Source organism: Poromitra crassiceps (genome assembly GCF_964638095.1).
Source record: "Poromitra crassiceps genome assembly, chromosome: 19".
NCBI lineage: Eukaryota > Metazoa > Chordata > Actinopteri > Beryciformes > Melamphaidae > Poromitra > Poromitra crassiceps.
The window spans coordinates 24,274,702-24,346,790 of NC_139646.1; the positions used below are offsets into that span (position 1 = coordinate 24,274,702).

At 45.7% G+C, this 72,089-nt stretch overlaps 2 protein-coding genes across 2 annotated transcripts; one reads left to right on the top strand and one right to left on the bottom strand.

The window, feature by feature from the left end:
• Positions 1-9,217: 9,217 nt before the first annotated feature.
• Positions 9,218-55,156, bottom strand: ube2o (ubiquitin-conjugating enzyme E2O). Its single transcript, XM_083655323.1, has 22 exons — positions 54,719-55,156; positions 39,031-39,090; positions 38,465-38,575; positions 36,760-36,857; positions 36,207-36,270; positions 33,067-33,210; positions 32,284-32,393; positions 31,473-31,623; positions 29,839-29,935; positions 28,688-28,853; positions 23,833-23,982; positions 23,095-23,249; positions 22,325-22,461; positions 21,212-21,352; positions 20,506-20,595; positions 19,521-19,854; positions 18,530-18,909; positions 17,571-17,745; positions 16,852-16,988; positions 14,765-14,968; positions 13,791-13,848; positions 9,218-12,481 (listed from the first exon to the last, which is right to left on the bottom strand). Exons 1-22 carry the CDS (start codon positions 55,139-55,141, stop codon positions 11,667-11,669), a joined length of 4,200 nt encoding a protein of 1,399 aa, XP_083511449.1. The 5' UTR covers positions 55,142-55,156; the 3' UTR covers positions 9,218-11,666.
• A 12,909-nt stretch (positions 55,157-68,065) lies between these two features.
• On the top strand, positions 68,066-70,974 carry aanat1 (arylalkylamine N-acetyltransferase 1; the record flags this gene model as incomplete). Its single annotated transcript, XM_083656308.1, has 3 exons — positions 68,066-68,213; positions 68,846-69,000; positions 70,669-70,974. 3 exons carry the CDS (start codon positions 68,066-68,068, stop codon positions 70,972-70,974), a joined length of 609 nt encoding a protein of 202 aa, XP_083512434.1.
• Positions 70,975-72,089: the final 1,115 nt, after the last annotated feature.

The window sequence follows — 72,089 nt, forward strand, 5'->3', positions numbered from 1 at the left end:
GCATTTGAAGCCAGGTTTAGAGCAATAACTCATTTTAAATTAACAGTTGTGATGTCATTATTCAGTCTTAACCACCAATATTTGATCCTTTTCTCACTCACTCCTATGTCACCACCTGCTCTCCCTGCAGGGCTTGAAATTAACTTTTTTCACCACCTGCCAATATGGCTGCTAGATTTTAAAGTTACCAGCCAATTAGAATTTCCACTAGCCGAAATGTTTTTCTTGAAATAAACCAGAATATGAGTGGGTTAATTTAAGCATAAGTATCAGTAAGTGGCCGGGATTCTCAAAGCCTGTGTTGAGGGTCACACGAACATGCACTCTTGAAGCTAAATAAATCCAAAACCAACAAGTTAATTATTTAAATTTCTACCTCAATGTAGAACAGCCATTTCTTACACATGAGATTACTTTTGGCCTTTTAGTCATAAAGATTATTGAAAGATATTCCATATTCCAGACTGAAATGCTATAACAGAAGAATATTGGCCAGAATGACATGAACATTTGGACACTTATTCAGTGGGTATCTTGCATGTTGCGTTCAGGTGCACTGTAAAAAAAAAAAAAAAAAAAAACTTTTTTTGCAATTCCATCGTGGGCCACACAGGGGGCCGTATGTTGCCCATGTGTGCTTTATAGTAACGTTCAGTCATAACTGATTTATAATTAAGCCCATAGTTAATGAACTAATCATGTACAAAACACACACACAGTCACATATTTTATATACTGTATATGTTGTAAGCCTAATTGTTGCCATCACAGCTGCTTTTTACATGTATGGGATAATACAGGCTAATATACAAGGTGTCCCAAGCTCTGAGTCATTATAAACTCAATTAGCTACAGAAGCTAATGTTCACATTCAGTCCTTGTATATTTCTCTCATGTGTTCATCATTCCTTTCCTCCTCTGTGTGTGTGTGATTGAGAAATGAGATGCAGGTGGTGTTCATCCTAATTGGCCTGGTCAGGTGTCAGATTGCTGCTGGCTGATTGGCTGGTGGAGAGCATTTAAGCCAGCTGATGCCATCCTGTCGCCCCTTGCTCTCCTCATTCCCAACGATGATGGCTGCTGTGCTGACTGCTGTGTTCTGTCAGGTAGGAACTGTGTGTAGACCTACTTTAGTAGTTCTGCAGAACTTTATTAAGATGTGTCTTTAACTTGGTAGACCTGTGCAGTCTAAACTGTAAATAGTTACCTTCCAGATCTACACTTTTGTACACTGTAAATAACACTTACCCAAGTAGCAGAAAGTAGGGGGAGAAGCCCTTTAGTTTTTTGTAACATTTTCTCATGTTTATTTTGTAGGAGCTTATAGGTAAGAGCTGTGTCTCTTATTTAATCCATCATTTTCTTTTCTTAGGTAAATTTAAGGTTGGGGATTAGTTTGATTGGTTAGTTGTGTTGGGGCCATGCTGTGCTCTGAAACTAAACCTGCTACTTGTGAACTTTTGATGGTGATTTGGCTGATCATCCTTGGGAGTGGGAAGAGTGGGGGCACTATTGTGTTGCGGTCCGGTTCCCCGAGGCCGGTTCCTAACATAATTGGGTGCTCGTCTGCTTTTCTCATTCGTCAGCACGTCGTCTGTGTGTGTGTGTGTATATATATATTTTATGTTTGTCTGGTGGGCAGTCTTTGTGCAGGTGGTAAATGGTGTTAGTCAAGGTGCCTTTGCATGGAGCTGAGGAAGCTCATGGTGGTAAAGCTGGTGGAGATGTTTGTTGGAGGAGCCGGTCAGAGGGGACCAGTAAGACTGAGGAGGGGCGTGACAAGGCAGGGCCGTCAGTAGCACCGTTTCTCCTCTTTCTGTGTAGACTATGCTACCCTACAAGAGTCCCGTCTCCGTACATAGACTTGCCTGTGACTCTGACTCCCAAGCCGTCTAAATCAGTGATACACACGTATTTACAAGTGTCACAGAAACATTTCAAAGCCACATATTGAGAAGGGTTCATAGCTTCTCGACATCGGGGTTAGAAAGCTCGTCGCTGCTCATAAATGCCTCTTCATCTGAAGTCTGTGCTGGTGATATTTTTTACCGAGCTTTCGGCCAGAGTGGCGCTGTTGAGCGCTCTGACGGCTGGGAGCTCTAACCTGGAAAAAATATCACCAGCACAGACTTCAGATGAAGAGGCATTTATGAGCAGCGTCGAGCTTTCTAACCCCGACGTCGAGAAGTGATGAACCCTTCTTCTCAATATGTGGCTTTGAAATGTTTCTGTGACACTTGTAAATACGTGTGTATCACTGATTTAGACGGCTTGGGAGTCAGAGTGACAGGCAAGTCTATGTACGGAGACGGGACTCTTGTAGGGTAGCATAGTCTACACAGAAAGAGGAGAAAGGGTGCTACTGATGGCCCTGCCTTGTCACGCCCCTCCTCAGTCTTACTGGTCCCCTCTGACCGGCTCCTCCTCCAACAAACATCTCCGCCAGATTTACCACCATGAGCTTCCTCAGCTCCATGCAAAGGCACCTTGACTAACACCATTTACCACCTGCACAAAGACTGCCCACCAGACAAACATATAAAATATATATATACTCAGAAGACGTGCTGACTAACGAGAAAAGCGGGCGACTCCCTAATTATGTTAGGAACCGGCCTCGGGGAACGGGACCGCAACACAAAAGTGCCTCCACTTTCCCACTCCCAAAGATGATCAGCCAAACCACCATCACAAGTTAACAAGTAGCAGGTTTAGTTTCAGAGCATAGCATGGCCCCAACACAACTAACCAATCAAACTAACCCCCAACCTTAAATTTACCTAAGAAAATGATGGATTAAATAAGAGACACAGCTCTTACCTATAAGCTCCTACAAAATAAACATGAGAAAATGTTACAAAAAACTAAAGGGCTTCTCCCTCCTACTTGGGTAAGAGTTATTTAGTGTAAAAAAGTATAGATCTGGAAGGTAGCTATTTACAGTTTAGACTGCACAAGTCTACCTAGACAAGGACAGATCTTAAAGTTCTAAAGAACTCCCAAAGTAGGCCTACACACAGTTCCTTCCTACCTATCCCCAAACCATTCAACAGTGCACAAACAGGAAGTTGGTGAAATAAAATGTTTGGGGCTATCATTCAAAACTCAATTAGCTACTGAATTAAACTGTTTGAGTCTTTGTCATGTGTTGACATCATTCCTTTCATCAGTGTGTGATTGAACTATGAGTCCACTCATTGTACTCCTAATTCCCAACTATGTTGACTCTTTGCTGTGTTCTGTCAGGTAGGAACTGTGTAGGCCTACTTGGTTCTTCAGAACTTGAAGATGTGTTATCTTGGTGGACCTGTGCAGTTTAAACTGTAAATAGCTACTTCCAGCTCTACACTTTTGTACACCAACATCTTACCAAGCAAAGTAGGAGGGAGAAGCCATTTAGTTTTTTGTAACATTTTCTCATGTTTATTTTGTAGGAGCTTATAGAGAGCTGTCTGTTATTTAATCCATCCTTTTCTTATGTAAGTTTAAGGTTGGGGATTAGTTTGTTGTTGGGGCCATGCTGTGCGCTGAAACTAAACCTGCGACTTGTGAACTTGTGATGGTGGTTTGGCTGATCATCCTTGGGAGTGGGAAGAGTGGGGGCACTTTTGTGTTGCGGTCCCCTTCCCCGAGGCCGGTTCCTAACATAATTGGGGGCTCGTCCGCTTTTCTCGTTCGTCAGCACGTCGTCTGAGTATATATATATATTTTATATGTTTGTCTGGTGGGCAGTCTTTGTGCAGGTGGTAAATGGTGTGCATGGAGCTGAGGAAGCTCATGGTGGTAAAGCTGGTGGAGATGTTTGTTGGAGGAGGAGCCGGTCAGAGGGGACCAGTAAGACTGAGGAGGGGCGTGACAAGGCAGGGCCATCAGTAGCACCGTTTCTCCTCTTTCTGTAGACTATGCTACCCTACAAGAGTCCCGTCTCCGTACATAGACTTGCCTGTCACTCTGACTCCCAAGCCGTCTAAATCAGCGATACAGACGTATTTACAAGTGTCACAGAAACATTTCAAAGCCACATATTGAGAAGAAGGGTTCATCGCTTCTCGACGTCGGGGTTAGAAAGCTCGACGCTGCTCATAAATGCCTCTTTTCATCTGAAGTCTGTGCTGGTGATATTTTTTCCAGGTTAGAGCTCCCAGCCGTCAGAGCGCTCAACAGCGCCACTCTGGCCGAAAGCTCGGTAAAAAATATCACCAGCACAGACTTCAGATGAAAAGAGGCATTTATGAGCAGCGACGAGCTTTCTAACCCCGATGTCGAGAAGCTATGAACCCTTCTTCTCAATATGTGGCTTTGAAATGTTTCTGTGACACTTGTAAATACGTCTGTATCACTGATTTAGACGGCTTGGGAGTCAGAGTGACAGGCAAGTCTATGTACGGAGACTCTTGTAGGGTAGCATAGTCTACACAGAAAGAGGAGAAACGGTGCTACTGACGGCCCTGCCTTGTCACGCCCCTCCTCAGTCTTACTGGTCCCCTCTGACCGGCTCCTCCAACAAACATCTCCACCAGCTTTACCACCATGAGCTTCCTCAGCTCCATGCAAAGGCACCTTGACTAACACCATTTACCACCTGCACAAAGACTGCCCACCAGACAAACATAAAATATATATATACACACACACAGACGACATGCTGACGAATGAGAAAAGCAGACGAGCACCCAATTATGTTAGGAACCGGCCTCGGGGAACCGGACCGCAACACAAAAGTGCCCCCACTCTTCCCACTCCCAAGGATGATCAGCCAAACCACCATCACAAGTTCACAAGTAGCAGGTTTAGTTTCAGAGCACAGCATGGCCCCAACACAACTAACCAATCAAACTAATCCCCAACCTTAAATTTACCTAAGAAAAGAAAATGATGGATTAAATAAGAGACACAGCTCTTCCCTATAAGCTCCTACAAAATAAACATGAGAAAATGTTACAAAAAACTAAAGGGCTTCACCCCCTACTTTCTGCTACTTGGGTAAGTGTTATTTACAGTGTACAAAAGTGTAGATCTGGAAGGTAACTATTTACAGTTTAGACTGCACAGGTCTACCAAGATAAAGACACATCTTAATAAAGTTCTGCAGAACTACTGAAGTAGGTCTACACACAGTTCCTACCTGACAGAACACAGCAGTCAGCACAGCAGCCATCATCGTTGGGAATGAGGAGAGCAAGGGGCGACAGGATGGCATCAGCTGGCTTAAATGCTCTCCACCAGCCAATCAGCCAGCAGCAATCTGACACCTGACCAGGCCAATTAGGATGAACACCACCTGCATCTCATTTCTCAATCACACACACACAGAGGAAAGGAATGATGAACACATGAGAGAAATATACAAGGACTGAATGTGAACATTAGCTTCTGTAGCTAATTGAGTTTATAATGACTCAGAGCTTGGGACACCTTGTATATTAAGCCTGTATTATCCCATACATGTAAAAAGCAGCTGTGATGGCAAAAATTAGGCTTACAACATATACAGTATATAAAATATGTGACTGTGTGTGTGTTTTGTACATGATTAGTTCATTAACTATGGGCTTAATTATAAATGAGTTAGGACTGAACGTTACTATAAAGCACACATGGGCAACATACGGCCCCCTGTGTGGCCCGCGATGGAATTGCATTTTTTTTTTTTTTTTTTTACAGTGCACCTGAACGCAACATGCAAGATACCCGCTGAATAAGTGTCCAAATGTTCATGTCATTCTGGCCAATATTCTTCTGTTATAGCATTTCAGTCTGGAATATGGAATATCTTTCAATAATCTTTATGACTAAAAAGCCAAAAGTAATCTCATGTGTAAGAAATGGCTGTTCTACATTGAGGTAGAAATTTAAATAATTAACTTGTTGGTTTTGGATTTATTTAGCTTCAAGAGTGCATGTTCGTGTGACCCTCAACACAGGCTTTGAGAATCCCGGCCACTTACTGATACTTATGCTTAAATTAACCCACTCATATTCTGGTTTATTTCAAGAAAAACATTTTGGCTAGTGGAAATTCTAATTGGCTGGTAACTTTAAAATCTAGCAGCCATATTGGCAGGTGGTGAAAAAAGTTAATTTCAAGCCCTGCAGGGAGAGTGTGGTGACATAGGAGTGAGTGAGAAAAGGATCAAATATTGGTGGTTAAGACTGAATAATGACATCACAACTGTTAATTTAAAATGAGTTATTCCTCTAAACCTGGCTTCAAATGCCCCAATTTTTTCGCGCTGGCGCCGTTCAGCCCTCAGCAAAATCTGGTAGCGAGGACTTTTTTTGTGGCCCTCTCTATCATCAAAGTTGCCCATCCCTGGGTTACGGCATGACAATATTTGTTCGGCCCCCGGCAACAATCTGGATTTCTCATGTGGCCCCCCATGAAAAATAGTTGCCCACCCCTGTGTTAGAGGGTACACACAGGAGAATACTGTCACAGAGGACTAAGAGATGATTTACCATCTAAGGTAAATGGATGGGCAACTTTGATGATAGAGAGGGCCACAAAAAAATGTCCTTGCTACCAGATTTTGCTGAGGGCTGAACGGCGCCAGCACAAAAAAATTGGGGCATTTGAAGCCAGGTTTAGAGGAATAACTCATTTTAAATTAACAATTGTGATGTCATTATTCAGTCTTAACCACCAATATTTGATCCTTTTCCTCACTCACTCCTATGTCACCACCTGCTCTCCCTGCAGGGCTTGAAATTAACTTTTTTCACCACCTGCCAATATGGCTGCTAGATTTTAAAGTTACCAGCCAATTAGAATTTCCACTAGCCGAAATGTTTTTCTTGAAATAAACCAGAATATGAGTGGGTTAATTTAAGCATAAGTATCAGTAAGTGGCCCGGGATTCTCAAAGCCTGTGTTGAGGGTCACACAAGAACAAAAATGCACTCTTGAAGCTAAATAAATCCAAAACCAACAAGTTAATTATTTAAATTTCTACTTCAATGTAGAACAGTCATTTCTTACACATGAGATTACTTTTAGCCTTTTAGTCATAAATATTATTGAAAGATATTCCATATTTCAGACTGAAATGCTCTAACAGAAGAGTATTGCCCAGAATGACATGAACATTTGGACACTTATTCAGCGGGTATATTGCATTTTCAAGTGCACTGTAAAAAAAAAAAAAAATGCAATTCCATCGCGGGCCACACAGGGGGCGCCCGCGGGCCGTATGCCGTATGTTGCCCATGTATGATGTAACAGGTTTCCTCAAGTCAGGGAGTGGCTCATTGGTGTGTGTGGTGAACAACAGGTCATTCTTCAGAGGGCATAACGAGAAAAGCGCTGTTCCATCTGTGAGCTTCTGTCAGCTGTTTTGAGTCTGATCGTTTTGGCTCCAGTTTGGATAGTCAAAAAATGAACACCTACTACTGGAAAAATATTTCTTAAATAAATTGTGTTTTGACTTCACATTATATCAAAATGCTAACTGCACACCAGTCAAATGTTAAGCAAAACGTTTTCTCCTGCTCCCTGCGTTGTCACACACGTCTGTGCAGTAGGCTAAGTAGGCCTAAATAACTCAGATATAGCGTCTGCAATTGTAACGTTCCATATAATGAAGTATCTCATGGTTGTTGATTTAATGATTGTTTTGCACCTGCTGCTCACGTTTGAGATACTTCTGGCTCGCCTGGAAAGAAGGTGGGAGCAGCCGAGTACAGTCAGCCAATCAGAGGCAGAGAGGGGCGGGTCATGCCTTCGCCTAGCCTTCGCCATCATGGGGAAAAAAATATCGCGAACGACACGGCTGTAGAGCAGAATGGCTCTGCTGTAAAATCCTCAGACGTTTTTTTTTGTCAAGTTAAAACCATAGACTGTAAAACAGTCTATTACACCGGAAGTGGAAGAAGCACCTCATCAGGCATCATGGCAGCTAGAAATAACCTACATAAGTGTAAAGAATCATATTTGCTGGTCTGGAGTGGCTTTCTATCAGTATGCAAACTTACGTCATCTGTATCACATATGCATTTGATAGCAGCTATTGGGACACGTTAAAGTCAGTAAATAAATGCCACAATATGTTACTATGGTACTGCTTGCAAAGTTTAATGCATCACTTTATACAGCTGTCTTAACGCAACAAAAGTTAACTGTAAAAAAAGAAATCAAAAAGGGGGAAAATAATAACACAATACACACTCAGCATTTTGTACATACTGTATATGACCCAAGCATCCACATGACTACTTCGAAATCAAGTTTGTGTTAAATATATATATTTATATATAGTCATGACTTCTGTACAGAGGGAATCAGGCTACAAATCATAACTTTATTAGTTCTTTGTTTATATATCAGTAACAGGCCACTGTGGAAATGTAGACATCATACAGTCAAGTCTTGTGTGTAGCCCATTCAAAAGGCTTAAAGCAACATATTACATGCTTTGGCTGTAAAAGAAACATCTCGCAATAATAATAATAATAATCATGGTTAAATCTGAACAATATACACAGAAAATTGTACATAGGATCGTTTGCTCGATATCTTGCTGGATTTTGCTCAGAGATCTCGCAAGACAGCTTCACATTTTTCTGTTGTTGACAAATAGGAGAAAGAGCGTGAAAGATCTGGGTCTGTAAACATAGCAAGTGTGTCAGCGCTCAATTCTGGGTGGGGCTGTGTGTGTGTGTGTGTTTCCCCATTCCAACAGCCCACCTGTAACTAATTGCCCCTAGTGGGATTAATAAAGTTGTTTGAATTTGAACTTTGAACTTGAACTACGTCCAATTTGAACTTTGAACTACGTCCAATGTCTTAAAACAGAGACTGTGAACATTTCAGGAATGAGGAAAAGAAAAGAAAAGACAGTTCCTCCAGGAATTGAGCGATGGACATGTACGGTACTAAGTATAAGTGGGGAAAGAGGAGGAAGAGGAAAGAGGAGGAAGAGGAGAGGAAGTAAAAAATAAAATAAAGGGCAAGAGGACAGAAGGTAATGGATGCCTGATTGCCACGTCTGGTACGGAGATGCCAGTTTAAAAGAAGAGAGCTAGTCGGGGGGAAAACAGTGAAAAAGGCAAAGCAAAACAAAATACTCTCATTCTGCTTTTTTTTGTTCATTTTTTTTTTTTTTTTTAACATCGCAACATTTGGCTCGTGCGCTCCCCCCGCCCCCCCCCTCCCCCTCCCCCTCCCATCACTCGCAATATACAATGGCAGCCTGCGCTCTCTCATTCAGAAACACTCGTTAAGCATCAACGCTCTTTTGTTCAAGTAGAAATCACCAGACAGCCAACTTGTTTGTTTCACAGATAACGGAGCACAAGGGGGTTTGGACTGACCTGTATAGCAATAATTAGAATCATAATAATATCTGGCAAAAAAAAACATGACGTCAGAGCTTGGATGCGGTTATTTATAAAGATGTAAACAAAGACTGATCTCCCCAGGAAGCACTGTCGGACCCAGGAGGAAGTTTTTCGATTAGGGTTTTCGGCACTTTTCTTTCACAGTTCGTATTACGGCACGTTTTTTCTGGAATTGGAACAATCTGTGGCCAAGCGGGGAGAACAGATTTGGTACAAATAACTGGTTTGCATTTTAACAAACTAATTCTGAAAGGATGGAGGAAAAGAAGAAAAAGGGATAATGACTCAAACAATCGCTATACCAGGGTTTTTCTGTCGTAGGTGCCGGAATTCACGCAATTTTCCTGAATGATGGGGTGAGCAGACGGTCGTAACCCAGTTGTGCTTCAGTTGTTAAACGTGAACTAACGAAATATCGTAAAAAAAAGTCAAGCATGACAACCATAATAACTAGAATATCAACAAACCTGCAAAGCGTGTATCATGGTATCGGTAAACTCCAACTGCGCGTGCAAGAACATTTTCGCACTCGATAACTGGGAAAGGGGGGGAAACCGATCGGAGATCCACGTCCGCTCAGGGTGAATAAACACTGGAATGGGTTTTTAGTGGTTTTAGTGTGCGCGGGTCTGGCTAGGTTCATGTCTAAAGCGGTGGTGCAAGCAGCTCTGTACACGATGGTCTGAGATCATCAAGAAGAACGATTCAAGTAAGGCAACATGTTGAGATGAGCTGACGGAATGGATGCTGTAGTTTTTTTTTTCCTCGTTTTGAAATCGTGTCGTTTGCAGTGATGTGGGTTCCCCTCCGTCGCCCAGTGGGTGAAATCTGGAGGGAGGAGTGGGGGTGTGGGAAAACTCTGGAGGACCCGTTCTGGATTCGGCCTAAAACCCTACCCGTCCGATCGACTCGACGGCATCGAAAAATGGCAATGTGATTTGGGTCCTTTCTGGCGATTCTGACTCTCCATGGAAAGAGGACAGAAACTTTCGACCTGAAGCGACCTGCTAGCTAATCTGAAGCAGAGCGGAACAGAAGGTCCTTCAACTTGGCCTAACCTGTCCTCCGGTACCTGGCAAGTCTCTACAGATACCAAAAGAGCCGCAGCGGTCGCTCCTCCAGAGGCGATTGGCGTGTAAACTTTGTCACTCGATGTTCGCTGCGTGGTTTGGTGCGAGCGTTTGGCGGAGGGGACGAAACCGGCGAATACAGTCGACGCGAAGAGGTGGTGAAGCCGTTGTGGTGGTGGGCAGTTTTAAAACATTCGGATACTCAGGTGTGTGAAGAAGAGAGAGAGAGAGAGAAAAAAGAGAGATTTTGGCAGAAAGCGTACAACCAGTCATTTCTATTGAAAAAGAATCGTCCTGGTTGGCGTATCTGTGAGACGCGACCTCTACCGGGCCGGATTGTCCATTGGTTGGTTGTAGTGCAGGGTGGTACGGCGGTCATATCAGTAGTGCTACAGACACCCGTGGGTGCCCCGACAGCCAGGAAAAGCTGGGCATTGCAGTCCCACCACCCACCCAATGACAGCCAGCTTTACTGGAGCCCGTTTCCAAGATGTGACCATTAGAGAGTCTACATTACAGGCTGATTGACGCAGCAGAGAAAGAGATGCGGCGCAACTCCGATCTATGTTGCTACGTTACAACCAAGTGTGTGTGCATATGTGTGTGTGTGTGTGTGTGTGTGTGTGTGTGTGCGTGCGTGTGTGTGTGTGTGTGTGGGGGGGGGGGGGGGGGGGCATGGCACTGTTTTTGTTTCATCTAATTTAGTCCATTTTGGAGCTTTTTCCCTCCTCCCCTCCCTCCACACCAAAGTCAAAGACCCGGCCTCCAGGACAGAGCTCAGTGCTTGGGAGGGACCAGGGTTCATATGTGACGGGGGGTCGTTTGCTGTCAGTTTTCGGGGCGTGTGCGTGCGTGTGTGCGTAACCTTGAGAGTCCACCCCTCTCCATCCTCTCTAGCATGTGAGCACACGCGCCCTCTGCAGGAGAACAGACACATTATCGGGTCACGTCCTCCTGCAGAGGGGCTTTGAATAAGGGGGAGATATGGGGGAAAGGCAGAATGCAGCGGCGTCAGGGGCAGCAGGGAACCATGGTAGGTAGAACCATGGAGAAATGGTCCAAATGGATTTGGGGCAAAAACTACAGACAGTGCTGGGGGGGCACAGTGCAGCTCTGGTTGCAGATGATTGGAATTTGTAGCCCCCCCCCCCCCACCCCTTATAGGCCAAAGTGATGACCCCTCCCTCCATGGATTGAGGTGGATGACAAGGTAGACAAGGAAGAGGAAAGCCAGGAGGGGGCAGTGCGGAGGGGAGGCACTTAGTTGTCCTCGGTGTGCTCGTGGAGGCCGGCAGCGGCCAGCGCGGCACGGTACTGCAGCATCACACCTCGGACGCTCTTCACAAAACCCTTGGAGAGCGGGAAGAGCGGGAAGCCAATGTCCGGGTAGCCGCTGCGCTCCGGGAGGAAACTCCGGTAGCTCTTTCTCCGTTTCTTTGGTCGCACCACGGGCTGGCTCCCCGTCGTCCCCGCCGCTCCCGCGGAGCCCGATTCCGAAGCCCCGCCGCAGACTATGGAGCCGGCGGTTTCGGCCCCCGAGGAGGTGTTGGCCTGGCGCCCGTCACAGTCAGAGTTCTGGCTCAGCTCCTGCTGGGAGGCCGCCGTGGTGGACGGGCTCAGCCCCGAGTCCTCCAGCTCCTCCTCTGCAATACTGGTAGTGCATGCTGCTGTGGGCCTCTCCTCCCCGGGCTTACTGGGGCTGCTGTGGGCCACCGCCACCGGCCCCGAGCCCAGGGGCAGCTGCTCATCCAGGGGCTCCACAGACGGAGGAGGCCTCTCCTTGGAGGGCTGAGCCCTGGACGAGCTGTGTGCTGCTTGGGCCTTCTCTGCAGCCTCGTGGAGCTCCAGCCAGACCTCCAGACGGTGGATGAGCCGCCAGCCGCTGGAGACAAAGTGCTCCTGGATTTCCTGGCTGAAGACCTCGATGGGGCTCTGCAGGAGCTGGGTCATGGACTGGACCATCTTGATCAGGGCCATCTCGTTGTAGCAGCGGCTGTTCTCATAGCCTTCCTGCAAGCCTCGGTCACTGTCAAAGCCAGCCTCATTATAGTAGGGCTCATTGACCAGGATCAGGCCTGTAGGAAAGAGACAAATATAATTTAGATGCAAAAGACATTTCTGAGGAGCTTTACTCTTTTCCCGAAGGGGCCGATACCCTAGTACAGGGGTGGTCAAACTTTTTGGGTTGTGGGCCGCAAACAGAAAAATAGGTCGCGGGCCAAACAATATGAAGCGCGGCAGTTTTCGCGGAAAGAAAATTTGACCAGAAAACCCTTGTGCCATCAAAAATTTAATTTCTACCTAAATAAATATATGACACAGTTTATTGATGTGCTCACCTATTACAATGGGTATTTCTGTATGTTTTCAAATTTTATTTTCCTGTGCCAACAGGTTAAGGCAGAGATAATTTAACATAACATTAGTATTAAACATTAATTCAGTATTAAAAATGTTTAAAAATAAATAGACCAGGTCAGGGTACTCAAGTATAACCCATTTTCAATGGTTTTAAATTGAAAAAACGAAATGGAGGGAATCCGTTTTTTTGTTTTTGTTTTCCCGTTTCTTTCTTCTTTTTGTTTTTCAGTTTTTTTCCCGTTTTCGTTTTCGTTTTAAACTTTAAAACAGAAAAACGTTTTTAGCAAAAAAGAAAAGAAAAAAAAATCATGGCGGGCCACTTAAAAACAGGCAGCGGGCTGCAGTTGGCCCGCGGGCCGTAGTTTGGCCACACCTGCATTATATATATATATATATATTGTATATTATTATAGACAGAAAGCTGTATATAGAACGCTATAGGATGTGATGATTAAAGTAGATGCATTACAATCTCTAGGTTGCCCAGGAGAAAGCACAGAAACAGAAAGCACAGACACAGAGCTCTCCTGTCCTTTTTTTCTCTTTACCTTGGTTCAAAGTTCACATAAATGTCTCTCTGTGAGACAGATCTATTTAGAGGGACTGTGTGGAAGCAGTGTAACATCTCTCTGTGAGACAGATCTATTTAGAGGGACTGTGTGGAAGCAGTGTAACATCTCTCTGGGAGACAGATCTATTTAGAGGGACTGTGTGGAAGCAGTGTAACATCTCTCTGGGAGACAGATCTATTTAGAGGGACTGTGTGGAAGCAGTGTAACATCTCTCTTGGAGACAGATCTATTTAGAGGGACTGTGTGGAAGCAGTGTAACATCTCTCTGGGAGACAGATCTATTTAGAGGGACTGTGCCACCCTGCAGTCCTGAACACATCTGAGCAAATGAGCGCATGAATAAAACATACTCATGCTGCAGAGAAGACAAGGGCAAAGAGAGAGAGCGTGTGTGTGTGTGTGTGTGTGTGTGTGTGTGTGTGTGTGTGTGTGTGTGTGTGTGTTCACCCACCTTGTATGGAGATGAGGACCTGCAGCAGACTGGACTTGCTGGTCCATCTCTCGGTACCCTGTGGATCACATCGCCGAAAAACACATCAACACAGAGAAATGCATAACAGCACTGACATAATATACTGTACTAGCTATTTTCTCTGACCAGCAGATGGTGCTGTGGATAAGAAAACATTTCAAAGGGCAGAAGTGTTGGACAATCGCACTAGAATTCAAAAGCTGTACTTCCACTATTTAGGTGTAATGAAGTCTGAAACAAAAGGGGGCAAACAGGATTGAAACCCCACCATGACACATTTCTACACTTTGGCTCATGGACCTACTGGTGGGTCCCCTAATAACATGGACCTACTGGTGGGTCCCCTAATAACATGGACCTACTGGTGGGTCCCCTCATAACACGGACCTACTTGTGGGTCCCCTCATAACACGGACCTACTGGTGGGTCCCCTCATAACACGGACCTACTGGTTGGTCCCCTCATAACAACATTGAAGGGTTGAACTCTGTGCCAGGCACACTGTAAAGTTTGCATTTTAAAAGCAATGGAAAAAGAAGAAGAAAAAAGTAAATGTTTGGGAGGGAGGAGATCTAATTGCATACAGAATGTATTGCAAATGCTAATCTTTCACCCAGGGACCCACGGTGGGAGATTACATGTTGACAATTTGGTTCCTGGAGTGGCTTGATTGAAGAACCCCTGTAATGTCATTCTAAATATTCAAAGAAAGTCAAAAAATAATCCCTCAAGAACTATACACAACTACAAAAAATGGTTTCTATGTATTCTATCCATTTTGCACTGTCATTCTCTACTATGTGTGTTAGTATGTACTGTGATACAAGTATCCAGAAGTACACATACAAGTACAGAAACAAGCAAGTTACCGACGTGTCTCTGCATTAAGTCAATAAGACAAATATTAACAGGAGCGATGGTGCCAATCCCAAATCCACTCCATAGACACTCACCTTGCCGATCCAGGTGCCCAGCAGGCTGACGCAGACCTTGCCGTTGTCGTAGAGGTTGGGGTTGAGGCGGCCGCTGCATTGCGACAGGTAGCGGAACAGCGGGGGCACGGCCGGGTAGATGTTGGGCAGCTGGATGTCGAACAGGAACAGGCCGTCCTCGTAGGGCGTGCGGGTCGGCCCTTTGATCAGAGCCGAGAACAGGTCCTGTGTTTTCGAGGAACGCGGTGTTATTTCATCTCTGAGACCGTTTGATGTCCAAGACTAAGATGAATTCATGTGTAAGGCTGGCTTTACACAGTGAAACTTCCACACATCTAGTTGCAGGTTGCAAATTGCATGAAATATACTTTCCATGCAACTTGACTGTTACATGAGGCAATTCACAAATAATCAAGTCTCACGCAACACGATTTACAGTAATAGTTCATTTGCGTAAAAGTAGCTACTGTAGCTAGATTGGTAATTCTTCATCCATCATATTGATTTTTTACTAGATTATATCAAGTGGGAAGTGTCATTGCAACTACATTTGCATCTTTGTATCTTATTTCGTATCGTTTTCTCGCTGGATAATATCAACTCAGACATGTTGTATAGTTTTTGATTGGCTTTGATTGGCTGTTGAAACTACTGTAGTTTCACAAAGTTGGGAGTCTTGCGACTGTTGCCGTCGACTTTCAGACAAATTTCAAGGGCGTTGCAGAGGGCTTTACACCATGCAACTCAATTGCAACTTAGTTTCAAGTTTCAACCAACTAAAGTAGCGTGAACGTTTCACCGTGTGACGCCATCCTAAAGGTCCTTGCACACAGAGTCCGAATTGTTCGCTGCGTTTTTTTTTATCCGTCATCCGGGAAAAAAACGTCACGCACAGATACCTTGCCCACTGAGTCCGATGCGTTAATTATCCAATATTCGTTGCGAAGATTCGTAACGAAAAGAAAACTACCGCGATCCTATTGATCCACAACTGGCAGTGTGTCTGTGTGGCTCTCTGTCTCTCTCCCCCCCCCCTTCCCCATACACACACACACACACACACACACACACACACACACACACACACACACACACACACACACACACACACACACACACACACACACACACACACACACACACACACACACACACACACACACACACACACACACACACACACACACACACACACACACACACACACACCGCGTCCCGCATTCCAAGCTGGTCTGCAATCACCCGGCACATTCTGTCTTTTAATTCCGAATCTCTGTATTCCTGCTTTGCCATAAAATGCTTTGTGCTGCAGGGAGACAAACTGAATTAACTTCTCAGATGCCATTTTTCATTGTGAATAGCAACACTACGGCAGCTCTGGGTGGTCAAACACCTGTCAAAACGATTTCATGGATGCGGAAAAACGCAGAAAATCGAACCTCGTCCGAAAACTTAAATGACGGACGTAATTGTCGGACTCGATGTGTCAATGATGATTGACACAAATGAGGTCGTATTTTTTTTTTTTTCGTGCGTCAATTTCGGACGAAAAAACGGACTCTATGTGCAAGGACCTTAAGTGTGTTGTGTTGGATCAGCAGTCACAACAAAGCTGTGATCAGAGTTGAGTCCAGGTCAGGCGAGTAAGGAGGCCCTTCCGTCATGGTGACATTTATTTGGTTTTAATGTAGCCTCTTTAAATATTGATACATCAGTGTCAAACTAATTGTGATACGATGGTGGTATAATGAGCATAAACAAATGTGAGCACGGTAAAGCCTTTATCTCACGCTGGTGCTTTTGTTAGTGCTAGTGTTTCTCAACATTAGGACCACATTTCATATAAAAACATTGTTTCTTGTGGCAAAGAGGACGCTACTACTAGCTCCTCCCCCTCCCTGCCTCACTCTGTGTTTATTCCTGTTTACAACATGGCGGATGATTTATTTATGTTCAAATGTTACAAGAAGCACCAGAAAATCTGAAGGCACAAGTCTAGTCATCTTTTTTCTTTATATATTTTTTTGTTGCTTTTGGCAAATCCAAATTCATCAAATGAAAGACGTGCGTGCAACTTTTGGACTTCACGTTCATGACGGGGAACGTACCATGCGGTCTTCAAAGGTCTTGACCATGATGCCGTCAGGCAGTGAGGTTGCCAGCAGAGCCATCTCTTTCCTCACTGTGCTGAAGAACTTCTTCGCCTCGGCTGGCTGGAACTCCATCTTCTTGAACGTGTGTGTGTCTGGGACAGAGCCAGAAGACAGATTATGCTCGTTGAATAGCAATAATTCATCTGCAGCACTTACGGGTGTGCGTCTGGGACAGACTCAGGCAGACAGGTGTGATTACAGAATAGCAGTAGGAGGTAGAGATAGTCATTCATACTAATGATAAAACTTGGACTTGGACTTTTTATTCTCTTGGCTGTGTGGGCGCTATCAGAAACGTTCTCCACAGATGCAGCAAAACGCCACAACCACAAAGAGTTGAACATAAACGACGCCGATGACATTTCAAGCAACAAAGACAGATGGATGTCTATACTGTAGTATCTATATCCATTACTGCAGCTACCGTAGCAGCACCATTAGTTCATTTGAACACTTTCAAAAGGACTTTGCTCAAACTCAAATTCAAGACTTTCTGTCTTGTGCTGATATGGATCAGACAGCTTGGGTTTTGACTGGAGAGCTGGTTGTCAATTTTTACTTTACTAATTTTATAGCAGAGATTAACGAAGACTTTCTGGATGGAAGAGATGATGGGAAAAAGGGGGGGGGGGGGGGGTTATAAGGAGAGAAGGAAAAAAGGCCTCCTCTCTCACCAGGTGCCCACTCCAGCACGGAGAACACCTCTCCCTTGGCGCTGGTGAAGGTGACGCCGGGCTTGCCCCCGCTCTGCTGGCACAACACTGGCGTGTCACTGGGCCATTCTGCTCCGCCCAGCGGTGTCTGGGGCTCCTGCTGCGGCCGCTCCTCCCCGGGCCTCTCCCTCTCCGTCTGAAAGGCAACACACCATGAGGTAAGACCATGAAGGCAACACACCACGAGGTGAGACCATGAAGATGTTGCATTGACACACCACGAAGTAAGACCATGAAGGCAACACACCACGAGGTGAGACCATGAAGGCAACACACCACGAGGTGAGACCATGAAGGCAACACACCACGAGGTGAGACCATGAAGGCAACACACCACGAGGTGAGACCATGAAGGCAACACACCACGAGGTGAGACCATGAAGGCAACACACCATGAGGTAAGACCATGAAGGCAACACACCACGAGGTGAGACCATGAAGGCAACACACCACGAGGTAAGACCATGAAGGTGTTGCCTTGACTGACTTGTGGATCTGCCAGCGTTGCAATAAAGCACATAATCTTGTATCGCTGCTGGAAACATAATGCCTGTTTAAAAATTCATACTAGTGAAACAGAATATTACACATTGCACATTAACATACTCCCATACAATGCAAGGTGCTATGTTTCAGTATATAAAATGCAGTGCGATCACTTCTTTCCAGAGGTGGAAAATACTAAAGGAAAAGTGGGTGTGTAAAATTGAATGATTAGGATAAAGAAAATATAAAACATTTCTAAAGTAACGCAAACGTACTTTACTTGAGTACTTTTAAATAGGCTACTTTTTTTTAATTCTTACTTGAGTAATTTCCTGGACTAGTCATTTTACTTGTACTCAATTTTCATTAAGCAACAATACTTGTACTCGAGTACTCTTTCCACCTCTGCTTCTTTCAATAGTATAAATGGTCACCTCTGGCGTTGCTCCTGCGCTGCCTCCTGCCTCCACCACAGCTTCCATCTTCTCCTCCTCCACGATGGCCACGTTGTCCAGCGTCTTCCTCAGGTTCTGCTGGAGCTTCTTGATGTCGTCCAGGAAGCGCTTCTCCTTGGTGGGCTTGTCAGGGGGCTGTGCGGGACCGGGCGGTGCGGCCTGGCTGGCCGCGCTGGCGGCCGACGCGGGCTCAGCGGAGGTCGGGGAGGTGGGCGAGCCCCCCGTCCACAGCTGCTCCACCGTCATGTTCTTCAGGCTCTCCAGGATCTTCAGGGCCTCTTTCAGCTCCCTGAAGCCCCGCGGGGCGCCCTCCTTGCTGGGCTTGTCCGCCCCGTCGGGGGCCCCTCTTGGAGTGGTTCCTGGACGAGCAGAGTTTATGTTTATGAGTGTAAGCCGACTGATAAACCCGCAGAATTAGAACCATGACAACGGTTGACCAAAGGGCTTCTGTATTATGACAGGGAAAACACTGAACAGGTGTAACTCTTTCTCTCAGTAAAAACAAGTTTGACCTTTTTTTAAGTCATCGTTAAAAAGGTTATTTCTACTGAGTTTTCTAGTTTTTGTATTTTTTCCCTGTTGCAAATTCAACATCTGCAGCCTATTGCACCAGCCCAATGTAAGTTCTCTCTTAAGTTGGGGTGTAAAGTAAGTTTACACCACAGGGTCTACACCACAGAGTCTACACCACAGTCTACACACCACAGGGCTCACCACTAACTTTTCTACTGGTAGCACTGGTGCTACCACATTTTTCTGTTGGTCGCACAGCACATGATTTGGTCGCACCGTTTTCATAGGACTTTACACCAGCTAAGGGCTAGGTGTAAGATGTTAAGTTGTAGCATATCCCTACATTGGAACTTTTTCAGTTTGTGCAACCCAGAGTGCCAGTGTCCTTTATCTGTGTAGCTGTTGCATCTTTATTAGATAATAAAACAAACAAACAAAGCAAAATAGTCTCCCCCACCTCCTCCAGAGGCGGGACTAGCCACCGCCATGGCCCCCTCTCCGTCCTCTCCTGGGACGGCCTTGGTGGGGCTGGTGAGCGCAGGGAAGAAGCCCTCCTCCGGGGGGATGATGTAGGGCGTGGAGGCGGTGGGCGTGGGGGCCGGGGTGGGCGTGGCGGTGACGTCGGCGTGGTTGTTGTTGTTACCGTGGGCGTCCTCCTCGGTGGTGAGGCCGTTGTCCGTCTCCCAGCTGTCGCTCTCGTCCTCCCACTCCTCGGTGGACAGGCCACTGCTGCTCTCCTCCACAGAGTCGTAGTCGGTCTCCTCGATCTCAGACTCCACATTGTATAGGTGCTGCGTAGGGGTGGGGCCAAATGTCCATATATCGTCAGACTTCCCCCCTTGCGATACATTATCGATACACTGGTGCGATATCGTGATACGCTATCGTGACGTTTATCCTGAAATGTGTATATTTTGCATTCGTTGACGTTTTGTTTTTGTTTTCTGTAACAAATAAACGATATACATCTAAAAGATTTGAGGTGTGTCCTTCCTTTAAGCAGTTGAACATCACTCGTGGAGTCATGGACAAGGTGCAGTCAGTGTGTGTTAAAGAGGCATCGTTCAGTCAGTGTGTGTTAAAGAGGCATCATTCAGTCTGCACTTTGTTCTACATAGTTTCATGTCAATTTTGTGAATAAATACATAATTCCTGCTTTTTTTACAGGTGCTTTTTCCTATTCAGTTACACAGATATCATAATGTACCGTAGATGACATTTCTTACAATGTGTCGATTATATCAGAATCGCTGTATTGTGATGCCATCTTTATCGAGGGCCATGTATGGTGATAGTATTGTATGGTGAGTTACTCTGAGTCCCACGCCTAGTGAAGAACACCCTCTTGTGTCTGATGGTCGTGTTGGTTCAGCAGGTGACACAGCTGAACCAGCTCAGCACTGACTGAAGTGGCGTTCAGTGCGAAAAGAGCTAATCATCACCTGTGGTAGGACGATGGTCATGGAGTTGTCAGCCCACACCACCTCCACCTTGCTGCTCACATCCACCCTGGACACCTGGCCTACAGACGTCTGTGGGGGAAGTAGATCAATCAATCAATCAATCAATCAATCAAACAATTTTCATTTAAAGTGCAAAATCACCATGAAGCATGGTCCCAATACACTTTACAATTAAAAGAAAGCATAGGACAAAGTATAACAAATAATGCTCTAAAAATTAATGTTAAAAGGATGTTTACAAACAAAACAAACACAATTGAGAGCCACATTAAAAATATCAAGTTAAAAGGGGTGTTCGAATACAAATAATAATTAAAAAAAAACTAATAAAACAGCCACATTAAAAAACATCCAAAATAAAAGGATGTTTTAAAATGTGACAAACCCAACCGTAGTTCTAGGGAAGGCCGTAGAGCAGAGAAAAAAGGTGTGTTTTCAGTCTTCATTTAAAAATTTCAACTGATCTCGATGTTGATCTAGATGTTGTGACAATCATCATCAATACATTCCTCAACTTTTCTCACTTTCATGGCTCCCAGTTTCAGGTGTGTGGTGTGGCAGAGTCATCCTCGTCCTAAATATCCTCCTCTGATGACTGGACACCAACTACTACTGCTGCTTGAGTCATCGTACTCACATTTCAAATGGAAAATCATTGAGTGAAAGTGATTTGTAGTATTCTCACCTCGTTTTCGCAGTCGTTGGTCGGACTTATTTTGACGTCGTTGGTCTGACTGATTCTGATGACGATGTCGGTGGTGCGGAAGTGGAAATCTGGGTGATCCGCAATGTCGTACACGCTGACGTCCTCCTCCTCACCGATCACCTGGATTTAAAACGCACGCGCGCACACACACACACACACACACGCACACACACACACGCACACACGCACACGCACACGCACACGCACACACACGCACACACAAACAATGATCTCCAGGCTCATCCCATTTCCTCTCCGACCTTGAGTGACAATATAAAACAGCTGCATACTGTATCACAACATCATCTCTCCTAATAGCGTACGAGGGATTGTAGCCAAGTTGTCATGGTAACGACATAGTGCATAGCTTACTTCAATACGCCGCGCACTAGCATCGAGCTACGGTAGCTAATCAAGTTGACATCGTAAGTTGATGGACATAATAAGCTTAACGACCGGTCACAGAGACCTCCCCTATCCAACACGTCTGCAGCACTTTGCACCAGTGCATTGTTTTTGTGTTTAAATTGATCAAACCCTCTGTGACGAGTCGTGAGCTACAGGAGGATGTCTCTCACTAAAAGTGCTTTCTCACTGGTGCCCAGGTAGCGTTCCCGAGCACACTCGTCCCCAAATTGACCCCAGTTTCGGAAACATTTGACGAGTGTGAACGTTCCGTTCCGTACAGGGAACGGTGACAGGATCCACTTGAAAAGGTGGTCTGGGGAGCGTGGCCTTGGCTTTGGCGTGCCCGGGCACGAGTGTGAAAGCCAACCGTTCCGAACCACACAGACTACAAACGGGCGAGGATAAACTCCAGGCATAGTTGATCATGACACAAGTGCACTCTGTTCCGTTTCCGAGCGCGGAAGAAATGTTGTAATGTGAGAGCTGTTGAGCGAGAGGGAGAGGGGAGGGGGGCAATCCAACGGAACGGAACGAATGCAATCATTCCCAGTGAGAAAGCAGCCTTACACTCTCTCTCTCACACACACACACAGAAGCTAAATCCCTCTGTGATACGAGTCGTGGGCTACAGGAGGATGTTCATGTCTTAGCCTCTCTCTCTCACACACACACACACACACACACAGAAGTGGTGTCCTCCTGACTGACCTCCACGTCGTCATTGCAGGTGTTGAGCTTGATCCACTTGACGGCACACGTTCTGCCCCTATGATCTCCAGACTGGATCACCCCATACACTCCTGGGTCCTGGAGGGCTTGGGCTGAGGCAGCCATGAACATGCACACACGCACACGCACGCACGCGCACACACACACACACACACACACACACGCACACACACACACACACACACACAGAGTGTTATAGGTGGATACACTGACGAGTACAGTATGTGCAAGCTGAAACTGGAACAGGACAAACTCAAGAGCCTCCCTACGCCTCATCATGCTCACAAATCCACCAGGGAGAAAGAGACATAGAGAGTCAGTGGAGAGAACGAGCCAGAGTTGAGCGCCACAAAGTACAGACGCAAAGAAAAGCTCTAAAGCCTCAAAACACACAGACGCATCGGGAACAGATCAAACCTTATTTATTTGGCTTAAACAGGCCATTACAGCCTGAAAGTGAATCCCAATCATTTCTGTCCATTTCCCCACACACACACACACACACACACACACACACACACACACACACGGCATACTTTCCACAAATGGCCTAGATACTGTAGGTAGTGGGTTGGTGAGTGGCCCATATAAGACATCTCATCCCAGTCCCCGGGGACGTGATCCCTGCCACATCTTCCAGTATCCCCAAAATGAAACGGACCAAAAAAACAACAAGACCCGGCGAAAGGAACGGTGCCGGACGGTACTAAATGTGCTTGGCTCACGTCGTTTGTCCACCACAAAGTCCCCGGGACAGAACTCGTGACTGTCCAGGTGCTGGATGGGGATCAGGTCGTTGGAGCGGATGCCCTTCTCCACCCGCCCGTCCTTCCACATCACGTCGGCCGAGGTCTTGGTGGACACCACCTCCACTGCCACCCTGCAACGCACACACGCAACACACACACACGCAACACACACGCACACACACACACGCAACACACATGCACACACACGGTTTTGGAATCTTAAAGCCATTTTTGTTGTCTTTTATTTCTATATTCTGTCCATATACTTTGTATTTTGTCCCCTGAAAGCAATTTGCCACCCCAGTTTTGAAAGGTGCTATATAAATATACATGTACTTGTGTGTGTGTGTGTGTGTGTGTGTGTGTGTGTGTGTGTGTGTGTGTGTGTGTGTATGTGTATGTGTGTGTGTGTGTGTGTGTGTACGCGCACGCATGCGTGTGTGTGTGTGTACGCGCGTGACTGTGTGTGCCATCGAGCTGCAGCGTGGCTGGCAGACATACGATGAGGAAGCAAACTAGTGGCTGCTCAGAAGTGGCTAAAAGATGAAATATGACATCATGATGCTAATTTGAGGGTTGAAATAAGTTAGTGATATTTGTCGTTTCTATTCGAGAAATAAAAGGTTGTCTGAAAAATGAACTCGCAGACCAAAAACAAATGGCGAGGGGTGAGAAAAGACAGAGGGGACAGAAAGACAGAGTCGGCTGCCTCACCGGTCTCCGGGCTTGAACTCGCGGGAGAACTTGGTCCTCTTCTTCTTGTGCTTCCTCTTCAGGTTGCGGATGGACAGCGGGATGCTCTTCTTGCGGTTGGTGGGTCCACTCTGAGAGGAGGCTGTGGAGCTGGCCGAGGAGGTCAGGGAGCTGAGGGGGGGGGGGCAGTCAGGGGTTAATCACCCACAGATACAACATACTATATATATTTGTTTGAAAGTTTTTATGGTGTGTTGTGGTGTGTGTATGTATAATTAGAGTCCCTGGCTGCTGATCGCCATACCTGGAGCTCAACCTGTCACCAGGGGATCACTCGTCTTCAGGAGAAGTTCACAGAGAGGAGAGTACAGCGGCGTGCACAGCGGCACCAACGTGCCATAGCACCACCGACCACTACTGCTGCCTTCCCCTGCCCCTCCTGTGACAAAATCTGCGGATCACGCATCGGTCTGAGCAGCCACCTGGCTATGCACAGGCGAAAGACATTACAATAACCAACCTCACAAATTCCATTTGGAGCAACGTCATCGTCGACATCGACGGACTGCCATAAGCATGTATAATTCAGTAAAGTGGATTGGGGGTTTGAGATATGAGCTGCAAGGGCCTTGTGTTTTGCCTGAAGTAGATCATGAATTCCCGGTGCACTGTTGTCGAACCAGTCTTGGTGTCTCCTTCTGGTGTACCCTATAGACTCCACTGCCGCTTGGTGGAGGGCAGTGCGTAGGGTGCTCCAGGTAGATCCAATATCTAGATCTGCTGGTGATTCAGGACTCTTAGACAGCTGGTCTGCTATCGCTTTCCTGAGCTGGTTGACAGAGTGCGCGGACTTCAGTGCATCACAATTGAGCCTCCTGGAAGGTGGTGTTTTTCTCTGTTGAGGGCGGATTTCTAGGTCAATCTTTGCTCTGATCAGGCGGTGGTCAGTCCAACAGTCGGCTCCACGCATGGCCCTGGTGACGCGCACCTCCTTCCTGTCCGCTTGGCGAACTATGATGTAATCCAAGAGATGCCAGTGTTTAGAGCGAGGGTGTTGCCAGGATGTTTTGTACTTGTTCTTCAGTTGGAACAGGGTGTTTGTGATGACCAGTTGATGCTCAGAGCAAAGAGTGAGGAGACGAAGACCGTTGTCATTGATCTTGCCAACACCGTGCTGACCGATCACTTCCTTCCATAGCGTACTGTCAGAGCCCACTCTAGCGTTAAAATCCCCTAGAAGGATGAGCTTGTCAGTGGAAGGTGTTTTGCTGATGGCGGAGTGCAGGGAGGCGTAGAACTCTTCCTTGCATTGAGGGTCAGTAATCAGTGTTGGGGCATAAGCGCTGATGAGGGTGCAGTAACGGCTGTTTGTGAGGGGAATCCTCCAGGTCATCAGTCTTTCGCTGATTCCAACTGGGGATTCTGGGATCTTCTGAAGTAGGGAGGTCCTTACAGCGAAGCCTACCCCATGGAGGCGGCGGGAGCCTTCCGGAAGTCCCTTCCAGAAGAAAGTATAGCCTTCTCCCACCTCTGCTATGGAATCCTCCCCATGGAAGCGGGTCTCGCTGAGGGCCGCAATGTCGATGTTATACCTCTTCAGCTCATGCGCCACAAGCGCTGTTCTTCTGCAGGGGCGAGAGGAATCATTACGCACATCGAGAAGAGTTCGGACATTCCAAGTCGCTATCGTGAGTGTCAGTCGGGTTTTCTTATTGTGTTTTCGACCGCATGGGGGATGACCCGGCAGCTGCGGTAGGCTGCCCGGGTGTAAAGGAACAGACCATTTTTAGGCCACATTTTCTAGGCCCTTCCCATTTCAGGGTGAGCAGGGTGGAGCTGCTCAGTCGCGTGGGAAGCTGCCGGAGAGACACGCTGTTCCATCCCGTACTTCGGCGACCATCTATCCCACGCCGCCTGCGTGCAGAGTTGGGCTAGATACTCCCAGTCACATCCTGACCTGTACCTGCTACCCTTCTCCATCGCCACAGGACTTGGGGGGGTGGGGATGGGGTGGGAATGGGGGTAGGGGTATTTGGAGCAGGCCTGCGCAAGGAGTTGATTATAGTGAAGGAAGTGGTGCGCAGTCACCACCCTCACTACCTTGGCTCCACCCTACGTCTTCCAGTGGCATGAATAGCTCATGACGACCTTCTGTAGAGAGGAGTTGCAGAAGACTGCCAGCACACCGGTCTGTTGGTGGCTGCCTGATGCGGGTCTTCACAACAGATTTGTCATTAGGGTTTTCTCCCGTAGCCTTCCTCCGCCATTACTGCCGTTGTGACGCGTCATCCTCCGCCAGTTCCGCCGTTGAGGTCTTTGGATCGCACTTCGTCTGGAACCTCCCCCTCGACCTTACCGCCATGGGTGACCCTACCAGGAGCTAAAAAGCTCCCGACGGCATCGCTCTTAGGTTCATTGGAGCACACAAGGCTCTCCACCACGACAAGGTGGCGATCCATGGAGAACTCATATCTCATATCTCAAACCCCCAATCCACTTTACTGAAGGCTCAACTCAACCGCCTCAGAAGTGAAACCCAGCGCACCCTCAGAGCCATGGAGAATGACTGGTGGACCAAGAAGGCCTGCGAAATACAACATCACGCAGACACCAACAACGCTCATGCTTTCTACGATTCCATCAAGTCCATCTATGGCCCACAGAGGAAAAACATCACCCCGGTCAGGTCAGCAGATGGTGCCACCCTCTACAAGGACAAACAACAGATCCTGGACAGATGGGCTGAGCACTTTAAGACACTGCTGAACACCTCAAACCCTGTACAGACAGACATACTCCCCGACCTCACATGTCTGCCCCCTGTAGACATGCTGGACTCCTCCCCCAGCTTCTCAGAAGTACGCAAGGCCATACTGGGACTAAAAAACAACAAGAGCCCTGGCCTTGATGAGATCCCAGGAGAAATCTTAAAGCACGGTGGATATCTTCTGTTCCGCAAAATGCATCAGTTGATCACTGCCATCTGGTCAACAGAAGTCATCCCGCAAGATTGGAAGGATGCCAACATCATAACGATCTACAAGCGAAAAGGTGACAAAGCAGACTGCGGCAACAGCAGAGGTATCTCCCTTCTATCCACAGCTGGGAAGGTGCTAGCACGGATCATGTTACATCGACTAGCAACCCATGTAACTGAAAACATCTTGCCCGAATCCCAGTGTGGCTTTAGACGTGATCGCAGCACCGCGGACATGATCTTTGTTGCTAGACAGGCGCAGGAAAAATGCAGAGAACACCGCAAAGACCTTTACCTGGCATTCATTGATCTGTCAAAGGCCTTCGACACAGTAAATCGGGACCTGCTGTGGGAAGTACTCGGGACGTTGGGTGTACCACCAAAGTTCCGTAACCTCCTGCGCCAGCTTCATGTCGGGATGCAGGCATGTGTGAGCAACGGTGGCCAACAATCCCCATTTTTCAGTGTGGATGTGGGGGTCAAGCAAGGGTGTGTCCTAGCCCCAACCATATTTAATATGTTCATCTCCATTGTCACCCTCCTGTCCCATAAATACCTGGACCCCACAGACGGGATTGGCATACAGTTCAGGCTGGATGGTAACCTCTTTAACATACGTCGCCTCCAAGCCACCACCAAACTCACCACTCAGCATATCCTGGAGCTACAGTATGCTGATGACTGTGCTTTACTCGCCCACTCACCAGAGTCCCTTCAACGTGCACTAAATGTGGTCGCTTCCCTATACAGTGCCATTGGTCTCCAGATCAACACTAAGAAAACACAAATACTCGTGCAGGAGTTCACTCCCCAGCCAAACACGCCTATCTTCACCCTTGACGGGCATCCATTAGCCACCGTCCCTCACTTTACCTACCTCGGTAGCACCCTGTCATCATCCTGCACCATAGACGATGACGTCCAGGCTCGCATCGGCCTGGCCTCTGCTGCCTTTGGAAGGCTAAGGTCCAGGGTCTTCCAGAATAGGAACCTCACCATCTCCACCAAGGCAGATGTGTATAAGGCAGTTTGCCTCTCCACGCTGCTTTATGGCTCGGAAACCTGGACACCCTACCAGAGGCACATCCACAGTCTAGAAGCCTTCCACATCCGATGCCTCCAAAGGATCCTAGGCTTAACGTGGGAAGACAGGGTGCCATATACTGAAATCTATGACCGGACCAACACACCCAGCATTACAGGGCTCCTTGGCCAAAAACATCTGAGATGGGTTGGGCATGTGATCCGAATGCCAGCCCACCGTCTACCCCGACAGATCCTGTATGGCCAGCTCCTAGACGGTCAAAGGTCTGCTGGGGGTCAGAAAAAACGGTTCAAGGACCACATTAAAACCCTCCTGAAGAAGTGTGACATCAAACCACCAGCACTAGAGTCCCTGGCTGCTGATCGCCATACCTGGAGCTCAACCTGTCACCAGGGGATCACTCGTCTTCAGGAGAAGTTCACAGAGAGGAGAGTACAGCGGCGTGCACAGCGGCACCAACGTGCCATAGCACCACCGACCACTACTGCTGCCTTCCCCTGCCCCTCCTGTGACAAAATCTGCGGATCACGCATCGGTCTGAGCAGCCACCTGGCTATGCACAGGCGAAAGACATTACAATAACCAACCTCACAAATTCCATTTGGAGCAACGTCATCGTCGACATCGACGGACTGCCATAAGCATGTATAATTGTTTGAAATTTGTATTGGTGTGTTGTGGTGTGTGTATGTATATTTGTTTGAATCTTTTTATGGTGTGTAGTGTAATGTATGTGCTTTTATTGTATTTGGGAAGCCAAAGACAAAGTGGACAAAGTCAATCCAAACCTATCCGAGCTTTTGTCCCTCCCCGACAACATTTCAAAAACAGCATATCTATAGATATATATCAACCTGGTATCGTCGGTGTCGTCGGCGGCTTCGTCATCAGCGTCCTGCTCCACGGGTTCCATCCAGCCGTCAGCCGGGTTGTGGGAGTCCTGGTTCTTTTTCGCGGGCTCCACAGGGCCGTTGTTGTTGTTCGGGTGGGACGGGTCCGTCTGCTCCGATTTGTGCTCGCCTGGAGAAAGACAGAAACCAAGGAGTGTGTGAGTGTGTGTGTGTGTGTGTGTGTGTGTGTGTGTGTGTGTGTGTGTGTGTGTGTGTGGGGGGGGGGGGGGGGGGTATTAGAACTACATCTGCATGGATAAGAATGCTGACATAGCATGAGGTAAAAGCATGTGTGATCAGGGCTTAAGAGAGATAAAGGCATTATTTATGTGAACCCATCTTCAGTGTCATATGGATTTCAAATCAAAGCCAACATTGGAGCCAATCGAGCTGAAGAACAGGCTGCCAGCACTGGATTATATTTCTTCTTCTGTCAGTCTCCACGGTGAATCGTTTATATATCTTCTTCTGTCAGTCTCCACGGTGAATGGATGAAACCAGTAGAAGAGACTAATTGAAGCCGCCTGGATCTTTAGGCTTTTTACTGTGCTACGGCTGGGAGGAGACGCAAAGTAATTTCCCATTTCACTAAAGCATGCAGAGAAATGTAATACGTCTCAGATGGAGACGCTGAAGTGTGCTGCACTCCGGCACAACTTCCCATTAGTCCCTTCCCACTGTACCGGACCCCCGAAGACAATCCCAACGCATCTTCATTCATTCTGTGACACTGCTTTGCATGGAGATATGGAGTTCTCCACTGATTTAGAGAAGATGTAAGCACAAAAATAAAATAAACAAAACTCACTTTTCTGCCAATTATATTCTGAGGAAGTGTGTGCGTGTGTGTGTGTGTGTGTGTGTGTGTGTGTGTGTGTGTGTGTGTGTGTGAGAGAGAGATGACTTTGTACAATCTGTATATTACGGTTATTGTCTCACATTTAACTTTCATTTAACACTCAGTCAGCTATGCTTGCTCTTGCTTTGTGAATCAGGAAATTATAGAGCCACAGAGAGTGAGAGAGAGAGATTGAGTGTGTGTGTGTGTGTGTGTGTGTGTGTGTGTGTGTGACGCATGCGTGTGTGTGTGTGTGTGTGTGTGTGTCTGTGTGTACCCTCTGGATTGTCGGTTTCCTCTGAGTGTTGGTTGGCACCTTGTGTGTCTGCGTTCTCCGTCTTTTTCCCTGAATCCTTCTTGAACATTCTTTTCAACTGCAGGGGAGACAGACACACACACACACACACACACACACACACACAATTATATAGGTATAGGTTGAGGCGATGTCTCGTCATAGATTAGCTGGCTCAGCCTGGCTGGGGGCGGGGTCAGGGTGGGGTAAATCCCCCATTTTATCCATTCAGTAAAGTTAGAATTTAGCGGCTAGCCCAGCCCAGGCAGACACGATCAGGGATTTAACCACCGCAGTAAACGCACATCTGAATAGACGTCTTGTGATCTGCTCTAGAATCCCCAAACCTGTAGTTTAGAGCCGCAGCAGCTTCCTTTGGTGAGTCAGCCCATTGAGATATATGGGCGGTTTTACCCCACTCACGCGCCAGCCGTATAACATTTTGTGGGCGTTCCCACACATGCCCGACTGTCTCTATATAGGTAATGTGGGAGGGGCAAGTGCTGCTTTTGAAGAATGTGCATCTTAAAATAAAGTGCTAAATAGTTGATTCATTTTTGGTCGATCGACTAATTGATTAATGGATGCAGCTCTAAATGGGGGGAGAGCATCATTTCTGACTTGACAGAGGGGCATAAGGTTTGTTAGCAGCCATTCTCACCGCCGTTCAAGCAACTACCAACCCAGACGATTGGTAGGCGGAGCTCTCCAATCGTCTGGGAGCCGAGACTATAGACGGTAACATAAGCCCTTTTCCCACATGCGTACCGGAAAATTACCTGTAAGTCAATATCGGACATTTCCCTTCACACTTCTGCTCGCGCATGTGGGAATCTATCAGCGAATTTTCCTGTATGTTGGGGGGGCGGGGGGAGGGGGGAGCTTATTTGGGGGGTCGGCAAAACTCGAAATAAGTTCGCTTGTCAGTTGTCACACAATAAATCACACTCGTTTGACTTAAGAGCAGCGTCAAGCCGCCAGCGTAATCAACACAGCCGATTTCCCCCTCCCCTCTCTGCTCGAGAGCAGCAGCCACGGACAGACACAGCGAATGACACAGCAAATGCACAAGCGAAATCCGTGGAAGTAGTTTGCTTTGATGTGCGCGAATGATTAGTTGATGCACTTTGAAGAAGTTGGGATCCGTGTCTGAGAGAAATAGTTGCTGGTTCGATGTTTATCCGTTCACCTGCGTTGCGTTGAAGCACTTTTTACAGACTGGCTTTGTTTGATGTGTCCGGGGTTGCCTTCGGAAATCAGCAAGCTGACATACTGCTCTTATTAGGCTATCACAAGATCATTTCGCCAGTTTGCTTTAATGTGCGCGAATGATTAGATTATGCCCGCTGGAACATTAAGCAACGTGTGTAGGCTACTCCTCGCCCATGATTGAAGGACCGCTGTCGCGGAAAATGACTGGAACCGTTTCCACTTGCGTCTCCTTAAGAGCATACCGGTCTTCTGACTGGGTCGAAACTGGTGAAATGTCGGGGACGACGGGGTCGCGCTTATACCGGCACGGCGCCTTTCTCACATGCAGGCATTAGACCACGTACCGGTCATTTTGCGGTACAAAGCGCATGTGGGAAAAGGGCTATACAGAAAGACAAACGCACCCTCCTGGCCACGGGGTCTTCAGGCAGAACAGTGGCACCCTCTGGTCCTTCGCAGGTGATGCGTGTGGCGTCACCCTTGGCGGGGAACACGTAGAGGGCCCTCTCTCCCAGCTGCCTCTGGGTGTGGTCGTAGTAGCCCAGACGCCTCACCCTGAACCCAACCCACCAATATGGAAAACAAACAAATGTATCGGTCAGCAACACAACTTCAAACTTGAGTAGGGTTTCTGCAGGTTTCAACCAGTTCAATTCAAGACATTTTACGACGATTAAGAATGCAATTTAAGAGATGACATGTCCATACCTGCCAAAAACAAAAACAAAGGATTTTTAGCGAGAACATTTTAGCGATATCAGACTCAGGGAACATGGTTTGAAACAGCTCACCTATGTCTTTATTGCGGTTACTGTATATGATTGAGGTTTAGCTACCATGTGTAAAGTCTAGAAACATGGCGACACACTAGCTGGGTGTGCTCCCATCAATTCTGACCTGGCTGCACAGTTTGCATTAGTGGTTATGGATTCCACGTTGGTTTGGTTTTGTAGATTTATTTCAGCGTGATCAATACAAAGTTTACAAATTTTACAAGTTATTACACCTTGATAAAAGTAATGATAACTTGATAATCCAATCAATTTTTAAGATCTGGCAAAAATCATATTCAAGACATTTTAAGACATTGTAAGGCCTAAAATTCTGATGATTGGATTTTAGAGTTTCTAACGACCTGTGGAAACCCTGCTAAAGATATGGAAGCATAGCGTGGTGTTTACAGGGAGAGCATGTGGATGGATGGAGCCAGCTGACCTGCAGAGGTGTTCCTGTGCGATGGTGGAGGCAGGCGGGTACACGCTGTCCGAGCCCTTGGGGGAGAAGCTCTTTGTGATCCATGTCACCTTCAGCTCCACCACCTTGACCTGAGGAAACGCATTGATACACCAGCATGACAATTAAACATGACCTGAGGAAACGCATTGATACACCAGCAGGACAATTAAATATGACCTGAGGAACGCAGTGTCACACCAGCAGGACAATTAAACATGACAAAACGTGCATCAGTGATGTCATGATTCTGACATTTATGATTTTCCCTCTGCAGAGAGGGACTGTAGAGTCATTTATAGGACTGCATATATCCTAGCTGGGACACAAGCCAAAGGCAGTTCAACCCCAGATGGGAGTTGATGACTTGATGCTGTAAGATTCAAGATTCAAAATGTCCAGAGACCCCAGGCTGTGTCACAGTTTATTTATGGAACAGATGCCAAGCATAAAGCAAATGATAAAGCCTTGTAATAACGCATCCTTTATGGGTTTCTCATGATGGAAAAAGAGCATCCTCAATGAAGATCTAATGAAGATTCCATGTGGGATGTGAAGGTGACACACGAGTACTATGCATCAGGTGGTGCAGTCAGGATGCCATCATTATAGAGCATGTCCTTGTCTCACCTAGAAGATCAACTAGCTCAAATGTAAAGCCAGGTGCTGTGGAGGAATGCAACCTATTGCTTACTAGAGGGGGGGGGGGGGAACAGGGGGGAGCGGTGACACGGAGTGACGAGGAAGGTACGGGCATCATCTCACCTCTTCTACGACCACCCTGAATTTGCACTTCTTGCTGAGGACAGGTTTGACCCCCGACAGCCACTGTACATTAGAGAAGACTTTGGCTGGACCTATCAGCACCTGGCCCGGGTAGAAACCATACGCCTCGTCGAAGAACAGACCCTGCAAAACAACACAAAACAAACAACAAATATGACAAACAATTAGGTTAAGTCTCTGCGTAGGTCAATGGTGGGGGGGGGGGGGGAATTGTGCCTGCACTATTTTATTTTTTTACTTTCATGTAATCCCACTTGGGGCCGGGACCACAAGGTAGGTTGGGAACCACTGGCCTACAGTATGTCAAAGCAGAAGAGAACCACTGGCCTACAGTATGTCAAAGCAGAAGAGAACCACTGGCCTACAGTATGTCAAAGCAGAAGAGAACCACTGGCCTACAGTATGTCAAAGCAGAAGAGAACCACTGGCCTACAGTATGTCAAAGCAGAAGAGAACCACTGGCCTACAGTGTGTCAAAGCAGAAGAGAACCACTGGCCTACAGTATGTCAAAGCAGAAGAGAACCACTGGCCTACAGTATGTCAAAGCAGAAGAGAACCACTGGCCTACAGTGTGTCAAAGCAGAAGAGAACCACTGGCCTACAGTATGTCAAAGCAGAAGAGAACCACTGGCCTACAGTATGTCAAAGCAGAAGAGAACCACTGGCCTACAGTGTGTCAAAGCAGAAGAGAACCACTGGCCTACAGTATGTCAAAGCAGAAGAGAACCACTGGCCTACAGTATGTCAAAGCAGAAGAGAACCACTGGCCTACAGTGTGTCAAAGCAGAAGAGAACCACTGGCCTACAGTATGTCAAAGCAGAAGAGAACCACTGGCCTACAGTATGTCAAAGCAGAAGAGAACCACTGGCCTACAGTATGTCAAAGCAGAAGAGAACCACTGGCCTACAGTATGTCAAAGCAGAAGAGAACCACTGGCCTACAGTATGTCAAAGCAGAAGAGAACCACTGGCCTACAGTGTGTCAAAGCAGAAGAGAACCACTGGCCTACAGTATGTCAAAGCAGAAGAGAACCACTGGCCTACAGTATGTCAAAGCAGAAGAGAACCACTGGCCTACAGTATGTCAAAGCAGAAGAGAACCACTGGCCTACAGTGTGTCAAAGCAGAAGAGAACCACTGGCCTACAGTGTGTCAAAGCAGAAGAGAACCACTGGCCTACAGTATGTCAAAGCAGAAGAGAACCACTGGCCTACAGTATGTCAAAGCAGAGGAGAACCACTGGCCTACAGTATGTCAAAGCAGAAGATGACATTTACATTTTGTACCATCTTAAAGTCCCTGGAAACCAAAATCCACCAAAACGTTCTAACTATGTTATTTAGGGTCTTATGTTAGTAATTTTGTGCCTCCGAAATTATTATACATTACTTTCAACCCAAAGCCTTAAATTCGCCACTTTTCTACAAGATTCTACAAAGTACTTCCTCATTGAAGACAGCAGTGCGCGAGGTGCTAAAACGGAGGAGCTTATGACGTCATAAGCTCTATATAACCTTTGTACACGCGCGCAATCCGCACCCACCCTCCTTTTGTCCGTTCTTTGCCCCCAGTGACAGCGCTCCCTCGCTGTCCGTCTGCCTCCCACTCTGTGTGCCGTCGTGCGCTATGCCTCTCTCTCTCTCTCTCTCTCTCTCTCTCTCGACTAGTGAGAGAGCGAGAGACACACACACACACACACACACACACTCGCGAGTGCTGTGTAACTCGATCTCTTTCTCCGTTTCCCTCCCCCCTCTGTCTCGCGCTCTCTCTCTCTCTGAAAACCTGCTGCAGATGGGACACGCCCACACAGTCCGCGGGAGAAATACACTCTAAAAAATAATGATTTTCTCATGAGTTTTGCCAGACTGTCAAACCTAAATTTATATACTTTGCGACGTTCATCATCGTTCAAATTTGGCTGGTGGCTTATTAACATAGGGTCCTGTGATGTGATGAACTCAAAATGCTAAATAATAAAGAAATATTTCTGGTTTCCAGGGACTTTAACTGCACATTAGATAATTATGAAACATGTACTGTAAAGACATGATGCACTTTTCAGTAGGTTTGAATTTCTAATATCTGCACTGTGCTCCTAAGCCTGGCGTCGCCAAACCAAGTCACATTGCACATGCGAATTGCAGCTGCCACAGCAAATGAAAATGAGCTAGCTGCTAGCTAGCGTCAGGTTCCCAGGCTACTGTGCTGCAGCATTCTGAGACAAACTACACCCCCAAAACACCACCAAGATCACCTAGCGAGAAAAGTATATATAAAAAAAAAAAAAAATCTGAATATAGCAATGATATAATACAAAATGTAATAGCTTTTTCTTGGTGAGATAATTTAGCACCTGCAAGTAAGGGGATGAATATTTTATCAAACACGATATATCACAAAGTAGAATTTCCATTCTACATTGAGAAAAAGTACCTGGTAAGATCTTAGATCAAATGTCCCAAATAAATGGTTCTTGAATACATTTTGGAGCACTAGAAAATGCACAAAAATTCCAGGGGACTGAATACATTTTATAGGCACTATGTGTGTCCTGCTATATGACTGAATAGCAGAGGATGCCACAGTGGATGTATCAAATGACAGAACCTGAGAACCATCACAAAATCCTACTAGTGTTTATTTTGATGTTGTTCTCTGATCTGCTACACATTGCCTACAAGAGCACAAGTGTGTACAACAAAATACAATCAATCATTTTGACTAATAGAAGGACAAAAATCCTATTTACAGCCTAAATAACCCTGCATCGGGGTCAGTTCTATTTCAATTTCTGCCGGGTCGTGGAGCCTTTTTGAAATAGAACTGACCCCAGAACAGCAGCTGTGCTGTGGAGCCTGCAGGGGGCGTAACAGGGGGGATGTAGCCGAGGTGGCAGCTAACAGCAGCTGTGCTGTGGAGCCTGCAGGGGGCGTAACAGGGGGGGGATGTAGCCGAGGTGGCAGCTAACAGCAGCTGTGCTGTGGAGCCTGCAGGGGGCGTAACAGGGGGGATGTGCCTGAGGTGGCAGCTAACAGCAGCTGTGCTGTGGAGCCTGCAGGGGGCGTAACAGGGGGGATGTAGCCGAGGTGGCAGCTAAGAGCCGGCAGCTACGTACCGAATCGCTGACGTGTGGACAGACATCATAAAGCTTGGCACCGTCCTCCACACTCATGGAGCACCTGGAGGGGAGGGGAGGGGGTGAAAAGAAAGAGCGATCGAGAGAGAGAGAGACAGAGAGAGAGGGAGAGACAGAGAGGGAGAGAGAGACAGAGAGAGAGAGAGGGGGAGAGAGAGACAGAGAGAGAGAGAGAGAGAGACAGACAGAGAGAGAGACAGAGACAAAGAGAGAGAGAGAGAGAGAGAGAGAGAGAGAGAGAGAGAGAGAGAGAGAGAGAGAGAGACAGAGAGAGAGAGAGAGAGAGAGAGAGGCCTGGTTGACATTCGCTGGCTTTGGCACTGATGGATGCGTGCCAGCATGTTTGCACAAACTCCCTGTAGACTCGTGCACACACACCGTCCCTACTGTACACCAAGAGGACAGATGCAACACACTGACTCACACGCACACACACGCACACGCACACGCACACGCACACACACACACACACACACACACACACACACAGTCTCTACTGTACACAAACAGGACAGATGGACACACACATTACCTGGCTCCGTTGGACAGCTTGAGGATGATGTGATTGGTCAGGTCGTATACTTTCCCCAGCCAGAAGTCGTAGGCGATGTAGTCCCCGTACATAAAAGACTGTGGAGCAACACACACACACGGTGGACAGCAGGGTGAACTTCAGCACAGCCACAACTTTCAAAGTTACACTTTAAATAGACTTATGATGCCTTCCATTATTCCATCATGACACAGTAGGAGATACTACGTCATTCTGCACACAACTCAATAGGTAGCCTGGCTCCAGACCTTCACACAACTCAATAGGTAGCCTGGCTCCAGACCTTCACACAACTCAATAGGTAGCCTGGCTCCAGACCTTCACACAACTCAATAGGTAGCCTGGCTCCAGACCTTCGAAGACACGCCCACTCCACAGTTGTGAATTGGCCCTTCTCGGTCTGGAATCGCCATGAGCAAACACCTTGAAAATCCAATCACGGGCACTGATTGGCTAACGCTAACGTTGTCAGTCATGCACAACAGAAACAGCTGTGTGGCCAAAGCTAACGTGTCCTATACTGTGGATTCTAGTCATAGGTTGATGTTGCCGCACGGACCGGTTTATGTGACGGACATGTGACTTCCTGGTCAGACGTCAAGCAGTAGAGTAGAGTAAAGCATGTTACTGATATTCTGCTCTCCGTCTCGTCATTATGTGAACTTAGAGGCATAAAGATTACACAACATAACGTAGCTAGCTAATACTAGCCAGCTTCAACTTTGGCTGACTTTGTACTTTTCGTTTTAACAAACGTCTTATTAGTTACTGCAGTGTACGATAAGACTTGCGTTAAAACGACGAGTACAAAGTCGGCCGACTTTAGCTGCTTAACGTGGAGAAACTGGCTAGCATTAGCTAGCTACGTTTGCTTGTGCTTGTGACTAGCAAGACTGCTGCGGCTGCCCTGCCGATTGGTTAGGGAAGACCGAAGCCCGCCCCCTCATAGAAATGCTCTGAGCGCAATCTCAGACAAAGAGGCAATGAGTTTATGAATTGACGATGCAGTTTGAATATCAGGCTACGGTTTCAATTCCCACTGGGGAATACAATGCTAAAACTGTAGCACTCATGCCGCTTCAAGGATTTATTTGGATAAAAGTCACCGCCCATTGGCAAATGTTCTACATTAACTAGGGGTGTCACGATACACTCAGTTCACGATACGATACGATACACGATATTGGGTTCACGATAACGACACGATACGATATTTTAACAATATTTTTTTGCGATCGATTTGTAAGTTGAGGGGGCATCCTCCACGCTAATTTGAGTAATTTCACCATTTTCATCCTCCGTCTCTGTAACGTCCCTCGTCTGTTCAAACAAAGCAATGAAAAGGAGAGCGAGCATGCAATCAGATGCAGATCAGTGCCACCATGTTCAGCTTCTTTTTCTCACAATATGAGATTTCATCTCAACGATGCATATTGTCACGTTTTGATATCGCGATATATTGTGGGATTGTGACATCCCTAACATTAACCCATTGATACCTGATGCAGCATTTGTGTGTATATCCCGTTAAGACCGCGAACCGCGTCACGCGTCACACAAATGAGGGATATACACGAAAATGCTGCATCAGGTATCAATGGGTTAAAATAATTCGCCCAAAGGAGAGCTGTCCAATCACACACTGTGCTCTACTACTCTGTATGAAACAAGGCTGGAGTCTTACCCAGATGTGCTGCAGGTCTTTGCTGTTGACGGGGTAGAGTACGCAGTTGGTCCCCACTAGTTTCACCGCACACTCGATGTCAATGTTGGTCACAATACCACACTGGTTGTCCTGGGATACGAGCAACAAAATAAACACAGGCCAAGTATATCAGCGTATCACCAGCATGGCTTTTGTTTTGATCCTTCAGTGGTAGAACTTACTTACTTACTTACTTACTTAATGGTTTTATCAATGGAAAACTACGTTTTTTCCAGGGGTGAATTTTACTTAAAAAAAACAACACACACATTTATATTCAGATTGCATTTGGGACTTTTTATACTGCAAATCAAAGCTTTCTCAGCAGTCAGAGTGATGCTATTCTAAGTGTCTACCTGTAATGGTATTCTAGTCTCGTCTGTCATAGCAAAAGGAACAGAGTGATGAAGAGTGACGTGGTGGAGAAAGAGAGAGAGAGACAGGCTGACAAGCAGATTGAAAGAGAAAGAGGAGGAGGATGAGAGAGTGATGAAGTGAAGGGGGAAAAAGAGGGATAGACACGGAGGGACTGAGTGAGGACTCACATTGGAATTCATCCGTCGCACGATGTCTCGAATGACGATGGATCGATCTTGTAGCTTCAGCTGCAGAAGAAAGAGAAGCAAGTTCAGAAAATGGCAGCTGATAAGGACAAGTGACCACATGGTAAGACATGTAACTGGGTACCTGCCACCTGGTGGGTGGTTGACCACATTGTCTTATGGTTGTTATGAATGCTTCGTGCAGAGGAGAGCAGCACCTGTGACATCATCATCACATGATGTGCCAATGAATGCCCTTCTACTGTCCCCTCTCACAACCATGAAGACTGCTGTCGCTGCTATCAGGATGCAATATCTCACTATCCTTTCTCTTCTATCTATCCTGTATTGTGAAGCGCTTTGAGGATCTGGAAAGGCGCAATATAAATCCAATCAATTATTATATTATTATTATTGTTGTTGTTGTTGTTATTGTTATTATAATTATTAATATCATTATTATTTGACCTGCTTTGGACGGCCGCTAGGACTCCGCTGAGCTGACTGTGCAAACATGATTGCGGTGTGAAGTCATTCACTCTGTAAATTGCAAATGTAAATAAGGTCCTAATGTGTGAGGAAAAGAGACTTGATACGGTCAGTGGTAATGGACATAGATGAAGAAGCCAAAACCTGCATTGATGAGTCTGCTGGTAATGATTGGGAGAGCTGCAGGGGGCGGGGCATTGATGAGTATGCTGGTAATGATTGGGAGAGCTGCAGGGGGCGGGGCATTGATGAGTATGCTGGTAATGATTGGAAGAGCTGCAGGGGGCGGGGCCACAGGGTAAGCATCAATAATAAAAGGAGAGCAGAAAATGTCAGGCGCTGCGCTGTAATTGGCCAAAGCCCTGCTCCCAGGGGCGGAGCCGGGAAGAGCCTTGTTCCACTTGGCTAAATCCTGCTGTGTCATAGCAGGCCTATTAGGATATGTCAAGTCCAAATGAACTAGCTCTACGTTTATCAATTGCCACCATCCTGACTTGAAATCCCAAGACTAATAATTAAGATTGCATCACTAAGGATGAAAACATATGGTAGCCTGCTCAGATACACAAACATAATACTGAGCACGCATCCAACACTAACCCGGCTATCGCATCAACCAAGCTCCACCCCCTCTGCCAGTCTGGGGAGAGTTGTAGACTAGCACATGTAGACTAGCACATGTAGACTAGCACATGTAGACTAGCACATGTAGACTAGCACATGTAGACTAGCACATGTAGACTAGCACATGTAGACTAGCACATGTAGACTAGCACATGTAGACTAGCACATGTAGACTAGCACATGTAGACTAGCACATGTAGACTAGCACATGTAGACTAGCACATGCATCCTCTGATAGATGTGCAGCCGCCAGCTGCTTCTCTTCAACTGACAGCGAGGAGTTTCATTGGCAGGACGTAACCCGTGGGAGGATCGTGCTATTCCCCCCCAGTTCCCCTCCCCCCCCGAACAGGCGCCCCGACCGACCCGAGGAGGCACTAGTGCAGCAACCAGGACCCATACCCTTCATCCGGCTTCCCACCAGCGCAGACACGACCAATCGTGCCTGTATGGACGGCTTGGACGCCCGACCAAGCCGGAAGTAACACACGGTGGCTCGAACCTGCAACCCTCATGTTGGCAGGCAGGGAATCTAGCGCTGTACTACGCTTCACTGTTTCATGAAGCCCCGCCCCCTCCCTTGCCCTACAGCACTGACAGTCATCGAACAGCCGCGCCAAGAGGCACCCATTGACTATTCCGTACGAGCTGCTGCAGCTCTGTATTCCACGTGCTGCCCTGGTTCTGCAGCTCTGTATTCCATGTGCTGCCCTGGTTCTGCAGCTCTGTATTCCACACGCTGCCCTGGTTCTGCAGCTCTGTATTCCACGCGCTGCCCTGGTTCTGCAGCTCTGTATTCCACGCGCTGCCCTGGTTCTGCAGCTCTGTATTCCACGCGCTGCCCTGGTTCTGCAGCTCTGTATTCCACGCGCTGCCCTGGTTCTGCAGCTCTGTATTCCACGCGCTGCCCTGGTTCTGCAGCTATTCAGACTTCATTATCTCTGGTGCTGATCCACAAGATCCACATTAGTGATGAGCGAGCGCACTGGGGCGGTAACGGGCCAGCGCAGTCCTTCCTCAGCAGCATGGAGATCACACTCACTAAAGAGGACCGTTTCATGTGATGTCTCAACTTATCTGCTTGTTCTCCACTCTCCTTCCCAATGGATTTACTACTAATATCTTGTGTTATATTTGACAGGTGTGTGTAAAATGTATTATGCATAAATGAGACATGAGAAGAGGAATGATCAGACATCTCAGGTGGGTGGGTGGGACCTTCACAGATAATGGGAACAAGTGCGTCTGACAGGAGGACTTGCAGCTTCGTCTTTGAGCCTAAAGAAAAGGGAGAGCAGGACTCAGCGTTTGAGCTGTGAACTGTACCAAGTGGGGTTTTGATATTCCAGAAATATAGCAGGACTCTATGAGAAAGTGTTGGCATTTGTACTGTTGATATTTATATGTGAGAATTCCCTATTTCCCATTAGAAAACCTTGTGCTGCAGATAATGGACAAAATAATGCTACTTTAGGCAGGGATGTTACATTTGCATCTTCTTGCTCAATTCAGTTCTCCATTTCACATGGATAGTTTTCCACTGTGAGGTCAATACTGGACTGCTGGCCGCTGGCTCAAAATGCAAAACCCTCCAATCAGCAGCATTGTCGTCATGCCACCACACGCATTGAGACGAGGTACAAAGATGCTAAGTCGAAGTTGCTAGCACAGCTAGCTGACGTTACATCTACCGGCAAGGTTGCATTGACGACAGATAGCTGGACTGCCCTGACAAGCGAAAACTACGTGACCCGTCACCTGCCACTACATCACCCGGGACTGGGGAGTCAGCAGTGCGGTGTTGCTAACCAGAAGCTTGCCAGGCAGCCAGGCATACGGCAGAGCACCTCGCCGAGCAATGAAAGGATGCAGTGAACGACTGGGGGGGCTTGATGGCAAAGTTATGGCGTGTGTGCACAACAACGCGAGGAACATCACCACAGCAATACTGTGAAAAATATGCAATATGTTGCTGGCTGCTGTATAAATAAAGGTTCTATTGATGAAAAAACACATTTGGTATTGTTTGGAAAATGTTGTATTTTTAATTACAATCGATCGATTGATTGATCGTTAACGTTACCGATGATCGATTCAGGAATTTGCGGAAAATTGGCATCCCTAGTTATGGCACAAGCTGCTGCACTGGCAGCCACCTGACAGCCAGAGTCCTTCGCCTCCGAGTTTGGGCAGAGACAGATGGAACACAAATAGGAGTGAGAGAAGAAGAAATGAGAAGAGAAGAGAAGAGAAGAGAAGAGAAGAGAAGAGGAAAGTGGAAGAAGCCAGTTTGTGTGTGTTGGCAGTGACTGCGAGGGGAATGGTTTCTGAGAGATTTAGCCTAATTGGAGAAGCCGGGAAGAGACTCAAGTCTGACAGAAATGACTGCAGGACGCCCTAGTATAAAAGCTCAAAAGCAGGGATGATACAGCTGTCCAACAGTTAGCAATTCACAAAGCTCAGAGCAACAATGACTTTTCAATTTGAGTAGGTAGAGCTGTTATCATAGATATTATGGCTGGGCAATAATGACTTCAAATCAATATCATGAGTATTTCAAACTTTTACCTCGATTATATGATGAATTAACAATTATTTGATGCACTTCTTCTTTTAACACTGCCCTCAGTTCTCTGACAAGGTCTGTACTGCACCATCTGTCATCCTCCATGCCGACAGCTTAGCTTTGAGTGAAGGCCTGAACTGAATGAGGACTAACATTAGTCGGAGGCAAGTGACTGAACGCGATGTAGTGTTTAGTTCATGAATGCACGGATTGGGGGAAAGTTAACAGAATTAACATAATATATCTGAGGCAAAAACAAAGCCTCATGGCCTGATTATCAGCTGTTATTTTATCGGGAAAAAAGGCCATTATCTGAATAATAGATATTAACGCAAAATGGCTATATCGGCCGATAATTTATCAGTCTGATAATTATCGTGCATCCCCAGCTGTAACCCTACTCCGCTGAATTCTAGGAGAGAGAAAGAGTGTGTGGAGGGGATGAGAGAGTGCAGAGGGGATGAGAGTGCAGGTTGGATGAGAGTGCAGAGGGGATGAGAGAGTGTGGGGGGATGAGAGAGAGTGCAGAGGGGATGAGAGAGAAAGAGAGTGGAGGGGATGAGAGAGTGCAGAGGGGATGAGAGAGAGTGCAGAGGGGATGAGAGAGAGTGCAGAGGGGATGAGAGAGTGTGGGGGGATGAGAGAGAGTGCAGAGGGGATGAGAGAGAAAGAGAGTGGAGGGGATGAGAGAGTGCAGAGGGGATGAGAGAGAGTGCAGAGGGGATGAGAGAGAAAGAGAGTGGAGGGGATGAGAGAGAGTGCAGGTTGGATGAGAGAGAGTGCAGAGGGGATGAGAGAGAGTGTGGAGGGGATGAGAGAGAGTGCAGAGGGGATGAGAGAGAGTGTGGAGGGGATGAGAGAGAAAGAGAGTGGAGGGGATGAGAGAGAGTGCAGGTTGGATGAGAGAGAGTGCAGAGGGGATGAGAGAGAGTGCAGAGGGGATGAGAGAGAAAGAGAGTGGAGGGGATGAGAGAGAAAGAGTGAGAGTGAGGTTCACAGACAGCTCTGTGAACCTGATGAAGCTGTACGCGAAACGCGTTGTTCACAAATAAACATCAGTAAGTCATTTTCAGTGTTGCGGTGGTTCCTTTAATTTTTCATTTCATGTTTATCCTGCAACCGACCAGCACCTGATTTTTCTACTGGCTGTGCACATGGGAATCCTCTCTTCACCATATATATATATATATATATATATATATATATATATATATGGAACATGCAGAGACAGCTTCATGAATATTCTTTCAGTGGTTGCTTGGTGCTGCAGTGTAAATCAATAGCACTTACGCCAGCGTAAGGGAGAGCAGACACTGCATTGCAATGCACACCTCCTGTCTGGCCTCAGCTACTAACAGGACCTTTGTTAGCAATATGAATCATGAGATAACCTGTAGCAACGCTATCATCATGTCAGTCATGAGATAACCTGTAGCAACGCTATCATCATGTCAGTCATGAGATAACCTGTAACAACACTATCATCATGTCAGTCATGAGATAACCTGTAGCGACGCTATCATCATGTCAGTCATGAGATAACCTGTAGCAACGCTATCATCATGTCAGTCATGAGATAACCTGTAGCAACGCTATCATCATGTCAGTCATGAGATAACCTGTAACAACACTATCATCATGTCAGTCATGAGATAACCTGTAGCAACGCTATCATCATGTCAGTCATGAGATAACCTGTAGCAACGCTATCATCATGTCAGTCATGAGATAACCTGTAACAACACTATCATCATGTCAGTCATGAGATAACCTGTAACAACACTATCATCATGTCAGTCATGAGATAACCTGTAGCAACACTATCATCATGTCAGTCATGAGATAACCTGTAGCAACTCTATCATCATGTCAGTCATGAGATAACCTGTAACAACACTATCATCATGTCAGTCATGAGATAACCTGTAGCAACTCTATCATCATGTCAGTCATGAGATAACCTGTAGCAACGCTATCATCATGTCAGTCATGAGATAACCTGTACTAGCAACGCTATCATCATGTCAGTCATGAGATAACCTGTACTAGCAACGCTATCATCGTGTCAGTCATGAGATAACCTGTACTAGCAACGCTATCATCATGTCAGTCATGAGATAACCTGTACTAGCAACGCTATCATCATGTCAGTCATGAGATAACCTGTACTAGCAACGCTATCATCATGTCAGTCATGAGATAACCTGTAGCAACGCTATCATCATGTCAGTCATGAGATAACCTGTAGCAACGCTATCATCATGTCAGTCATTCTGTTATGAATCATGAGATAACCTGTAGCAACGCTATCATCATGTCAGTCATGAGATAACCTGTAGCAACACTATCATCGTGTCAGTCATTCTGTTGTTGACTTCTGCCAAAGAGCAGTGCCTCCCTAGCCTGGCATCGCCACATCGATTCACAAATGTGAATGAGTAATGGAATCTCTGTTGAATTTTGATTTCCAGTTACCAATGGGCCGGCAGACAAGCGCTCCGTGCATGGTAACCATGGAAACGTTTATAAAGTTAGCTTAACTTTATATCCTAGCTTAAAGGGATACGCCAACATTTTTGGAGATTCGCCTATTTGCACATATTCCCGATAGTAGAACTAGCATGTAGCAGCAACTAGCAGCACGTACGTTCTGCACCTGCGTGCGACCTGGTTCATCAAACAAAGCAGCGTTTGCCTAACATTTCCCTCACTTAAACAGTTTCGTAATATAGCTCCTAATCCAGAATATGTCTGAAAAAAAAGTTGCAAATGGCGCTGGCGTTGTTGGGCCTTGTCTGGTGTTTTGCTTGTGGAAGAAGAAAGGAAGAGGCGGAGGTGAACAATAAGGACAAACTAAATGGGTGATATCATACAGTGACAGGATCAAAGGCACGTCGGTGTGAAAATATCCGTGTATTGGGAATGATCAGATGAGATAAAGTTGGAAAATGAGCAGAGTGTTTTTTGCGTGTGCCCTCTCTCTACTCCTGCACTGCTTCGCTACCAGCTGACCTGACCAGCCAATCACAGTGATTTCTCTCACCGACGAGTCAACGCAACGGCGATTCAACATGTTGAATCGAGAGCGACCAACAAAGCCGACTAGAAGCGAACAGTACGGCGACAGACGCCCAGACATGTCCGATGCCAATTAATCGTCTGTGTGTCTCAGCTATTAAAGTACTCCGAAGAAAACCGGTGTAAATGTTCACAGCCGTCTGGGCTCATGCATGCTCAGTCGTAGCCACTGCATAAATGCACACGGCGCACTGCGATATGCTCCAGCTAAAACAATGCAGCCGACTGTTGCTATGGCTCATATGCAGAGAGAGGGAGTGGAGACTGTGTGACGTGTGTGTGTGTGTGTGTGTGAGAGAGAGAGAGAGAGAGGGAGTGGAGACTGGGAGGAGACAGAGAGAGCTGGTGGTGGGCACAAAGTCAGACAACAAAAGACAACGACAGAGGCACGCCTGTGTGTATGTGTATGTGTGTGTGTGTGTGTGTGTGTGTGTGAGACCTGTGTGTGTGTGTGTGTGTGTGTGTGTGTGTGTGTGTGTGTGTGTGTGTGTGTGTGTGTCAGCAGCAGCTGTTGAGATAGAAGACAGGCGGCTGGATTGATTACAGGATCGATGGATGACAGTATTTGCTTTGACTTCCCGGCCTAATTAACACCAGTCATTACCCAGGTGCTGTACAGGAAGGAGGGGGGGAGAGAGGGAGGGTGTGTGTGTGAGTGTGTGAGTGTGTGAGAGAGAGAGAGAGAGAGAGAGAGAGAGAGAGAGAGAGAGAGAGAGAGAGAGAGAGAGAGGGCGTGTGTGTTTAGAGATGTAACGGTATGAAGATTTCACATCACGAGTATCGTAACCAAAATGATCACAGTTATCAGTATTATCACGGTTTGTTAAAATGTGCTGAAAATGTTCAAAAAGTACTAATACACCCACAGAAATCATTTCACCAAGTTTCATATTGAAAACTCAGAGCCAAGAGAGAGAGAGGGAGAGAGAGAGGGTGTGTGTGTCTGTGAGAGAGAGAGAGAGAGAGAGAGAGAGAGAGAGAGAGAGACTGCAGAAGACTGCAGCCTGGGCCCACGCCTGTCTTTCTGACATACAGGCCTCCTATTCTCTCAACACTAACAAGCCATGTGAGCTGTGCACACCAGAGGCAGCCATACTAACAGGTGCACTCAACACATCTGCCTCCCCACACACACACTAGGGATGTAACGATCACCGGTTTGAATGATAACCGTGATAAAATTCCTTGCGATAACCGTACTAGGGCTGTCACTTTTCATTCGAAATTCTAATGCAACTTCGAATGTGGGGGAGGGGTTCGTGTTCGATATGTAAATTGACTGTTCGATTATTATTTTTTTATGAACCAAAATTAACCAACTGCTGCTTGCTGGTAATGTTAATCCCATGTCAGAAAAAGTCTCCAGATTTGTCGCGTTAGTCTCTTCTGAGAAAGATTGTCTCCAGGGTCTGAAAAGTTCTCTCGAGTTGGATGCAGCCAAGTTTGTGAGGCAGTGTTGTGACTGTGAGCGTCCAAGCTAACACGTCGGGCTGATGCCCGGTGGCCTGGACTGAATTTTTTTTTTTTTTTTAATTAACCAAAAAACTTCGAATATATTCGAAACGAATTTCGGGCAATTAAAGTTCGTTCGAACTTTATTTTGGGAAAAAGTGACAGCCCTAAACCGTACCGTTTCACATTTTCATTATCGTTAAAACCGTGGTACCGTGATTACCGTGTTACCGTGATTACAGTGCTTTGAACAACATGGTAACATGGTGTCCATCATCAACCAAAGTTGGCAACCGTCTCCCAGATGCAAACCTGCAGCCTTGGAGAAATGATTTCAGTGAGTGTATCAATCCTTTTTGGATCTGAGTTTTCAATATAAAATGTTGTAAAATGATTTCAGTGAGTCTCTCAGTACTTTTTGAACATTTTCAGCAATTTTTTACTAATACCGTGATAATACGATAACCGTGATCATTTTGGTCACGATAATCGTGATGTGAAATTTTCATACCGTTACATCTCTAATACACACACACACACTCTCTATTCTCGCGTGCAATGCAAAGTACTGTAGAGTTGGGTGGATTTGCAGATAGCAGAAGCGCTGTCGCTGTGCGCTGGCTAGCTTCACGCTGGGGGCGGGGCATGCTCAGATAGCAGAAGCGCTGACGCTGGGCACTGGCTAGCTCCTCCCTGGGGGCGGGGCATGCTCAGATAGCAGACGCGCTGTCGCTGGGCGCTGGCTAGCTCCTCCCTGGGGGCGGGGCATGCTCAGATAGCAGAAGCTCTGTCGCTGGGCGCTGGCTATCTTCACGCTGGGGGCGGGGCATTCAAACAGTGCTGCAGATGGCAAGCTCAGTTATGGCCAATAATATATCAAGTTTGTAGTAGAGCTATTTAACAGGCCTGTCGTGAACTGTGACAAACCTGTACCTGGTCTGTATTTTTTTTAAACACATAAAAAAAACGACTCCATAACCGGGGATGCGCCAGCAACTGAGCAGCAAATGGATTTCACCATTGTGTGAGTCTAGCTAGATTACGATGGTGCTGTGTTCAGCTCTCTCCTCTCCATCCTGACCCCTCCCCTCATCTCTCTCTCTCTATAGTCCTCACACACACACACACACACACAGTCATGGGGCGCGGCCGCGGTCTCCTGTGTCTTGTCCGCCCCTCCTCGTTCACTAGCTTCACCTTCCACTCCCCTGACTTCCACATCTATTTCGCTGTCGCACTCGCCATGACGCTCGAGTGCCCCGCCCCCTACGCTCTCTATCTCTGTTACATTCTCTGCCTCTTCCTCCCAAAGCGCCTCTTTTTGCTCCTCTTCCTCTGTCCTCGCTGCTTGTCCAATTTCACACCTTGATGACAAGTTTACTCTCACTTTAAAAGCCCTAAGCCCATAGTCAGGACGGCTAAAAGGGACAACAAGGTGTAGGGATGCGTGAGACAGCCTGACTGAAGACAAACACACGTGAGCAGCCTGTCTGTCCTCAGGATATATGACTCTGCAACAACACAACGTGCAGCAGAGTCAACCTCAGACTCCACTCAATGTGTTGTGTCACCAGAGCTGCTCCACACAGTGTGTTGTTTTGAAAGAGGAGCTGAGGGGAGGAAGAGCGTCTGATGTCTGGACCAGAGTCATCGATTTGCTGATCGATAGCTTTGATCTTTCACTATGTGCACTACGCTGAGAGGAAACAAACTGCAATACAGACACAAGCTGCAGAGAAACACATTAGGACTCAAGTGTGATATTTCAATGCATTATATGAGGAAGACTGTGTGCACTATCTGCACATTAGCCATCATTCAACAACTGAACCTTGACAATTTTCCAGTGTGGATCAGCAGATGCTCAACTTCGCATCACTGATGACATCATTGATTATGTCATAGACCAGTGGTACTCAAACATAGACCAGTGGTACTCAAACATAGACCAGTGGTACTCAAACATAGACCAGTGGTACTCAAACATAGACCAGTGGTACTCAAACTTTTCCCTACTCAACTTTAGAGCTGCAACCAAAATAAATCTTTGCAAGAGAGGAGAGCCATAATCCAAAAAAGTCCCTTTCCTCTAGGGGTGCATCCTATTAAAACACGGGGGAGGTTCTGAAACACAGTGTGCCTTCACAGCAGTGTAGAAAGGGTTCAGGTGGCAGCTATGCTGTGACCAGCAAGTGGATAAACAGTGACCATCCACTATCAGCCAATGGCACACTAAAGGCTACATGGATTCCCTTTATGCTCAGAGAAAGACTGGGTATTCATAGCTTTCAAGGGGCGTTACGTATGCCGGGAACGCCCACCTGGCGGTCAAAAAAAAACTTGTTGATTCCGTTGCCTGCGAGTCGACTCACGCTGTTTGTTCAGCCGAAGTGCCGCATAGCCTACCTGTTGTGCTATCGGTTGCACTAAACCGACGAGGAGACACGCCTGGCTTGTGTTTTACAGAATCCCGTCGGAGAAAGAAAGGAGAAGGCTGTGGATTTGTGCGACGTGGTTCAGTCGCTGGGCAGGGGAAAAAAAATTGCTTTTTTTTCTACCATCAAAGTACACACGTCTTTGCTCTTTGCGGCCAACATTTCATCAAAGGTAAGCTCAAGTAACGTTACAATAATGATTAATACCCCGTTAACGTTACTTGAGCTTACCTTTGATGAAATGTTGGCCGCAAAGAGCAAAGACGTGTGTACTTTGATGGTAGAAAAAAAAGCAAAAAAATGTTGCCCCCAGCGACTGAACCACGTCGCACAAATCCACAACCTTCTCCTTTCTTTCTCCGACGGGATTCTGTAAAACACAAGCCAGGCGTGTCTCCTCGTCGGTTTAGTGCAACCGATAGCACAACAGGTAGGCTATCCGCCGGCACTTTGGCTGAACAAACAGCGTGAGTCGACTCGCAGGCAACGGAATGAACAAGTTTTTTTTTTGACCGCCAGGTGGGCGTTCCCGGCAGCACGTAACGCCCCTTGAAAGCTATGAATAGAGACAGTACGCATGTCTGGGAACGCCCACAAAATGTTAAACGGCTGGCGCGCGAGTGCGATAAAACCGCCCATATATCTCATGGGCTGACTCACCAAAAACTACAGGTTTGGGGGTTCTAGAGCAGAACACAAGACGTCTGCTCAGATGTGCGTTTACTGCGGTGGTTAAATCCCCGATCGTGTCTGCCTGGGCTGGGCTATCAGCTAAATTCTAACTTTGTGGAATGGATAGAACGGGGGTTTTTACCCCACCCTGACCACGCCCCCAGCCAGGCTGAACCAGCTAAACCAGCGTCTATGACGAGACGTGGCCTCAACCTATTATATATACTCTTTATACTTGTACAGACTGGGTATATATACTCTTTATACTTGTACAGACTGGGTATACATTATATACTCTATACTTGTACAGACTGGGTATATATACTCTATACTTGTACAGACTGGGTATAAATACTCTTTATACTTGTACAGACTGGGTATATATACTCTATACTTGTACAGACTGGGTATAAATACTCTTTATACTTGTACAGACTGGGTATATATACTCTATACTTGTACAGACTGGGTATATATACTCTATACTTGTACAGACTGGGTATAAATACTCTTTATACTTGTACAGACTGGGTATATATACTCTATACTTGTACAGGCCCTGGAGTCTACGCCACAGCTTGGAAGCCTTGCAGGCAATCAAACACTCAGCCGTCTTCCTGATAAGACGAAACGGTGAGATGATGAGTGAGCAGCGAGGAGGTGTCCACACTGATACCTGCACTCAGGTGAAGAAGATCCAAGCCCTGTCTCAGGTGGAGATCCCAGCCCTGTCTCATACTTTGGAGATGGTTACTAGGATTTCATAGTGTGTGTGTGTGTGTGGGGGGGGGGGGGGGGGGGGGGGGGCAGCATTTTACAAACATTCCTACACGCAACCCGCTGAAAGAGAAAGACACCATCTGGACTGAAAGGGCAAAGTACAGCCCCCAGCTTCAACTGGCTAAACTGTGCCAACTAGACAAATGTGCGCCGCATAAATATTGACAACAATAAGCTGTTATAGGCTAGATGATGACATCATCCTGTATATCTGTATATGTGTCATTTGTTATGCTCTGTGCAAGACAATCACTTTTTCTACCCAACTGGACAGCCAAGCAAGGGACTGACACGTTCATTTCTTCTTCTTTTGTTATTCAGCATTTCTAGGTCTCTCCTCATTTCGAGGCAAACAAGGACAATCAAGAACAATTATGCTACAAGTTTGTGAAATCAGTCACCTGAAGCCACAATGAAACTAGGAATATACAGTATAGGCCTAGGCTTAGGATATAAGCATCTTGCTGTGCTCTAGGGATGCAGTCAACCCTGTATAAAAATCCACCCCGCTAGCTTTCTGTTTGTTTGTTTTTAGACAAGCACAGCACAGGAGGAACCCTGGCTGACATTAAGCGTGCAGATCCTAGGTAACCGCTTTCTCTGCACCGATCTCTCCGGAGAGAAAAGGGTTTTTTTAACTGAAAACCGTGAAAAACACAGGAGGTGGAACCCGTGTGGACAGGTGGAACCCGTGTGGACACACAGGAGGTGGAACCCGTGTGGAGACACAGGAGGTGGAACCCGTGTGGAACCCGTGTGGACACACCGTCTCGTGGAACCCGTGTGGACACACCGTCTCGTGGAACCCGTGTGGACACACAGGAGGTGGAACCCGTGTGGACACACCGTCTCGTCTCTCGAAGATGTGCAACTTTGCATATTGCAGGAACTAGTCGTGCATTATTGATTAGTCTCCGACAGTGCTCTCAGAGTATAATGCAACCATGAAAGTGTCAGCTGAGAGAGGGCATGTGCTGCGCACAGATAAGAGAAGAAATCAGAGGACGTCACACACACACACACATCCTACACAAACAACAACACTATGGGATGATTTGCAACTAATAATGCAAAGACAGACACTAGATTCTAGGGGTGGGGGGGGGGGGGGATCGATACAGCATAGTATCGTGATATTTTGTGGGCAATATATCGTATCGTATCGAATGCCAAGTATTGTGATATTATTTTATTATACAAAAATGTCAAGTGCATGCAACATTTATGACAGGCTTTTATGACAGTGTTGGTCAGTCTGTCTGCTTGAAAATCCAATTTTGCTCCAATAGAAATGATTGAAGTGAGATGAACAGACTGGAAACTTTATCTGATTAGATAAAACAGATGTTTACAAAGTTTGTACCTTTGGGGCATCATTTGCAGTTGAAAAAAGGTAATAAAAATCACAATATATTGCAATATCGCAATACCCAATAAATTGCAATACTAGCATATCGCAATATCACAATACTATCGGATCGTGACTTAAGTATCGTGATAACATCGTATCGTGGGGCATCAGTGATTCCCACCCCTACTAGATTATTTGGGGACGTGCTGCATGCTAGGCTATGACACAGCCTAATAGCTTTTCTGCTACGTAAACATTGGTGTCATTGTTGAATGGAAGTGACCGGCGTCATTCAACCTTTGTTGTGATCCTGACTCTCACTCTGGCCAGAACTTTACTCATTTTACCTGTAGGACAAAGCCATGACAGAAGCATCTTTTACTCCCCCCATCCTCTGTCTCTAAAATGAGTCTGTTCTAGAAGACCTATCCTCCGTGAAACCCTGTGTGACGCTTTTCTGTGAAGCCCTAGAGAACTCTTTTTCCGTGGCAGCAGGATTGCCATTTCTTTACCAGTAAAGACAATTACATTCTAAATTTGGTTGTAGAATGAAATTGTAGGACATTTCACCCGTAGGTCTCTAAGGTCAGTGGCTCAGTTTTTGAGCTGGATGTAAACAGTAAACACGCATGGACACTAGATTGACCCAGAGTGATTTGATCAAGCTTAAAAAAAGAATGCTTTGGGTTGCTCTTTTATTGAATGGTCAGTGTGTGGATGATGTCACAATGTCTATGGCAGCATCAGTGATGTCATCAGTGACATTTATTGACCAAAATCGACATCACTGATGATTTCATAGGCACTGATGATGTCACTCGAGTAATTGTGGTTTTTGGTTACACTGGTGCAATTGTGACATCACTGATGATGTCATGTACAGTGTGACATCATTGTCATCAGTGAGTAATGTCATCAGTGATGCTGTATGCCAATAGAGCAGAGATGATGTCATAGGGACTGATGATGTCATAGGCATTGTGACATCATCAGTGATGTCACTCGAAGCGCTGGCCAAGAATCGCAAATCGGTCTGGACAAAGCCAGATATAGGGCCCGCGCTGTTCCACAAATACACTTTTAATAAAACATTTAGCATATTCAGTATTTGCCGTTGGTCAAATCAAACCTAAAACAAGAACAGTGTCAGCTAACTCAAGGTCACCCTCTGACCTCTGACCTGAACAACCACTGATGTGATCAGCACCAGCATGCATCAGATGTGTCCGCACACTGAGCCAAGTGGTAGCCTAGCCTGCATGATGTGATAGGGTTGCCTTTTACCACAAGATGTCTCCAAATTTTGGCACGCCACTTTATTCAGACTTGATACTTGATATGCTGATAATATTGGGGCTGTCTAAAACAAGTCTTGGCCTAATAAGTCATTATATAGAGAAGAGGCCCCCGATGGAAATGGGCAGTATTGTATAGGAAGGATTACATTACATAACTGAGACAGGATAAAATGTGGATAAGAAGGTTTTAAGTTGTATAATTAAGTAAGCCATTTAAAAACACTTGTTGGCATTACTGGCAGAATTGAGCAACCGCCTCAAAATATCACAAACACTAAATCCTGCATTGTCACTCATGATGTCATGTTAAGGGATATGTTGACCTGTCTGTCTGGTCTGACATAAAATGCAGACGTGGATGAAAGAAATTTAATATATTATGCAAATGATGGTCTACTTTAAATTGTTAACGTTATTTGATAGATTAATGCTTGCTTACGGGCCAAGTCACACCCAGTTGAGGAACTAGCTCAGTAGAGGCTAACGTTACTTCCAATTGAGTCCAAGATGGGACTATAATCAGTCAGCATAGCAGGCAGGAGTCATGTAGGTATATAAAGCGTGCTAACGTAACCTGGCAAGACGCTCGTTTATATTCCTGATTTTCCAGTGCATGTGAAGGCAGCAGGTGGAACAACCCAATTTCGCCTGCCTGCGCACCAGCTGAGTCAGTGACATGTAACGTTAGCTAGTAGAAGCTAAACGGCTAGCATGCATGCTTGAATGCTAGCCAGCTAGCCGTTTAGCCAGATGGATAGATTGTTTAACCTTATATATCCCCGACCGGCTAGCAAGTCGGCTAACGTTAATCCCTTCAAAAGACACTCAATACCTGACAACCCCAAAATTAAATAGCACAAGGAGTGCCGCCCTTAACGCGAGCCATGAGTTTGGTATGGGTTTCTCAGTGTAAACAGGTAACACGTTATTAGCAGGTTTGTGGTACCTTTGTCTCTCTGATGTCCTGTTTGCCTCCTTCAGGGTACCACTGGACGCGGACAAACCCCCTGCCGAGCGGCCGACTCCTGCTGTCCGCCGCAGCGCTCTCGGTGTCCGAGCTGCCCGGGACCCGTCCGCCTCCTCCCGGGCCACCACCTCCTCCTCCGCCGCATCCTCCTCTCCCTCCTCCGCCGTCGTCAAGGTCCGAGTCCGAGTTAAAATCCTCCTCGCCGTGTATCATCCGCACCAGGCCGAACCGCACGGAGCCCCGGTACGGCCCGGACACCAGGTCGTGGGAGAAGAGCAGCCGCTGGGAGCCGGTGTCCGCCATGGACGGAGGCTCTGAGCCCGGGCTGGCCGCAGGGGAGAGGGCCGCCGGGGCTTCTGCCTCCGTTAATGTCGCTGCATCCGATGCTACGGGCTCCGCCATCTCTGCTGCTGCTGTCAGGGAGTGATGAGGAGGACGGCTTGGTTAGGTGGGCAATGAAAAAAAACAGAAACCTGGAAGCAGTGTTGCCAGATCTCGCGAGAAAACAATAGGCTCGTTTGAGTTGACATTTTTCCACACATAAAAGAAATGCAAACAAGAAAGTATATAAAGTGCAGAGACGAGAAACCCTGAAAGGGCTTATGGGTCTCTCTACCTGGTCTCTACTCTACCTCAGTAGACAACAATAATCCATACAAAGTATAAAATACAACAGAAACAAGAAAACAAATAGCCAAAGAAAAGAAGAATCGACAGTAGGCCTATAAAGAGAAGAAAAAATAAAAATGAAAACTACAAAAATGTAGAAACAAACAGCAATCAAAATTAGTTAGTAGATATATAGCTATAGAGTTAAAATGGAAATGTGATGTGTAATGTGTGGGGCAGAGTTGGGTCAGATTACTTTGAAATGTAGTCAGTCAGTTACTGATTACAAATTACATGACAATTTTTGTAATAAGTAATACAAAACTATTTTAATCTAATCTGAATTACTTACCAACCTTATAATAAACAAGGCTAGCTAGGTCGGAACCTAGCATATGGCCAGCGCAAATGCATAATGCCTCAGCACTAGCACTGTCTGTGATGATGACATCACTGATGATGTCACAATGTATATGGCATCATCAGTGATGTCATCGATGATCAATTGTGACATCACTGATGATGATGTCTTATACAGTGTGACATCATTGTCATCAGTGAGTGATGTCATCAGTGATGATGTATGCCAATAGCGCAGAGATGATGTCATAGGGACTGATGATGTCATAGGCATTGTGACATAATCAGTGATGTCACTCGAAGCGCTGGCCAAGAATCGCAAATCGGTCTGGACAAAGCCAGATATAGGGCCCGCGCTGTTCCACAAATACACTTTTAATAAAACATTTAGCATATTCAGTATTTGCAGTTGGTCAAATCAAATTACCGTTACAAAAACTTTCTGGCATAAACGTATACAGGTACAGGTGGTGTACTGTGTTTCATTTGATTTCATTTCATCAAGAAGACACAGCAGAGGTTGTACTTCCTACGCCAGCTCAGGAAGTACAAGCTGCTAATCCAGTTCTACACCGCCATCATCCAGTCTGTCCTCTGCAACTCCATCTCTGTCTGGTTTGGCTCAGCCACTAAACATGACAGGCACAAACTGCAACGCTCAGCCACTAAACATGACAGGCACAAACTGCAACGGACGGTCAGGAGTCAGGACTGCAGAGGAAATCATTGGTGCTAAACTGTCCTCCATGCAGGAACTGTACTCCTCCAGAGGGCGGCTCCAGAGGGCGGCTGTGGCTCAGGAGGTAGAGTCAGGAGGTAGAGCGGGTCGTCCACCAATCAGAAGGCCGGTGGTTCGATCCCCGTGTCCTTGGGCAAGACACTGAACCCCAAATTGCTCCTGATGGCTGTGCTAGCACCCTGCGTGGCAGCTTGCCGCCTTCGGTGTGTGAATGGGTGAATGTAGGCACATTGTAAAGCGCTTTGGATAAAAGCGCTATATAAATGCAGTCCATTTACCATTAAAAAAAAACAAAAAACCCGTCATGATCTGTTCCAACTTCTCCCCTCTGGTAGGCACTACAGAGCACTGTACGCCAAAACTACCTAGCCTGGGTAAAGGAAGGAGTGGGTGTACTGGCTCTCACCTTCAGCAGGTTGAGGAAGGAGTGGGTGTACTGGCTCTCACCTTCAGCAGGTTGAGGAAGGAGTGGGTGTACTGGCTCTCACCTTCAGCAGGTTGGGGAAGGAGCGGGTGTACTGGCTCTCACCTTCAGCAGGTTGGGGAAGGAGCAGGTGTACTGGCTCTCACCTTCAGCAGGTTGGGGAAGGAGCAGGTGTACTGGCTCTCACCTTCAGCAGGTTGAGGAAGGAGTGGGTGTACTGGCTCTCACCTTCAGCAGGTTGAGGAAGGAGTGGGTGTACTGGCTCTCACCTTCAGCAGGTTGAGGAAGGAGTGGGTGTACTGGCTCTCACCTTCAGCAGGTTGGGGAAGGAGTGCAACAGATCGAGGATGAAGGACAGGTCGGAGCTGAGCCACCTGTAGAGCGCCCTGATGCACGGGAACGTCCAGTAGACCAGCAAGGCATTCTCCACACACACACAGTCCAGGATCCACACCAGGCACTGACACACACACACACACATGAAACAGGAGGACAATTTCAACTCTCCTGTGTCCAAATTTTACTGATTTTTAACAAGATACATCAATGGTTGCATTAAAGGAAAAATTCCACCCTCATATGCAGATCAACAATTTGTGAGTATTTTGCGGTGTGTTGTATGTAATTTGCTTTTTGGAGTACCTGCTTTCCCTCAACCTGCTTTATCTACTTTGGTTAGTGATTTCCTACGTTTCCCAGAATTCATTCCCACAATGCCACAGAGAAGGGGCATGTCCCATGTTTTGAGTGTATAATAGAAGAGTTGTGACATCTCCTTGATCCTATTTTTACTCTTGGGAATAGCGCCATCTGCTGTCGTATTGATTGCTGGCGTTACCTGATTGTTTATTTCATCTATATCTCTGGAGAAGTCAATCAATGTCATTGTTTCCTCACTCCTGGAACTTGTCCCACTCTGCTTTACTGAAGACCACCTTTTGATTCCATCACCTGGTCTCTGACTCGAGACTGGCTAATGAGCTACTGTAGAAACGGTCAAAACTTCCCAGTTTTTAATTGCTCCTTGTTGTTCATTTGTTGCATTGTTCTGTGCTCTTGACACTGTTGTAGATTGGTGGACGAGATAAGACCAAAACTCCCACCAGTATCACAGGATCCACCCCCCAGCAAAAAAAAGAATTCTTAGAAAGAGAAAGTTGTTGAGAGAGGAAAATAATCCACCTGCTACTCGGAGATAAACCCCACGTTGCTTGTGAGAAAACCCAAAAAGTGGAAAATAGATATACCAAGAGACAACAGACAAATTAGGATCGAACACTTGGGAGATATTAATCTGGGAGCACTTTGCTGAGGATTCAGAGAGAGTCACGCTGTAACAATCACAGAAGAAGACTAAACATCTCATGCCCCAAACACATGATAAAAAAGCCCAAGTATGTCTTCTCTGTTGCCGACCACCCCTCTCCCCTCTCTGTTAAGCAACATTCCTGGCTTCCTGTTTTCTTATTGACCCCACACAGCCAATCAAATGTCCTGGGTCACTGTACAAATCTGCATCCCTGCTACTTGGCAGGGTCATGTTGACGCCCCCCCCCCCCCCCCCCCCCCCCCCTCCCCCTGATGCTGAATCGCGGCCACAGAGACAAAACACAGGATGTTGAAATAGTCCCATTCTCCCATCTTCACTCTCATGGCATTGAGAATAGTACATTCCGTCCCCTCACTCCCCATACTCTTATCAGAGCTGTGTGTGGTTAGGTGGTCACAGGCACTTGATTCGTAGGGTGGAGACTCTGGAGAGTCATGATGCGCCATGGCTGCAGTTATGGAAACCGCCCGCTCCACGAACTCCCAAAATGACGACTGACAGGCAGACACCGCGCCCACCCAAGTACCATCGTGCAACTGTGCGCCATCGGCTCATACTACATCACAGTTGTTCGAGTGACATTGCTGATGACATCACAATTGCTCAAGTGACATCACTGTCCCGTTTTACTACTTCTTTTGTTGTTTTCAGTCTTTGCACATTCATTATCTTTATTATTCTTTAGTTTAGTTCCTCCATACTTACACTCACCCCCGTGATCACTCCTTTACATCCACCACCAGTTTTGAGTGCTTTTTCAATGTGTTCTTTATTTGCACATCTCACCAACAGCTTGCCATCACTAAGGACCCTCGGATACAGTATCTCCCTTCTCTTACTCCACAGAGCTGTTGGTACTAGCACAAGCGCTCTAATTTTCTTCATACTTTCTTGAGCTTTTTCATTCAACCTTATTATTACAATAAGTTTCCTCAGGTCTGTCCCTCTGAACTCGTTCATCTTCTTCACTCTCAGAAAGAGATATATCACCATTTTCATTCCTAAACCTTTTAGCAGTTTTCCTCCCCTTTACTTGATTGCCTCGATTTCCACTCTTCTGTCACCTCAATTCCTCCTCATTCTATCCATCAGTGTTGGGGGTAATGCATTACAAAAGTAATATATTATAGTAACATAATTACTACAGTAGTATATATACTAGCATATAGTATATTATATAGTATATACATATATATATACTATTATATATATATATATATATATATATATATATATATATATATATATATATATATATATATATATATATATATATATGTTTTTAAAACTGAGTCAAAGAGGTGTGCCTGGCAGCATAACCCGTCTCCTGGCATACTGGTATGCCAACCAGAATATGCAGGTCAGATGGGGCAATAGAGTATCCACCCCCTTTGGTGTTGGTAATGGGGTGAGGCAGGGGGGGTTACTCTCCCCAGCTCTATTCAATCTATACATGGATGATTTATCTGACCAGCTAAATCACTGTAGGACTGGTTGTATGATTGGTAATACCTTAGTCAACCACCTTATGTATGCGGACGATTTGGCCATCGTCTCCCCTAGCAGTGCTGGGTTTCAACAACTATTGAATATCTGCTCCATCTATGGTGTCAAATTGGATGTAAAGTACAATGCCAAAAAAAGTGTGGTTATGATCTGTAGAACTAAAGGGGACAGGGATCTCACTTTTCCTGCTTTTTATTTGTCTGATAATGTTTTATCTGTCTGTGTTAAAACTAAATATCTGGGTCATTTTATGACAGACCAAATGTCTGATGATGACGACATGTACAGACAGCGCCGTATGTTATATGCCCAGGCTAACATGTTGGTTAGGAAATTCCACTTTTGTTCTGAGGAGGTAAAGATAAGTATCTTTAGGGCCTACTGTACCCCTTTGTACACTGCCCCCCTGTGGGTTAAGTATAAAAATGCTAGCCTCCACAAACTTCAGGTTGCATACAATGACTGTATGAGGATTTTGCTGAGAAAACCCAGGTGGACTAGTGCAAGTGAACTGTTCTGCCATGCAGGTGTCAGCACTTTTCAGGCACTTTTAAGAACCTTGATGTACAAATTTATTGGGCGTCTAAATGTCTCTCAGAACTCGAATATCATGCTACTAACCAACCCTGGTATTAGTTCTGTCAGATACCAATCACATATGTGGAAGTTTTGGTATAAGTGCCTTTTATAGATATACTGTGTATTTGTGTGTTCTCTGAATTGTTGTCTGTTGTTATATCTGGACCCTGTGTCTGCAAATAAAGTTGATGATGATATATATATATATATATATATATATATATATATACGGTATATATATAACTTTTAGCTGTAACATAGTAATATACTAATATAACTTATACCAATAGGATTTCAGTAACATTATACCAGTTACTATGTCAAGTAACTCAAGTTCCAACTTGAAACTGACCTGCTGTCTGATCCTCGTTAGGTTGCATCATGATGCATTCATCTAGCTAGTAGCTACTCAGTAAACATTTGTATTGTAGTATTGTATTTTGTAATATTGTATTAGTATTGGAGTATTGGGCAAAGGTAAATTATAATGTTATTGTGATGTCTTCAAATGTAATCTTGTCATATGTAGCTATATTTTGGTGAGAAATGTCACAGGGGAAAAATATATTAGAGAATTCTAAGCAGCTTATAATAATTAAAACTACTAATGACAAGATTTTTTTGTTTGTTTATCAAAAGCACATACCGGTATTTAAATAAAGATACAATCATTTCCTAATCTAATTTTGTGTCTTTATGCAAATAACCACTGTAGTACAGTAGGTGACAATAACTTTTCTCTGTGGGATTCTGCAGCTCTTCATTGAAACAGTCTTTGTGCCCAGGCAGCAGCATACTGGTGTAGTCTATGACAGTCTATGATATGCAGGTATACACGTATTGATATTTACAGGACAGCCCATATTCTAATCAATAGAGTGAGTATAGATGTTTGCCCATATGCTTGGTATACATATTTACATGTTGCCATGAGCCCATGAGTAATGAAGATGCTATGTACAGTCAGTGTGAGAAAAATGTAGATTCCCAGCAAAAGCAGTTGTTTACTGGACACGGGACGGAAGGCTTTCTCATATTAATACAATATTGTATCTATTCTCGCCCCAATGTGCTAAGATGATGTCCTCAGACGCAGCTGGCGGTGTTATCTCTAGAACGAAGTAAACGGGAGAACGTTCTCACGAAAATGTACAAGGCTCTATTGTTTGGAGTTACAGTATACCCATGGCCGTAACTAGCTATGAGGACGGGGAGGTCCGGACCTCCCCTAATATTTCAGAGATTTTTTTTTTTTTTTTTATATATAAAACAATCTGCATGGAAAAGCATGAAAAACACGGGATCGCTTTTATTTTGAAACGAAAGGCAGGTCAGGCAGGAAGTCATCTGACGCCGCGTCCGCGGTAACTTGATTCCGAGAGAGCAGCAGCAAGGTGGTGAGTGATGACTGTCTGTCTGCCTGGCGAGATAATTGAAGGTGAGCGAGCTGCGAGACAGTGAGCGACGTGAACGACAGACAGTGAGTGACACTGACAGATGTTTTAGCAACAACCAAGAAAGTAAGTGTCTAGTCTGTCTCTTAAGTAATGTTACCTGTGTGACACGTTGGGATGCTACTGGCTAATCATGCATAATGCCAATTGCCAAGCTCCCGAAGTCAGGTATGCAGGTGGCTATATGCCTGGTTTCAGTTTCATGACCCAATAAGTAACAAAAAGAGGTGGTGTAAAGTTAAAAACAACATAATATATTTTATTTTATTTTTCAATCGTTCCTATCAGGAATAAATAAATGTCCCTCTGTATGTTTTTTTTATTATCGATGATGACTTTGTGTGTTGTGTACGGCTTGGGTTGTGTACCTGTGTTTGTAGGTGTCATTTTGATATGAATTTGGCTAAAACAGTTTGTGTTTGTTAGTTACAATTATGTTGACAGGAGAGCTGAGCAGGTGGTGACATGAAAGAGAATATACTGAATAATGACATCACAACAGTATAATCCTAATGTTGATTTAAAATGATATATTACTCTAAATATGGCTAAAAAAGGGGGAAAAAACCCTCCGGTTTTTTTCGGCCACCGAATCCGCCTCCCCTTGCTGGACCTCCCCTATTTCGGAACCCTGGTTACGGCCCTGAGTATACCCACTAGGAAAGCTCCAGCATTTGAGTATACCCACTTAAAAATGTGCAAGGATACTGTATGTACCAGTATAGTCTGTATGGGTATGAGAGAAAACAGGGAAACTATGATCAAAACAGTCATTCTTCATTCTCTAACTGTGTTCACTTCTTGTAAATTAAATAATAATGAATCCCCACACGGAAATTCTCACTCCAAGTTTAAATGTACAGTAGCCTGTACACTGTGAGTATACTACAATAAACTACAGACTACAGCACTGCTTGCATGTAACAGTTGCATTCCAGTATAGTAACGCTTCACAGTTTGTTGTTTTCTGCATGTTTCACAGTCCATCTTCACGTTTGCCCATCTTTGCCAAGGTCCATGCCAGCCCACGTGTCCCAGTCTAGTCATAACAACTGCCTTCTCTCTCTCACTCCCTAAATATAAATATTCTTTCTTTACACTATATCCTGATAGTATAATCGATAACCAGGTACACAGAGGAAGTGGTGAAACTATGAGAACATTTTTTAAGCAAAGCAAACGCAACAGTTGTATTGTTTACATGAAGTTTGTAGGCTACAGATGAGTTTTTGCAGAACTCACCTTGCTTGGGCTTCAGCGGCGGCTTTCGGGTGCACCTCTCAGGAGGACAGGGCTCGGGAAAACATATTTCAATAGCAATATTCATCAACAAAAAGATGATGAAAGCCAAACCGAAAACTAATAATACTGTTTCGAACCAGAGCAACTCTACTCGTAGCAGTGGTACTGTGAACCACATTGTCTCTCTGTGTCGTGTCCGCGTGTGCGCCCACCACTTCCGCGTGCGGACTTGTCTTTGGAGAAACGCATCCCGCGCGTCCACACACACCTGACTGACAGACAGACAGCTGCACGAGCCACGACCGTCCGGCTGGTATCTCCCGTATCAGGCGGTTTCAGCCAATCAACGTCAGGTTCACTGGGGGTCTGATTTGAAAACTCCTATTGTGTTTCATAATAAAGAATGTGTATCAACCTGTCATTTTTGGTAAGAAAGAGAAAACGTCTCCATATTCACCATTATTAGACATGATCAGTGTTGGGGGTAACTCATTACAAAAGTAACATGTAATATATTACTTTTAGGCTAGCAGTAACTCAGTAGGCTAATGTAACTTATTACAAATAGGATTTTAGTAATATTATACCAGTTACTTTGTCAAGTAACACAAGTTACAAATTGAGTTACATTTTGTTTATCAAAGCATATATTTTAATAGATACAATAATTTCCTGATCAAATTGTGTGTTTTTATGCTAAAAAAAACACTATAGATGACAAGTCACATAATGATCTCAAATAAATGATAGTGTGCTTTATGTGTTTATACATGGTAGACTGCATGTCCAGTCTGGTAGGACACATGGCTTTGTGTCACCAACAGTTTGCCATCACTGGACCTTTGCAGTACAGTATCTCCCCTCTCTTACTTGACAGAGCTGCTGCTAGCGCAAGCAGGCTAATTTTCTTCATGCTTTTCTTTGTTTTTATTGGATCTTTTTCCTTCGATTGTGTTTTCTTGAGAAAATCAATTTAGCATTTATTATCATGAAACCAAATCTGTTTAATTTGCCATTTAAGACAAACTCAGAAGTTTGAGGATTGTCTAACCCAGAGGTTTTCAAAGTGGGAAGCAGGCCTCCGCACAGGGGCTCCAAGCAATTTCAGGGGAGGCTCAGTGAATGGAAGTGAAAAAATATTACCATTAGTTAGGCTATACATTACTATCAAAGGGAGATCACATACAATAGCCTAAATGTGTGATTTGGAGATTATTCAAAGATACAGTATTTGGGAATTTTACTGTATTGTCAGAAACAAATAAATGCCATATCAGACAGACCTTCTTCATGTAGCCTATTTGGTGACGAGGGGGGGCCCTTTTTTCACTTGAGTACCTGCCCCCCAAAATGTCTGTGCACGCCACTGTTTGGTGTCTGACATATCAAACAGCAATATGAGACCATCTTGGCCCAATTGTTGAGTGTCTGGGATCAAATAACATGATCCATAGGCGTCCAGGAATTGAGGAGGGGGCCAACGTTTTCCAAGTTTTGTCTGGTGGAAGGCCCACAGCCACAGCCAGACTTGTTCTAACCAAAATGGTCAGTTGCAATCCTTACTCGAGTAGCTTATTTAAGAGTGAAGGGAGTGATCAACAAACCCTGGCTGCCCCCTGTAATCCTCTTATACAGATCTGGAAAAAATAAACAATTGAGAGTGGGGGAAAACATGAACTCAGGGACAATGGACACTCAATGGAAGTTTCCCTTCAGATAGCACGAAATCCTCAGTATGACAGCATGAATGGTTTACCAGTGGGAATAGGTGTAGTCTATAGAATAGGCAGTATAGAAGGCCCTATTTTGGCAAACATCTATTATTAATCATTTCATTAAACCCCTAGTCTCGCTAGCCAGCCTCTCTTCCCTTCCGTCAGAGAGTCTGGCGCCGTGGAAACAGGCAACTGGGATAAGCCCTCGGTGGATGGTTGTAAAGATATCCAGAGATGTTTAGAACATTTGCTGTCTAACAGTGACTTTATGCCTGTGAGCTCTCCTCCTCCCATGTAAATGTTCCGCCGACACAAGTTCCACCCCGAGAACTATTTTCCAAGGGCACTAACGCTAAGCACCGGCCAAGACGAGGATGATTGGTTAACCCAAACAGAGCATTTTTTTTTCGCAATCCCACAATGGAAACCTGCGGCGCCAGACTCTCTGACGGAAGGGAAGAGAGGCTGGCTAGCGAGACTATTAAACCCCAGTTTAATAGTTTTATTGTCTTGCACAATTCTGCATTTATTGAATCAATAAAGATATCAATCAATCAAAAAATAAGCACCCGGGTATATAAATACGCAAGGTGCGTCAGTGCCACTCTTATTAGTCTCTCTCAGTCAAACTCAGACTTTACGCACCGCCTTTTACGCGCGGCTGGAGCTTTTTGGAGAGTCTGCGCGCTCTCGCCTAAACAGATACGAGTGAAAGAAAGCGAGTAGCTCGTCTCCGAATCAGCTCACAGGTCGCGGGAAATAGACCGGTATGGATAGCATGATGTCGGTGGCGAGTGCTTTTCCGTTCACGAGGCCGCTCCACATGCGCTCCCCGGTGACGCGCGGGCGCAGACACACGCTGCCGGCCAGCGAGTTCCGCTCCCTCAGCCCGGAGGATGCCATCAGCGTGTTTGAGATCGAGAGAGAAGGTGAGCAGATACATGACGGTTCTTCTTATCATGTCTCATTTATAGAACTCATATTGTTTCTTTTCTTTATTTGGTGATCCAGAAAGTTACTCGCAATCATTCAGTCTCCTGCTCTGCTGAGGACCGCTGTCACATCGACAGAGTTGTGAGAACAGCCCAAAAGATCATAGGCGCAGACCTGCCTTCTGTGAGAGACATATATGTAAAAAGGTGCCGCAACAGAGCCCAGAAAATAATTGCTGACCCCAGTCACCCAGGAAATGGTCTGATCACCCGACTTCCTTTGGGCAGATGCTTCCGGTGGGAGCGCTCCCCAGACAGGAAGGCTAAATATAGGGTTCGTACAAGCAGACTGGTGAACAGCTTCTTCCCAGAGGCAGTACGGTTCTTAAATGAATAAATAGCACAATTGCACCTTTTTGTTTTAATCTGTTTTTTTTTTTTTTTTTTAGATCTGCTGCTATTACTGTACTATTTTATTATTGTATCCTTTTATTTTTTCTTATTTTTGCACTATGCAAGCGTGCCATTATGGCATAACGGCACTTTATTACATCGCCTTCTTATAATCATATTTTATACTTTTACCATGCACTGTGCCGACATGCTGAATGTATCCATGTCTACCATGTTTAGTGTCTGTCATGTGCTCTCTGTATTTGTGTTTCTCTTTTTCATACCACGATGGAGGTGTGGCTTGTGAACAATAATTCCAATGCATTTTAATGTAAATTTCTATGCAAATGTCAAATAAACCAAACTTGAACTTGAACTTGAAACTTGAACTTGAGCAGCTTCGTTGTGGCTGTCACTGTCTCTGTCAGTGAGGTGTGTGTTGTGTCTGATGCGTGAGAATGTGTGTGTGTGTGTGTGTGTGTGTGTGTGTGTGTGTGTGTGTGTGTGTGTGTGTGTGTGTGTGTGTGTGTGTGTGTGTGTGTGTGTGTGTGTGTGTGTGTGTGTGTGTGTGTGTGTGTGTTGCACAGGATGCTTGGAAGACAACAGTCCCCTTTGCCAAACACCCTTCTGCCAACAGCAAGCGTCTGGAGGAGTGTGGTGAAACGACACACCGTCACCATGGTGACTGAATGAAACAATCTGTAGTGTGAGAAGATGAGTAGATGATAGATCGAACACGAGAAGTTCCTGAAATAATGTGATTAGGTATTTCAGTTTTTATTCTGCATTTTGTATGAAAAATGCATTTGTTGTTACACAAAATTTTTATATGAATGTGGGACATTTTGAAGGCAAATGAAATGGCAAATTGTGGTGAAAATAGTAGATGTCGTTACACATAATATTATATCATAATCCTACTGTTAATTTACATTTCCCACCGCTATGGTAATCAAACTATTATAGAAATATGCAGAGGTAAACGGTAAACCTTTACTGTGACTGTAGAATGAAACTATCTACCAAGGAGGGATATGAGCAAACTATGCAATCTCCTACCCACAAGTAGATCCCTCTTTGATAGCCCTTTGTCGCCTTCTCCCTTGTAGACATTCACCACCTCTGCCTCCATAAGTCTTGAATCAAGACATATTTTTTTAATGTTTTGTTCTGAAAAATAAAGGTTTTTATTTTTTAAACATGTCTGCTTTGGTCTTTTCATTCACAATCTATCATAAAAATAACTAAATAACTAAATAACAAGGCAGGATATAGAGTCAAAATAAGGCTCCTTTCCCTACTTCCATGTCGCCTGTGCAGTCACTTAACTTAATACAGTGGTTCTCAAACCTTTTCACGTTTCAGTGTTCCCCTAAACTGACACATAATAGATCATGGACCCCCATTTGATGAGATTTAGTCCCAGGGTCCCCCATCTGATAAGATTGTGTTGCTTTTAGATGTTTTATTACAGAAAGTGTATAAAACTCATGTCCAAAATAGCGATACATTATGTCATCATGTTACATATGGATGGAATTACAGTGAAAATAAATTTCCCTTTTTGCTGGGGACCTTTTGGAATCCCATGTCAAATGAATGCTGTTTTTGCTGATGGTATGAAAAGCCTTTAACACATGATGTGTAAAATCCGAGTCTGCTGCACGTCTGACGGTGGCACGACCAGGATAATTCTCAACACAAGGACGAATATCCCCCTTGACCCCGAGTCATGTTTGTTGTTCAACCTAGTCACCGAGAATTGAGGATTTGCTTGGTCATCCAGCCTGCTCCGGGAATCGGGATTATGACCGACCGCCCCTATAAGCACCCGGGTATATAAATACCGCAAGGTGCGTCAGTGCCACTCTTAATAGTCTCTCAGTCAAACTCAGAATTTACGCACCGCCTTTTACGCGCGGCTCGAGCTTTTTGGAGAGTCTGCGCGCTCTCGCCTATAAAACAGATACGAGTGAAAGAAAGCGAGTGGCTCGTCTCCGAATCAGCTCACAGGTCGCGGGAGAATAGACCGGTATGGATAGCATGTCGGTGGCGGGTGCTTTTCCGTTCACGAGGCCGCTCCACATGCGCTCCCCGGTGACGCGCGGGCGCAGACACACGCTGCCGGCCAGCGAGTTCCGCTCCCTCAGCCCGGAGGATGCCATCAGCGTGTTTGAGATCGAGAGAGAAGGTGAGCAGATACATGACGGTTCTTCTTATCATGTCTCATTTATAGAACTCATATTGTCTCTCTTCTTTATTTGGTGATCCAGAAAGTTACTTAATCATTAATCATTCAGTCTCCTGTAACAACAGACTCAGCTCTAACATTCATATTAAGGTGATACACGTGATAACTCCAGTCGGTGGTCATGATAAGGCACAGCACATAGCCTAAAAAAAAGCACATAGGCTATTCAGAAAAGCATCCATCACGCCTATTTCATCATAAGAAAAATATCTTATTTTCTCGACTAATTGATTAGTCTATAAAATTTCACAAAATGGTGAAAATGTTGATCACTTTGTTGTTGTTTGAAGATGTTGATCAAAGCCTTGGCAAACTCAAATGTCTTCTTTCGTCCTGACCAACAGTCCACAACTCAAAGATAATCCGTTTACTGTCATAAAAGACTAAAGAAACCAGAAATTAATCACAATTAAGAAGTTGGAATTTGAGCATTAATAGTGTTTTTTCTCTCTCCTTAAAATGAGTCTAAACGATTAATCGATTATAAAGGGTAGTTGTCAAACGACTAATCGACTAATCATTGCAGCTCTAACCCCAGCTTCATTATGGTCTCTTTGTTGTTCTTCCTACAGCGTTCATCTCGGTGTCTGGAGAGTGTCCGCTCCACCTGGACGAGGTGCGTCACTTCCTCACCCTCTGTCCCGAGCTGTCCCTGGGCTGGTTCGAGGAGGGCCGCCTGGTGGCTTTCATCATCGGCTCACTGTGGGACCAGGAGAGGCTTACCATGGTGAGACACCTGGACGGAGAATTACCTCCGTGAGGGAGGAGGGTTCACACAGCAGCTTAGCACGGAGAGATACTAGAAAGAGTTTACGGCATGTTTGTGTTTGAGAAAGCCCGGTAGGTTCTCAGGCAGATTATACTCACCTATCTATCAGCTGATTACCATTGGACATAGAGAAGCTTGTGGGATGGTATGTCCACCTATACCTTCAGCACCATGTCTTCATCTATGGATTGGTTCGGATGAGTTTGCGGCATTTCTCTGGTTTTTCCACAGAGAAGGATGTCGAGCAAGACATTCTGGAGATTTGCCTCTGGCCCATCATCATTCTGGTCATTATGCATTCTAAAGCCAGAGCAACATGCACCTAATGATCCAAACTGTGGATAGACATCCAATTAGATTGTCACCAGTTGCATTTGCTGAGGAAAGTGTACCTTAAAGCTATAAGGCAAGATTTCTATTCAGATGTATGGCTGACATTGCCATACGCTTTATATTGCTTTCTGGTTCCCAATGAAAGGGAGAGAGAGTAGGGATGTGTGTATGTGGGGATATGTGTGTGTGTGTGTGTGTGTGTGTGTGTGTGTGTGTGTGTGTGTGTGTGTGTGTGTGGGAGGGTATTGTTTGTCTGCTTGTTTGTTTTTTGTGTGTTTAGTGAAAAAAGAAAGTGTATTACTGTATAATACAATGCATAATGCTGTTGGCAACTGTACAGTGAAAAAAATAATACAAATATTGTTTAAAAAAAAGCACGAATTATAAGGAAAAATCCACTTTAACCAGTCGTAATCACATTAAAATGCGGCTGCAAAAGAGAAGAGCTTCCTCTCATCTGATTGAGAAATTCTTGTGTTGGCTGTTCTGTGCTCCGGCAACAGCAAGACACACCTCCGAGGTTTTGAGGACAATCCAATAGGGTACGATAACCAATATTAACATACATGGCTGTTATGGCTGATATAACCAATATTTACCGATGTCGATAAGATCTGTATAAAAACAAGTTTCTATGACTAGAAATCTCGCATGCACGCTCGATTCCTAGGCTCACCTGCTGCGCGGGCTCGCCCGCCCTGCAGCCCGCCCACTCACTGATGACATTACAATTGCTCGAGTGACCATCACTGATGACATCTAGCACTCGATGAGCTCAAGTGACATCACTAATGATGTTATAGACATGATGACATTACAATTGCTCAAGTGACATCACCGGTGATGTCATAGACATTGTGACATCATTAGTGGACAAAAATTGAAACAGAGACACAGAGCCTATACTTAGTCCTTTTTATGATGATAATCACATGTAAACACTGTGAATTTGAAAAAGTAATGTCTTTCTTTATTTCCAAAACATTTGGAAAAGCCCATAAAATCATAGATTTATCGCATTGTTTCCTCTCAGTATGAACATTTGGCCCAAACCGATAACGTTGCCGTTAATTTGCTCATCGGACGATACCGATATAAAATGACTAACATTGGCCATTAAGTACTGGTATGATTGCCGATATAACGTGCATCCCTGCAGTCCAAACCTTCTCCCAGACGAGCACTCCACTCAAAGCCGGACTCGACAGCATTACATCTTCTCGTCTCTTGTCCCATTTGATTTGCTTTGGTTGGTAAACGGTCCCTCTCTCTCTCTCTCTCTCTCTCTCCCAGGACGCCCTGACCCTGCACAAGCCCCACGGCACCACGGTGCACATCCACGTGCTGGCGGTGCATCGGACCTTCCGGCAGCAGGGCAAAGGCTCCATCCTGATGTGGCGCTACCTGCAGTACCTGCGCTGCCTGCCGTACGTGCGCCGCGCCGTGCTCATGTGCGAGGACTTCCTGGTGCCCTTCTACCAGAAGTCGGGCTTCAAGGTGCAGGGCCCCAGCCAGGTCACGGTGGGCCCGCTGGCCTTCATCGAGATGCTCTACCACGTCAGAGGCCACGCCTTCATGCGCCGGAACAGCGGCTGTTGAGGACGGGAGGGGAGGGGCCGTGCCGGGGACTGCGGGTTCATTGGCCCCGTGGGCGGGGGTGGGACCCCCCCCCCCCCCTCCCACAGATGCAGGGAAAGGGGGTGTGAGCAGCTTCGTTGTGGCTGTCACTGTCGGCAGTGAGGTGTGTGTTGTGTCTGATGCGTGAGAATGTGTGTGTGTGTGTGTGTGTGTGTGTGTTGCACAGGATGCTTGGAAGACAACATTCCCCTTTGCCAAACACCCTTCTGCCAACAGCCAGCGTCTGGAGGAGTGTGGTGAAACGACACACCGTCACCATGGTGACTGAATGAAACCATTTGTAGTGTGAGAAGATGAGTAGCACAGAAAACATTAGAACACAAGAAGTTCCTGAAACAATGTGATTAGGTATTTCAGTTTTTATTCTGCATTTTGTATGAAAAATGCATTTGTTGTTACACAAAATTTTTCTATGAATGCGGGACATTTTGAAGGAAAATTAAATGGCAAATTGTGGTGAAAATAGTAGATATCATTACACATATTATATCATAATCCTACTGTTAATTTACATTTCCCACCACTATGGTAATCAAACTATTATAGAAATATGCAGAGGTAAACGGTAAACCTTTACTGTGACTGTAGAATGAAACTATTTACCAAGGAGGGATATGAGCGAACTATGCTGTGTGTAAACACCAATACGTACTTGGATCTCCTACCCACAAGTAGATCCCTCTTTGATAGCTCTTTGTCGCCTTCTCCCTTGTAGACATTCACCACCTCTGCCTCCATAAGTCTTGAATCAAGACATGTTTTTTTAATGTTTTGTTCTGAAAAATAAAGGTTTTTATTTTTTAAACATGTCTGCTTTGGTCTTTTCATTCACAATCTATCATAAAAATAACTAAATAAGAAGGCAGGATATAGTCAAAATAAGGCTCCTTTCCCTACTTCCATGTCGCCTGTGCAGTCACTTAACTTAATACAGTGGTTCTCAAACCTTTTTTCAGTTTTCCCTTAAACTGACACATAATAGATCATGGACCCCCATTTGATGAGATTTAGTCCCAGGGTCCCCCATCTGATAAGATTGTGTTGCTTTTAGATGTTTTATTACAGAAAGTGTATAA

Coding starts and splice junctions, on each gene's coding strand:
- ube2o (XM_083655323.1), bottom strand. CDS start 55,141: ATGGCGGAGCCCGTAGCATCGGATGCAGCGACATTAACGGAGGCAGAA. Junction 33,211..36,206: donor GTCCACACGTCAGCGATTCG/GTACGTAGCTGC, acceptor GTTGTTTTGCAG/GGTCTGTTCTTCGACGAGGC. Junction 12,482..13,790: donor GGTCCTCATCTCCATACAAG/GTGGGTGAACAC, acceptor TCTTTCCTACAG/GCCTGATCCTGGTCAATGAG.